Below are 60,948 nucleotides of genomic sequence, written 5' to 3'. Positions count from 1 at the left end.
TTCACAAAAGTCTTGACGGCTCCTGGCCGATGTCACAGTAATGCACATTATTGCATGAATGGGAAGCACACCGTGCTTAATTAGATACACTAGGATCCGGCGACATTGTCTGTCCAATGCCTGAACAAAATTACGGTGCACCTACATGAAATATTCCCGAGATTGCCCCCAAAGGTTGCGATATCAATATAGAAGAACATTCGACCTGATTGGGATTTCCCGTAGTTTGAGGAACAACTTTTAGCCAGTGGAGTGGATTAAACCCGTTTCGGGAGGCCAAAAGCGTAAGTATAGTCACTTCCCGTCGACATTTTCCGTACTGTTACTTGGGGATGGGTACTCGGTGCTATCAGTAAGTTGTCTCGCGGGAGAGCTCAATGTTAAAACCAAAACACCGGTCAAAAACGTATGTGTCTCATACTTTCGTTTCATTTCTGTCGCTCCTCTTAATAGCTGTAGGTCATTATCATACCTAACTTTCTCATTGAAGCCCAGCTCAAAAATCAATCTACTACCGCGATGGAAAGTGTTCATTGTTTCTTTGGCTTGCATATCCTAGTAATAAATACATGTAGTTTTCTGAATGCCGCCCGTGCCTTTGGATCATGGGCTGTCGCAAGTGTCCCCGGACGGAGTGCAAACAAATGCTACTTTCGTTTTCGATCGGACTTGTCCTTGTAGCCATTGAGTAAACATAGTAGGCCTATTTGGGGTTCCGGCGCCATCAATGTCGGTCTTTAATGATGTAGTAATTGATTCCCTCTGACCCCCTCCTGAAATGTTTCGTTTTGCGATTTCCCGGTATTACACACGCAGTGAGTTTTTATTACGCGGAATTGCTGTTTCAGCGCTGTTCAGGATGGAGGTGACCGCGTGGCAACGAAATGATGAGTTGGTTTCCATGCTGACCAGCCTCAGTGACCATATCCAACACGGCCGTAGTAATGACGCCATTGCAGTTGTGAAGACAATCCGGAAAGATGGAGGAAAATTTCACGAATCTGTGGAGACAATGACCAAATGCGTGAATCAATTGTTCGAACAGAAAAAAAGAGAGATGGAATCTATGCAAGAGAAGAGGGACGACATTGCGAAAAAGATACCATCTTTGGAATCAGGAATCGGCAAGTGCGAGAAGAATATCACCCAACACGAGAATGAGGAAGAGGCGTCCAGACGGCGAGAGAGTCAGGCAGACGACACGTATCAGCGCGCTGATCGTGATTGGGATGAAGGGGAGAAAAAGGCGGAATTTCAATGGTGGTACGTTTTTGTGCCCGTCGTAGGCCAGGTTGCAGGAATTTGTAACATTGTTAGCGGCGAGAATCAGATGTCTAGAGCGAGGAAAGACATGTTAGATGCAAGAAGTGATAAGGAAAGAGCTCAACGGTCATTACTTGAAGCAAGGAATAAAAAGTTAACTGAACAGTCGAAACTAGACACACTCACAGATTTGGCTAAAGAATGCGAAATTCTTTATTCTGAGTTGCACACTGAGGTTACATTTTTGAAAGACGCATCATCTTTTACGTTCAAATTGAATGGGGTGTTACAAGAGGTGCTTTTAGTAACCGATGCAGCCCTTGTACGAACTGACCGATTGAAGAAGATGTTGGAAAACTTCATGGTGAAGACCGGTGTGTTGGAATCCAGAGGTACTCGGACGCTACTCCGGACGGTGCGAGAAAGGTGGATGGAGGTCAGGGACCTGGTTGTGAATGTCCCTAACGACAGAAACGCCTTGATATGGCAAGAGGCACAAAGGTATGTTTGAACACTGGGATATTCTTCTTAGAGTTCGTCGACAGCATTCGACGTGTTGTATTGAGCTCAGTCATTCAATAGCCTCCGTCCCCTACACTTAGGTTTGTTATTGGGTTCAGATTCTCAGCTGACCCACCACAGTTTGGAGCGAGGGTTCTGTCACACAAAATCAACCTAATCTATCACCGGCCTGGCATAAAAAGTGATTTACTGGTGCGCCCACTTTTATCAAGCGTTGATTTCTCCTACTAAGAAATGGTCCTTGTATGAAGTTTTCTCGTTGCAGAAAAACGGCTCTTTCCCTCGGTAGAAAGGAGTTGAAGGAATTCAACCACTTGTTGTCATCGCTGAAGACGAAGCTAAGCAGAGGACAGGCAAGTGACGCCATCGAAACTTTGAAGGGGATGCAAGTCAAAGGGGCGCATTTTGAGATGCTCGCTCAAGCACAGAAAGAGCACTCGGAGCAGCGCGAGAAATGGATTAAAGAAGAAATTAAAAGAACGGAAAAAATACTATCCATTGAAGACCAGCTGGACAGTATCGGGTATGGCAGCAACGTGACAGAACTGCGCAGAGAATATCGCCATCAGAAAAAAGCGCTTGAGGAGTTAATCGAACAGAGAAAATACTGGGGACGTTGCGTGGAGTCAGTGGAGACAAATCGTTATATGATGGGCGAGTTGCGCAGTACCTTGAAAGTGTGCGCCTATGTGCCGAATGTCATCGTCCGTGCCTTCAAATCTCATTCATTGCTGCAAGATGTGAGTGCGATTGAGGCCGGATGGGAGGCACTCAGCTACGGGTGATTTTGCCATCTTTTGGCCACTGTTGTTTGAGATCAAATACGACAAGAATATGTATCCGGACGGTCTGTGGAGGGTGGACGCAAGTTCGATCATGCTTGGTTCGCACTTGAACCACTGCCCAGTCTATATACTCATTTAGAACGATTCTGTAAATCCAAGTATGCAAGTTTCGCAACCCCTACATGTACGTAATGTGACCCCCAACGACATCGTCCGCCCGACCGCGGACGATTTATATTGAATTTTGATTGGTGCTTCGCTTTTTGTGTATTGGTGCTTCGCTTTTTTGTGTATTGGTGCATCGCAAATGTTTTTGGTGGCGATAATACAGTTTTCATTATTCATTTCATTTTGAAGAGGCTATTCAATAAAAGGAAAACAAATAAAGTATTGAGTGACTATCGCGCGTCTCATAGGACTGCCCTTTGGTTCACCCACGCTAGGATACAGCTTTTCTTTTTACGGCCGATCTGAATCACCAAGATTCCGGTTCCGGTTCTGATTCTGGTTCCGAGCCCGGTTGTTCAAAATAACTTTTGTCTCCAACTCTGGCGTTAATTTAACTTGGCGTTATCTCCTTCAGTTAACCCCTCAGACTCAACGCCAAGTTAAGTTAACACCAGCGTTAGTGACAAAAGTAGTTTTGAACAACCTGGCCTTGGTAGTTTATTCAAATTTACCAGGGTCAGTTGCATGCTCCTCTCCTCGCCAACATACCTCGGTAAATGCAAAGGCCCCGAATTTAAGCCGAAGTATGAAGACACCACGCATCCAGCCTAGGTACCTTGGGTCTAAACCCCGACGTGAGCGTTCAAGTTTGGTCATCCCGAGCGATTTAGTGATTCAAGCGAAAATTTCCGTTCTTGTTGTCACGTTTTGCATATCCCCTTTCCCACGCGGGCTTTTCCAACGTTTTCCTCTAGTCTGGAGTCCGATATATATTTTCGGGCAAAAGGCGTCCGAATAAAGACCATCAGTTCGACGTGAGGTTTTGCGCGTTGGGCGAAGGGGGCCATCACGCAAGTCGACGTATCATGTCATTTTGCCCACTCCAGCCCCCAGCGCCGATAGTTTAACGTAGGCCCGTTATTAACCCTCGGTGATGAGGGGGTGGGGGAGGGTCTGGTTGAAAACTTCCTAATGATCAAGTTACGTGAGGGCATGCTTTCTCTGACTCTTTTCTACAGCTGTTCTCCTGCTTGAAAACACGTGTGTCAGACCGAAGACCGGGGTGCCGCCGGGGTCGAGGAGCGCCTTCCCCACGCTGTTGGGGATCAAATGTCTTGACGGCTCCTGGTCGATGTCACAGTAATGCACATTTTTGCATGAATGGGAAGCACACCGTGCTTGATTAGATACACTAGGATCCGGCGACATTGTCTGTCCAATGCCTGAACAAAATTACGGAGCACCTACATGAAATATTCCCGAGATTGCCCCCAAAGGTTGCGATATCAATATAGAAGAACATTCGACCTGATTGGGATTTCCCGTAGTTTGAGGAACAACTTTTAGCCAGTGGAGTGGATTAAACCCGTTTCGGGAGGCCAAAAGCGTAAATACATATAGTCACTTCCCGTACTGTTACTTGGGGATGGGTACTCGGTGCTATCAGTAAGTTGTCTCGCGGGAGAGGTCAATGTTAAAACCAAAACACCGGTCAAAAACGTATGTGTCTCATACTTTTGTTTCATTTCTGTGAAATTTTTCGTTCTGCGGTTTCCCGGTATAACACACGCAGTGAGTTTTTATTACGCGGTATTGCTGTTTCAGCGCTGTTCAGGATGGAGGTGACCGCGTGGCAACGAAATGATGAGTTGGTTTCCATGCTGACCAGCCTCAGTGACCATATCCAACACGGCCGTAGCAATGACGCCATTGCAGTCGTGATGACAATCCGGAAAGATGGGGGAAAATTTCACGAATCTGTGGAGACAATGACCAAATGCGTGAATCAATTGTTCGAACAGAAAAAAAGAGAGATGGAATCTAAGCAAGAGAAGAGGAACGACATTGCGAAAAAGATACCATCTTTGAAATCAGGAATCGGCAAGTGCGAGAAGAATATCACCCAACACGAGAATGAGGAAGAGGCGTCCAGACGTCGAGAGAGTCAGGCAGACGACACGTTTCAGCGCGCAGAACGTGATTTTCGTGAAGTGAAAACGCCGGAATATCAATGGTGGTACGTTTTTGCAGACCATATATGGCAGGATGCATGGCGCAGCTACGACAATCAGAAGTCTAGAGCGAGGAAAGAAATGTCAGATGCACAAAGTGATAAGGAAAGAGCTCAACGGTCATTACTTGAAGCAAGGAATAAAAAGTTAACTGAACAGTCGAAACTAGACACACTCACAGATTTGGCTAAAGAATGCGAAATTCTTTATTCTGAGTTGCACACTGAGGTTACATTTTTGAAAGACGCATCATCTTTTACGTTCAAATTGAATGGGGTGTTACAAGAGGTGCTTTTAGCAACCGATGCAGCCCTTGTACGAACTGACCGATTGAAGATGTTGTTGGAAAACTTCATGGTGAAGTCCGGTGTGTTGGAATGCAGAGGTACTCGGACGCTACTCCAGACGGTGCGAGAAAGGTGGATAGAGGTCAGGGACCTGGTTGTGAATGTCCCTAACGACAGAAACGCCTTGATATGGCAAGAGGCACAAAGGTATGTTTGAACACTGAGATATTCTTCTTAGAGTTCGTCGACAGCATTCGACGTGTCGAGTTGAGCTCAGTCATTCAATAGCCTCCGTCCCCTACACTTAGGTTGGTTATTGGGTTCAGATTCTCAGCTGACCCACCACAGTTTGGAGTGAGGGTTTTGTCACACAAAATCAACCTAATCTATCACCGGCCTGGTATAAAAAGTGATTTGCTGGTGCGCCCACTTTTATCAAGCGTTGATTTCTCCTACTAAGAAATGGTCATTGTATGAAGTTTTCTCGTTGCAGAAAAACGGCTCTTTCCCTCGGGAGAAAGGAGTTGAAGGAATTCAACCACTTGTTGTCATCGCTGAAGACGAAGCTAAGAGAAGGACAGGCAAGTGACGCCATCGAAACTTTGACGGGGATGCAAGTCAAAGGGGTGCATTTTGATATGCTCGCTCAAGCACAGAAAGAGCACTTGGAGCAGCGCGAGAAATGGATTAAAGAAGAAATGAAAAGAACGGAAAAAATACTATCTATTGAAGACCAGCTGGACAGTATCGGGTATGGCAGCAACGTGCCGAATGGCATCGTCCGTGCCTTCAAATCTCATTCATTGCTGCAAGATGTGAGTGCGATTGAGGCCGGATGGGAGGCACTCAGCTACGGGTGATTTTGCCTACTTTTGGCCACTGTTGTTTGAGATCAAATACGACAAGAATATGTATCCGGACGGTCTGTGGAGGGTGGACGCAAGTTCGATCATGCTTGATTCGCACTTGAACCACTGCCCAGTCTATATACTCCTTTAGAACGATTCTGTAAATCTGAAGTATGCAAGTTACGCAACCCCTACATGTACGTAATGTGACCCCCAACGACATCGTCCGCCCGACCGCGGACGATTTATATTGAATTTTGATTGGTGCTTCGCTTTTTGTGTATTGGTGCTTCGCTTTTTTGTGTATTGGTGCATCGCAAATGTTTGGGGTGGCGATAATACAGTTTTCATTATTCATTTCATTTTGAAGAGACTATTCAATAAAAAGAAAACAAATAAAGTATTGAGTGACTATCGCGCGTCTCATAGGACTGCCCTTTGGTTCACCCACGCTAGGATACAGCTTTTCTTTTTACGGCCGATCTGAATCACCAAGAGTCCGGTTCCGGTTCTGATTCTGGTTCCGAGCCCGGTTGTTCAAAATAACTTTTGTCTCCAACTCTGGCGTTAACTTAACTCAGCGTTATCTCCTTCAGTTAACCCCTCAGACTCAGTGCCAAGTTAAGTTAACACCAGCGTTAGTGACAAAAGTTGTTTTGAACAACCTGGCCTTGGTAGTTTATTCAAATTTACCAGGGTCAGTTGCATGCTCCTCTCCTCGCCAACATAGCTCAGTAAATGCAAAGGCCCCGAATTTAAGCCGAAGTATGAAGACACCACGCATCCAGCCTAGGTACAGTCAGCCTTGGGTCTTAACCCCGACGTGAGCGTTCAAGTTTGGTCATCCCGAGCGATTTAGTGATTCAAGAGAAAATTTCCGTTCTTGTTAGTCACGTTTTGCAAATCCCCTTTCCCACGCGGGCTTTTCCGACGTTTTCCTCAAGTCTGGAGTCCGATATATATTTTCGGGCAAAAGGCGTCCGAATAAAGACCATCAGTTTGACGTGAGGTTTTGCGCGTTGGGCGAAGGGGGCCATCACGCAAGTCGGCGTATCATGTCAAGGCGCATTGGTCGGCTTTGTAGCCTTTGACCTGGCACTTAGTTAGGGTGAGTCATGAGAACTAAATGTAAGCATTTCGTCAAAATATCAGGGTCTTAGTAAGGTCTTGGTGTTCACAGGTCAGGTGCATGATTATCTGTGTCAATCTCAGGATCTATGCATCGAAGTGTACATTCCAATTACATTGAGGAGAATTTGTATTTATTATGATAACGATATTATTATTGGCGATGTAAACCAGAAAATGACATCACCAACAGCAACACCATTGCCATCTATGGGAAGAGCATGGAACTAGATTGTCCCTAAATTTTCAATAACGCGAGACATCGCGTGACCTGACGAGAAGGTATTTTGGCAACACTACCGGGGAGCGTATACACTCAGAAAAATAGATAATTACAGGATTTTTACCATGGTAACTTCATGATCTGTGTGTTTAACATATTGTCATGAATCTAGATACCATAAAAATCCATAAACTGTTAGGAAATGTGTACATTACATGCAGATAAACAGTGCTGATTTTGTCGTGTTGGTCTCCACGGATTTCGAACATGGCGATGTTTTCATCAAAAATGTCCAAGTGATAATGTTAGGATTTTACGAACATTGGGCTGATTTTATGCACGTTTCCTCTCCACAAGAAGGTTCAGGGTGTTTATTGCAACAGATACCGGTGTGTTTAGTTCACCATGTCGACGAAAGTTGTGGACAGAATCGACCCATTCAATAGCAAGATTTCCATAAAAACGAAGAAACAGAAAAGATCTCAGGGGTCGTCTCATTACCGGAGTAAAAATGCTGTTGAACTTCAAGCTTTGGCGCAGCTCAAAGGTGAGTATCAGCTCCGGATTCTGGTCAGTGACGCTCGTTTAAGCTCTTCCTAGTATTGCAGAGTTCACGCAGTTGATTGGAGCTGCAGGTCACGTCGAAATATCTCTAGTTGTTCAGTCAGTTGTTGATTGACATTGAACATGTTGAACACGTAAACATGTTGAACATGTCAATTGGTTTTGAGAAGGTCAAGGTCATTTGAACATGTTGAAGAGCCTAGGTCTGGACTCCAGTTCTGGGTCTTTGATATGCTGACATGATAAGTTGATCACTCTTGACATGTTTATTACAGTTTAAGATATATTCCTCTTCAAGTATTTCATGCAATGTCAGATGTTCGCTTTGACAGCATTATTGTACCGTAGTCGATCATGTCGTCATCATTCAATTCAATAGTTATCATGATCGTTGCCTTTTGACCCGCTCCAGAGCATGTTACATCAGACGAAACTTGTCGCCACATCGGAATGTTGCGAGTATTATTGCCAAAATTTTGTTGGGAAATGGCATCAGGACGTTATTCGGCAATGACGACAATAGTATGTCTTCTGACCTTAAAATTATTAATCATGTTGGGTGCTATTATAGCGCATTACCATGGCTTCTCACCTTGCTCAATGTGCTTTTGGTACCATTTATTATCCCGGTCTCCACAGAAATCAATCTGGGGTTTCAACAAGAAAATATCAAGTGCTCAATCGAACTCGACCAGTAGGAAGTTTCTAAGTGGCGATTCAGCCCGGAATCGAACCCACGACCTCTTGATCAAGAGACCGACGCTCTACCACCTGCGCCACCGCGCTTCCTTTTTATTACAACTATTCGCAACGACAGTGCCAACGGTGATGATGGAATATCAACTGTGACTCAACGTCTGACTTGAATAAAACTAATGTTGATGAACATATTATATGGAAAGTATGGTAGCACGGTGTAGGTTACAAGTCCCACTTGTAATCAAACATTACAAAAGATCCACAAAAAAAGGTATTTTTCATTTCAGGAAAAAAACAATCATGTGACCTGTGAAAACCATGTCAAAAATGGTCAAGTATATATTGTGGGTTTATTTTCAGGAGCGTTTATAAATAGTATTACTGTCAATGCAATCTTCTGAACATGTTTTCCATTGTATTCAGCTTGTCATTGTCCATTCCATGATGTCAATTAGAACTGCATCTCATCTGAATCTAGATGAGCTCATGTTTTGACAGTGTATGACTATGAGTATGGTTGATGCTACATGTATCATGGTGAACAGTCCGCCTGGTTGACTTATTGTCGGAGATGGATTGTAATAAATTATTTGTAAAGAGTCTACATGGTTGACATGTCACTGACACTGTCAGATTGATGGAGTGATGGTGAACAGTCCACATGGTTGACTTGTTGACAGAGATGGATAGTGAAGAGTCCACCTATTGGCCTGCTGGTGTTGTCAGAGATGAAAAGTGATGAGTCCACATGGCTGCGATGTCATGGTGATGGTGAACAGTCCACCTGATTGACTTGGTGTCAAAGATGGAAAGTGAAGAGGCCACATAGTTGAATAGCTAGATGGAGAGTGAAGAGTCCACCTGGTTGACTTGTTGTCGGGGATAGATTGGGAAGAGTCCACATATTTGACATGTCAGATTGGCAGTGAACAGTCCAGCTTCATGAGGTTGACTGCCTCAGCTGTCAGAGATGGATAGCAAACAGAGCTTTGGGTAGTCTTTTGTCACTCACTCCCTGTCAGCATGGATTGCAAACAGCTGGTGGATGTGTTGACAGAGATGGATTGTCAACAGTCCAGCTGGTTGATGAGATGATGCTGTCAGAGATGGATGGATGAGGTATATTTTATGTTGAATGCTACATATCCTCCTGCATTCGACTGGGTCCTGGGATAATTCAGCTGATCATCTGAAAATTTCAAGCCAATGTAGTAATGACACTGACAGCAATTTGCATACTCAAGCTCTGCTTGTGCGTGTGTTATTCCTATTGACACTGTGCCTGGCTGATCATGCAAACGTGGCATGAAAAAAAGATTGATTAAAATTCTATTCACACAGTGATTGAGCAGCCATAGCGAAAAACAATAATGAAGAACGAAGGGTGTTCCAGGCACTTTTAAAATTATGATTTACATTCATGACATTGAATGAAAGTGATTGGCATGAAGAATCTCAAATACCTCCGTCTCTCATCACCAAATTTGATGATTGTTCTTGAAATGAGCGATGATCTTCAAAATCGGTTGTCATTTTTCATTGATTTTGATACATGTAATGTACATGTACGTGTACACATACAAAATGTACATGCAGACGTCGGCCAAATGAGGATTGTAGCTTATGCACGCGAGCAACGCTTGCTAAGATCAATACCTTGGATCTGCAATAGCTGGATTGCTCGTGGAAATTGCTATGGCTGCTGTTGCTAATGCTTGGCTGCTCGGCTCTAAGCTGACGAAAGAAATTCACAGCTATCACAATGTTGAATAGAGCAATTTAAAAATGACTAAGAGTAAGACTGAGTGTTTTATTGGACGTCTAAAGAAGGCATGTATCATGGTATTACAGGGTGAAAATGGTGTAAAAAAAGAAGCTTGGTCTGATCGTGATGGAGCTATCTTATTTGTAGACCATGGTTTTTAGCTCACCTCTTAGCAGAGGTGAGCTTATCCCATACCGTGGCGTCCGTCGTCCGTCGTCGTCGTCGTCGTCGTCCGTCGTCCGTTAGCAGGGCACGTTTCGTAACTGTTAGAGCTATTGAGTTGAAACTTGGTACACATGTACCCTTATGTAATGACACCTGGGAGACCAAGTTTCGGTCCGATTCATTTCATGGTTTGGCCACCAGGGGGCCAAACGTTAAAAGTGAAAATATGCAATATCTCCCTTAATAGTAGTCGGGAAATTTTGAAAAAAATATGGTAGGTACTTCTAGCAAAGGTGCATCATATATCCTCCGGGTTTTTGATTTGACCTCCTTTTCAAGGTCACAGAGGTCAAATGGTGTAAATTAGCCGTTAGGATGTAACGATGGCACGTTTCTAAACTGCAATGACTATTGATACCAAGTTTGGTACACATTTACCCCTTAGTCAGGTGATCTTAGGGACCGAAGTTTGGTCCAATATGATTCACCACTTGACCACCAGGGGGCAAAATCCAAAAACCTTAAAAATGTGCTTATTCCTTAACTTCTTGCCCGATTGCCACCAATTTGATATCATGGGTACATCTAACCACCATACAGTATATGTCACACAGGTTTTTAATTTGACCTTCTTGTCAAGGTCACAGAGGTCAAATGGCGTAAATTCGCCGTCAGGCCGTAACTATGGCACGTTTCTTAACTGCAATGACTATTGATCACAAATTAAGTACACATGTACCCCTTGGTCAGGTGATCTCAGGTACCGAAGTTTGGTGCGATCTGATTTTCCGTTTGGCCTCCAGGGAGGCGGCCAAATCCTAAATTCTTCAAAATGCCATTATTCCTAGTAATGACTTGCCCGATTGGCACCAATTTTATATCATAGGTACATCTAATTCTAACAACCATTCAATGGGTGATATGAATAAAGGCTAGCAAATGCTTTTACTTCAATTTTGTACAAAAAGGCCAAGTGTAAATGTACATGGAGTTTTAGATAAAAGCATTTACTACTCTTTATTCATATCACCCAATGTGTCACCCGGGTCTTCTTTGATTTGACCTACTTTTCAAGGTCACAGAGGTTGAATGTACTGTAAATTGGCCATTTTGGGGAAATTGTAATTGCTTGGCCCTACATCAAACCTAACACTACATGACACAAGACCATGCTCTTTATCCATCTTTCCTCCACATGAGGTGAGCACAATGGCCCTGGCCATTTCATTCATCATCAACGTACTCCTTGCTGCAACATGTACATGTATCTCAGATCGGAATTCTTATTCGAAATTGTATTGTATGGTCGCAAATAATCGTCTATCAGTGTCAGTGACCAGGTGTCAAGGTGTGATCAAGACGTCAGAACAGCGAAAGACTTGACAAAACTTCAACAGGTGTGGTCAAACATGTTTAAAAAACAGGGCCAACATGTTAAACAAAAAAGCTTTGAAAAGAGTTTTCTCCAGAAAAGTAAAAGACCATATTTTAAAAACCACCATCCAGTGCACCCAGATGATTCAAAAACCGTTAAAATGCATTTAAAAGTTCAAGCATTCAAATAAAAGTACAAGTGCAAAAGGATGACAATAACATTTCATAGAAAAGAACATGTCCATCATTTGCAGCCAGCCATGATTATTATATCGGACCATTTTGAAGTTGGTGTGTATTTTACTGAATGCATGATCAATGACAATGGTGGTACTGAAATGAGGTTTTTTTTCGTGCGCCATAATGCTGTACGATTTTATGAACTTTGATGTCGAAAGCGAGAGGTGAGGTGTGGCAGCACACTGATTGGTTGGTTATCTATAGCATGGCATTGATCGCCACAGATTGGTTTGACGTTGGCGATTAGTCTTTCTAATGGCTTGGATTTTCCGAGCTTATGACTACATGTATTCTCGGAGTGGAATGGCAGTCTTTTCAGAGTCTGGTCTTTTTTATATGAAATGTATTCGTGCTTGCACATATAGATTGGTACGCACCAGTATGGTACATAATCCCATGCCCTGCCCTTCTGGTACGTCTTTCAGTTTCTCATCACAAACTGTTTATCATGCCTGTGTATAGAAGGCATTGAGTATTAGTAGAAGATGGGCTGCCACCCGACGGAGTTAGGATACATTTGATAATGTTTTTGGCTGCTCATGTAGCCACTGCAAAGCAAATCTACGATGATATACTGTACATGTACATGTCTGACCAATACATGCTTGTAACCACCATGAAGCATATCTATGGATATGGACATGTGGTGCACCGGGATGGAACGATCACGAAATATTGATTTGCCGGCTTTTCCCTCATGATCCAGTTCGATGCTTGGCTTGCCACAGACTCTCACCAATTACGCTGCTTTCTATTTCTCACTGTTGGTTATTGGAAACCAGACAGATTGGTTTACACGAAAATGATTCAGCAGCGACGCGAAATTCCAGTATGGCATCATCCTCTCAGGGCAGGGGTCTGGAGTTGTTGTCTAACTACCCACCTGCCGGTATTGTAAATGTCCCTGTGGACCATTTGTTTGCGAGTGCCTTGACTTGTCAGGACGAGACATGGCCAGCTAGTTCATCTTCATGGCAATTTTTAGTTGCCAAATGGTAGAAAATAGGTAAAATGTTGTTGGGGATCACATCTAAAACCTTGTTCTGGCATGTTTGAGGATGATTGGCCTTCTTGAGGGAATTGTGTCCGAGGCTAGAGTACATGTAAATGTATCCTGACCTAGATAAGTTGAACTAAATTCACGATTCTGCCCTACTACGTGATGGAGGTAGGCCTCTCTGCTGTACAAGTAGCTCTCCAGCTTCCACTGTGGATGAGTTGATGAAGGGCTTTGGAAGTGACTGACTGGCTCGACTAGTACTCTACTGGTACTTGTACTGCAGGATTTTCTGCTGACCTTGCAGTTGAAAGCTTTGGCTACCGCCTACCGGTAGCTCCACCTGCAAGGTCAGCTCCTCAACTTAGGAATTCGCCTGGCTAAGGCTGATGGTAACATGAGCTACCTACCTATACCTGTGCTAGCTAGCTCACTCACTTTCTACAGTGTTCCATCATGGCTAACTTTTTAGCTTCTAGTTTGGGTTACCCTTTGTTATCAGGGTTCTAAGTTCACGTACAAGGATGGTGTTTTGGTTAAAAAGTCTACGTTGTGGGAGTACTGTAATAGGCTGATGAATGATACATGGGTACCCGCGGCGGGGCGGCCAAGACCTGACAGAATGATGTTGATAGGTGGGTTTGTATGTCGAGCTTCTTCTAGTGTAGTCAGTGCCGTGCAAAGGTGCATACATGTAGTGTGCAGTAGACCTGTGAATGTATTGGGAAGTTGGAAGTAAAGTTTACACTCAACTTCCATGCAGATCAAGGGGGGGGTCAGAAGTGATCATCAATGCTCAATTGTTTCACTTGCATATTGGTGAGTTCTGGGGGGGCTGTGAAGAGAGAAAGTATGTTTTCTTTTTTAGTTCTAGTCGGTTAAGCCTTGGAGCTTGACGCATGTCAGCTCTTAAAAAATACCCATCGTAAACTGTTATGTGTTGACCCTAACGCTCTTGGCGCTAAGTGATTTTTAGTGCTTATATACATGTACTCGGAACATGTATGTTGACTACTTGTACAATCAAAAACGTATTACTTCAAGTACTTTTGGTACAATGTATCGGCCTACAAAGTATGAAGAATATTTCTTGTTATATGTTGGCATGTGTTCAGGTTCTATTCCTAGGCCTACATTATTACAACTTTTAGATTTTCACTCAATAGTTAATACTGCCCGATTGTACAAAGGTGCAATCTGCACCTACGAGAATATCATTCATGCGTAGACCTATTGGAATTTCAATGAAAACTGATAAATAGGCTTTGGGATAGTACCTATTCAAACCTCAGACCACGATAGTGGTTGGGGGCACATTGAGAAATTTTCATTGATTCAAAATGACCACTGATATGATCTGCTGAATAATGACTTCCAGATTTTCATTAATTTATATGAAAAGGGGGATCGTTCGTAAACGATCAATTCAAATGAGACTAAATTATGACCTTTGATGATGATGAATGTGACTTTTGAAACATGTCGAAAAAAATGGCTGTGGAAACCTTGATTTGGCAAAATGGTAGCCAAAGTCAGGCTGTGAGCTTAGAGCAGACTAGTGACTATCCATCATCAATATGGCCACACTAATTTACAGATCTTTCCTGGTGCAACTTAGAATTTAGATACTGAAAGTACCGACTCAGAGTCAGACAACAACTGAGACATTTTGAACATTGCTGGCCCTGACATGCACCTTGCGGCTTCATCGTACTAGGACACCTACTAGGAGAACTATACAGGTGCTGGCAAAGACACCAAGTTGCTACAAAGATACCCAGTGGATACTCGCCCAGCTAGCCCTTGCAGTGACACAAGTAACCTCTGGCCAACTTGTGACTGTATCGAACTGTCCTGACAGTGGCGTTGGTCACACCGAGTGGCCTACTAGGACACCTGTAGAGGAGACTGAACGGAACTGTCCTGGCAGTGGAATTGGAAACATCAAGGGGCCTCCGAAACCTGTAGAAGAGGAAACCGTATGGAACTGCCCTTGCAGTGGAATTGGTAACATCAAGTGGCCTCCTTGGACAGGAGACCGTATGGAGCTGTCCTGGCAGTGGAATTGGGAACATCAAGTGGCCTACTGGGACACCTGTAGAATATGAGACCGAATGGAACTGCCCTTGCAGTGGAATTGGAAACATCGAGGGGCCTCCGAAACCTGTAGAAGAGGAAACCGTATGGAACTGCCCTTGCAGTGGAATTGGGAACATCGAGTGGCCTACTAGGACACCTGTAGAAGAGGAGACGGGATGGAACTGCCTTTGCAGTGGAATTGGTAACATCAGGTGGCCACCTTGGACAGGAGACCGTATGGAACTGTCCTGACAGTGGAATTTGGAACATCAAATGGCCTACTAGGACACCTGTAGAAGAGGAGACCAGATGGAACTGTCCTGGGAGTGGAATTGGAAACATCAACAGGCCTCCTTGGACACCTGTAGAAGAGGAGACCGTATGGAACTGTTCTGGCAGTGGCATTTGTCATACCAAGTGGCCAACAGTTCAAGCCACCAGTGGAAGAGGAGAGCCCATGAACTGTTTCAGCTCTGGCACTTACGCTAAGCAGCAAACATGGATTCCTCCTTGGCGGAGGATTGGGAAAGTGGTGATGCTTTGCTTAGCCCAGACTATGATGTACTCAGTGTCTTACAAGCAATCCTCTTCGGAGCAGTAGCTATGGTGAAACACTCAACTCGGACACTACCGGTATGGTATAGCTGTCGAGAAATCCTCATGGTAGAATGGAAGCCAGACAAGAATGACAGGATCTGACAGTGACATTGACATCAAATTCCAATTAACTGACGAGTCTGTTTTTTTTGCTTTTTTGTTTGCTTCTTCGTACAAGGACAAATGATTTCGTTGAATTCAAATAATCTGATTAGAGAATATCTGGACCCTACAATCCTTCACATTGACTGCGCACTCTCGATCAATTCTTTCACACGATCTGGTGTAGCTTTTTATTGCCATTTAGGAAATGATTCGTCTCTAGTTATCAACGTGATGCTGAAATGAATCTGTAAAAATGCTTCCTGTTTGTACAGCCTTTCTCGCCCATGGCAGTGTGTTTGTGTGTGTTGTGCATTAGTATATTCCGGTTGCATCTGTTCTACATAATGTTGTATACGCATGTAGCGTATGTAGTTATTAGAAATGTGCAGATGAGAAGATGGAGCCTTGCTTGATACGTGATCCCCAGCTACTGGAAATTTACTGGCTCTGCACATTATTTGGTATCTTGAGCGTGATGGTTCCGTTACCATAGCAATGGAGTCAATAATCTTACCAATAGCAAGGCAGTGTGGAGCATTCCGGGTTGTATCTGTGACCTATGTATGCGCCATTCACAGATTGTTCAGTGTTTATAGGAGGTTCAGATCATTTTTAAAAATATTGAATTTTTGGTAAACAGATGTTGAAATGTGAGGAAATATTGAGATGAGAAGTAGGTGTTCAACATGTGTACGCTGTAGGCCTACATGGTGTTGTGCATTGTAGTATAATTTAATGTAGACTGAATTTTTCTTCTTCAATACACGATTTATGTACAAAGGTCATACTCAGTGTGCCAATTGAAACAAATGTGGTCTAATTCGAAGTCACCCTCAGAAATTAATTGCACAAATTATGCGGAGGTCCACCTGTAATTAGGTTTTTAGGCCAGTACTGAGTGCCGTGCTGGAGGCTTTTCATCAAAGTGCGTGCGCTGATTTTTCCTGCACCTTCTGCGATGACACCGCCATGAGATGGTAGGAAACGAGCTATCAATTATGGGAGCAACCTACTTCGGACAGAGCACGTCAACCCTGTCACATGCGTTCAGTTGTTGGGCAAAGCCACAGCCATACTAACAGTTCCCCGTCTCTGGCGGGAGCTTGTGCCTTCGGTGTTACCACCTCCTACGATACCCACAAGTCCGAAGTGCCATTGAAGATGTGCCTGATATGACCGCGTGCGTCAACATTTGATCAAGAAGCAGCTTTGTATGTTTGGCGTTCAAAATTGTCAAATTTTTTTGGCTGCAATTTAAAAGTAGACTGTCGTGATACTGTTTCACCGCCTGCTCTTCCCCTCTCCGGTATCTGCTTGGGCTCCCCATCCACTTGGCTCAACTATCTACAAGTGTTGCGAGGAGAGCGGCCAGTGATTTTGTTTCTTGGGATAGACATGATAGAAATCCTCTAGGTTCGTTTAGATTTGAACTCAGAAGGTGTGTACTCCGGCGTAGAGTTATTTGTGAGATGTTTGCTCCCAGCTCTGTATTGATCTGCACTGAGCTCCATGTGTAGGGCAGGTATATTATGGCTATCTCGCAGACTTCTATTTATAAACCATTTTATATGCACATCATCTGCAGCTGCAATTATCAGGTATTCCCCTTCCTGCTCCTTTCTCGCATGCTTTGTATGCAATCAGCGTACAGTTCTAGAGCTTGTTCCAAAAAAATTCGTCAGCAAATGGGGAATTACCATTCAATCAAAGTCACACGGCCAAGATTAGTTGGTCAATATTGGTGCCCGGAAATGAGGCAGACTACCACATTACTCTCAAGTTTGGCCACAGAATATGGTGACCTGGAAAAGACAAACTGTGGCGATCACACTCAATTCCAAGAGCTCAGCTTGGTAAGCTGTAATGGGGCAGACTATAAGTTAAACCTGAAGTCGAGAGGAGTACCAGAGTCACATGCCTCAGGCTGTTCACCAGTTATGGTGACCTGAAATCAAGAAGAAAGCCTACCAGAGTCAGGTCACTCTTGAGCTTCTTGAAAAAGCTTTTCTTCGACTTTTGCAAAAATAGAAATAAATTGTATATATTTCATGTCAGTTCGCTATTTCGAAGCGAGTATATGAATTAAGCATTTGTTGCTAATAATACTAGAATGATATGTTTGAAATGCGTATTTAGCTGGAGGCTAGTTTGATATTTGATATTGATCTGCAGAAAACAACGTTTGCAGAGTTTGTCGTTGTAAAGTTGTGGAACATTGATTTCTACTAAGATAACAAAGTTTCTGAACACATGACTACAATGTATGCATAGCATGCAAGTTAGTTGGGGCTTTGACTTATACATGTATAATGCGAAAAGGGATGAGGCGATACATTTCTGATGGCAAAGATTTTGGCAGTGGGATGTTTTTGATCTGTAATGATTTTTGTCACCTTGCCTCTATTTGAGATGCCAACATTGAATTGATTGGTCCAATTTCATTGCGCATTTCCAAATCGGAACAATTTCTTTTCTCTTTATGTCCAGCATTTCTCCACTGTTTCAAAATCATCTAGCATCATTGCCTTTGGGACTTAGAGATGGTACACGTACGTGCTGCTCCCATTTCAGGAGTATCGATATAACCTCGCGCCCTTTCGCTGGTTGCAAATTGCGTCTAAATCCGTTTTCAAATTTCTCGTTTCAGATACAGCTCCCGCAGAGCAGCAAGAGCTGTTCATCAGGAAACTACAGCAATGCTGTGTGGTCTTTGACTTTATGGATCCAGTCTCTGACCTGAAGAGCAAAGAAATAAAACGGGCATGTCTGAATGAATTAGTGGATTATATAACAGCTACGAAAGGAGTACTACAGGAACCATTATACCCAGAAATAGTCAAATTGGTAGGTATCGCAGTAAATGGCGAATAGGCTAAATGGGTATAGGCAAAATGGTGAATAGGCGAAATGGGTGTAGGCAAAATGGTGAATAGGCAAAATGGGTGTAGGTGAAATGGGGGTACACCTTTTGGGCTACATCCTGCTGACACAATTCATTGCTCGTTCGGGAGCACACTCATAATGGTGCAGAACTCTAACCAAGACAGCAGTTGTGTGCCAGTCCTTGTGTCCTGAAGATGAACCCCTTGCCAGACTGATTGCAGGGTTGGAGACACTTATCATGTATGTGTAGTTCTTGTCCGGATCATGGCAAAATGAACTCATAGTTTTGAGAGAACAGCAGGGCCTTCAGAAGAACAGTAGATGACCACTTATAAATGTATCAGCCCCTTCATTATTGGCTAATAACCTATAAAGGCCCGCCCCTTCCTTTGTTAAATTAGAAGTAAGTAGTGATGGTCAGTGGTCTACAGAACTCTATTGATCCTGAATTTCTCGCTAAACGAATTCTGTCCTGCCTGCGGTCACTCTTATCTTAAATGCGGTTGGTTAGGCGGTTGGTCTGCTGTATGATCAGAAAACGGTCAGTGGCCTGGGGCTATCAACACTCAACGTAGCACAGGATAGATCTCCGAGACATGTGAGAAGAGATCTAGAGCCTTAGAAAGGGTTGAAAGGGTAGAGTTCTTCAGTGATGTGACTTCAAGAAATTCACTCTCCAATTTGAAAACAAAGTCTTTTCGTTTAGTTTTTGAGAGGGTTTAGTAGTAGATGAACAAAATGCTAGGAGATTTGAGTCTTGAGAGAAAAAAGAAGGATAACGATCTTTGTATCTAGTTCTTCAGGCTACATCCAGCTAAGCTTGTATGCTGCAGCGTTGGATATCAAGCACTTTGTCTATTTCCTGTACGTTGATGAGATCTACACAGACATGTACAAGCCAGCATAGCATACTCATTCCAATACCATTACCATACGATTTTACTACGTTCAAAGGTACACAGTCATCCAGATCGTGTACATCAGGTCGACACTATGCATTTGAATGTTAGACCACTACTGTGCAGTTCATCAGTATACTGATGGTGATATGTGTACACGCAGACCTGGAACTGAAAAACGGTCAATGAATTGGATGATGCGGCAAATTAACAATTTACTGCCTATTTGTGGGAGTTTTGCGTGTCAAGGGTCCTCTCCGAATGGTGGTATTTTGTAGCAGAGATTCAAGACAATGTTATTGTCGGTATCATTATTGGCTGGGCTCCCGGATCTGCTGGGGGGAGAATGAGACTGTTTTGGGTCACCTCTAGCTCTGCGAGTGCGACGCCACTGAAAGGGCATGCCAGTGACCAAGGAACTCTGAAATAAAATTGTGGCTCGGTACGTTTTTGATTCCAAAAAGGAGTGCTGAGTTCGCCTTGGTCATCCCTGTAGTTCTGTGAACAGCTGTCAACCTCTGAGAAACATCCTTGGTTGTGCATGTGATCTCTCAAACACTTGACATGTCAGTATCAGTTCATTGTGCCTTGGGTAAGTCATTTTTCCAGGTTCTGCACATACTATACTGGTTTTGTCTAGATTTGAAGGAGGTCAACTAGTATAAATGATTGATTGCTTCAATCAGGAGCAAGCAGTCGAATAGTTGAACAATGTTATGGATGACAGCTTTGCGTGTTGCCACCAGTCCTGACTGGAACCAGTCAGGGATGTGAATGATGGATGTCCTTCCCTTCCCAAGAGCCAAACTGCAATTGACAATTTGGGCACATCCTCTTCCGTTGCATGTCTCTCCAGTATAAATGATCAAATCCTAATTGGTACCACCTTGAGCACTAATAATCTAAATGGCAAAATTTGCCAGTTTTTGCTGCGGGTCTGGAGTCACCCATTGCAGAATATTCCTGTTGCCATGGCAACCCCAAGCTTATTCTTGGCAGAACAAATTGTCGGATATTAGCCATCTTAGACACCTGACAACAGAACTCTCAGCCTGACCGTCTTGACAACTGTCCGCATCTATCAAAACATTCATTATCAGTATGGTCATTTTGCCTGATCTTCATCGATTAATCGATTTTCAAATGATGGTCGATTTCGTACGGGCTTTCTGTGTAATCGTTATATCCGTCAGTCATGCCTCGCACAGCCTTATCTGTGTTACCATTCTAATGCAACTGTTCTAATAGCCTGTTGACTGGCAACCCTTAAAAGTCGCTGAATGCACTGGTAATTTTTGCACACGGTGGTTGGGCATGATTGGAATGAGAACCGTCTTCTTGGTGTTGATGACTCCGTTGGTGATTTTATCAACCGGCGCACTGTGTGGTAAGGTTTTGTCTCTCCAGCATTACCCAACCTGTTTTGTTTGTTTCTTACTATCAAAATAAGTCCCACAGGTGCACATCTAGGAGAGGAACATTTCCCCTATCAACAGTCCCCGGCCCCCCTATCAGGGCCACCCATCTTGATCAATGGTCTAAGTGTCTGATGAGCAACTGCTGTGAAACCGTTTATACCACACCTGGCAAAACCCTCATGGCAGGTTTTTCCGCCATTCTGCACAACTTTGCTCCAGTGCTCCGACTGAGCGTAACGTCATGTCCGTATCCAAGGCATGACGTCACACAGAGGACAAACCCAACGTCAACCGCTACGCCTTGACGTAGGTTCCAACACTCCATCACGGTTTGAGAGATCGTGCTAAGGTCTTCATCTTCACAAACGGTCACACAGCTAAGCTAGCTGGTCACACGTCTGCAATTGCCATGTCGAAAGACCTTCTGGGCCTGTGTGAATGCCTGGAGCAATCCCATCCAAGGTGTGATCACAGAGTACCATTGCTCTGAGATGTGATGCAAAATCTGTGTGAAGGTATGTTGGCTCTGTTCTGCATATTGATTAAACTGTGTAGTGAAGATGTAGATGACAATACCATTGCACTCTGACATTCAGTTCATCCTGCAACCCTGCGCTGCTCCATTTAAGTAACATGTATACTCACTGTAATGTAATAGGACGAGGTAAATTGTGCAGGATATCAGATTCGGTTAACTAGTCGATGTGATTGAATGGGATCATGACTTGATCAATATCATGACCTGCTGTTGCCAAATTGGGTTATGTACTTCCTCATGGCTCTTGCCGGCACTGCACAAAAAGGCACAAGAGTACAAATGTAGCATGATTGAGCTGATGAGCCAGATCATTGACCTATTGATTGACTTGCGTGCTTGACTGGCCTACTCCAGCTGTTTTCATGCTTCATTAAGTGTCCTCTTCCTCATTATTTTCTGCCAACAATACTGTCCATGTAGTATCTTGACGCTTGCAGCCGAGCTGTTGTATCTATGGACAATTTCACTCTTAGTCTTAGTGCTCAACTGAACACATGAACCAGGCATCAAGAGCTATTCTCATTGCTATGGAGGAGCCTTCCAATCTGAGAGTGTGTCCGACTGTCCATATTTGTTCTGGTTTATTAGGCTGTGTACCCATAGACTACTATTCGCTTGTGGCGTTTTTTCTTGTTTCATGGTCGCTTGTGACCATCTGACTTCTCATCTGTTTGGACAAAATCCAAAACTTTTGTGCGTGTCCAACTCTTCTACAAGCTCCACCTCAATGCGGTGCATTTATTAGAACTGGCGCATCGGGGCGTTGCGACATGTATAGTGAAATGATAACAGCTCAATGAAGCGACAAGTGGGATGGGAGGCTCTGCTGAGTACAAAACAGTCAAGACGTACGCAGATGTGCCTGGATCAGGCAAATCCAGTTTCGTTTCTTGACCTACCGCCCAACGTTAATGTGCTCACACTGCTGGGAGAGTAAATCCTCATTTGAATCAGAACCAGCCTTGGCAGATTGCGTATATTTACAGATACCAATGATACCATTGCAGCTATTGTATGATCTTGCACTTTAACCATGCTCTTGTTCTTCTATTTTACAGATAGCATGTAATATCTTCAGGACATTACCTCCAAGTGATAACCCCGACTTTGACCCAGAGGAGGACGACCCAACGTTAGAGGCAGCGTGGCCGCACCTACAGGTGAGCAACAAGGTGCTAACATGATTCAGTTGGCTGTCTCGCAGGTCATGCCGCTGGATTTATCTACACTTCTTTTTACCTCTTTGGGGCTTTACACGATTGACCAGAGATGCACAAATTCTTTGATAAAAAGGTGAAACGTGACCAGAGAATCAGGGAATCTAAGTAAAAATTCATTGAACAAATAACGCCTACTCTTAGATGACAGGCATGCTGCAGACGTTATAACCATAATCGACAACTTCCCCTCATCCATGATTGTGAGTGGGGAACTTTATCACACTTCATTCAAGAGACCTAGTCATAAAAGCTGTCATGTACAGACACAGTAAAACACACATATGAATGAGCATCATGCATACACACTCACTACTTCCATTCTCATTGTGCATAAGATTGTGCATCTCTGTCAGTCAATGGGTTATGTGGGACTGGGAGTAAGCCAAGGAGCCTTTCTTTGACACTCTCTTGCCATCATGTACAAACTTTTTCCTGTTCGTAAAAAGCAAGCATTATTATCGACAGTGAAGATACACGACGTGATCCTCGTGCATATTTGCTTCATTGGCGAAGAAACTCATGAGTGATGGGGATAAACCTTTATCGTCCTGTGATGGGGATAAAACATTATCGTCCTGTCATGCCTGGGCATAAGCCAGGGTCAAGCATGTCAAAAGATGAGATTGGAAATATTCCAACTACAACAAGCCCGTGGGGAAAAAGACAAGTAGTGCTGTACAGTGGTCAACATAGGCTTTAGCTCAAGGTGTTATTCGGGGAACCTGCGAGTAGAGATAGTCATCCTTCTTTGCATACGAACCAGTAGTCCGTTGATATATTTGTTGAGGGAAAAGTGAAATATCTTACTACTATAAGAGGTTGCCAGCCCTGAAATGGCATGGCTTTTGGCAAGGGGAATGCTAAAATCGAACCTTGCTGCATAGAGTTCAGTGGGCCAGCCCCACACAGACTCGACATGTCTACATCTTATTTTCCTCAATCAAGCTGCATCTGATCGACTCGGAGGCATCAGTATTAACCAGCGATGTGGCGCAGCTGTTGTTCTTCACCTGTTGCATCTCGTCTACATGTCATCCAGAGATCTGACATGGTCATTACTGAGGGGAAATCAATGCAGCTCTCTGATTCAAACAGTCACGCCACTTCTCGCAATTCAATTTACTGGGAAAAACTAAGCATCTGAACTTGATTGGATCATTTATATCTGGGTGTTTGAATTTCTGGACCAATGAGTGGAGGTGGGTATAAAAGAATGGTACAGGTCCTCCCTTAGTGTCATTGAGGTTATTTGGAACTGAAGAGTTATTGCCTTGACTGAAAGCTGGCCGATGGATGACACAGCCATGACCTTGTTGTGGATTACGATAAGCACTTTGGCTTACCAAATAGTTTTCCGATATTGGTTGCTCTGTAGAGTGCAATAGCATCAGAGCAGTGACTAGCATCTGAGCATTCACTAGCATCTGAGCAGCATCAGCTGAACATGACAACACAAGAAACCTGGCAAGAATTAAAAAAAACAAGCGTGGGTGGTTGGCTTTATAAAGAATTGCCCGATATTGCCAAACCGCGAAAGGAAAAACTCTGATGGCACCAGACCTGTTCAAGACCGAAATGGTCTTGGGTTAAATTGAGAACATGACATGGCTGATAATGGATGGTCAGGGGGGACCACAGCTATGACCTGATGACCTTTTAGTCAGTCTAGGTTTAATTCCGGCGCAGACTAACCAAATGTGATGTTAAAGGGCAAATAACTAGGGCCGTTATAGATGCAACTGAGGTGAATGTCCCTTTAATTAAATCTGTGTAGTCATGATGTACATGTAATTAAAGTCATCATGCTTCTCCCAAGATCTAACAGATGCCTGCTTTGCTAAAAGTAATTATAATAGGCTAGTACTAAGTACATGTAGTACAGGATGGCATGAGAGGGGTCAGCTTCATTTGCTTGCATGTACATACTTGCATGAAATCTCTAAAACAGAAGTTTACTGCAGTCGGATTGCAGAGCTATTTCTGTGGCAGACAATGCTGGACAGCTAGCCAGTCATCGCACCGGATAAAATATGCTGCACATAAATATGTCCTGCTCTGCACTTTCCATCCATTCTCCCATGCTTGCAATTTCCGTTTCAGATTAGTGAAACCAAAAGTGGTATTTTCTGTGTCTCCAGATGTACAAAATTAACATGTCCAATGTCAGTCCTGTGGCTGCTGTATCCTTATGTACAAAATTAACATGTCCAATGTCGATTCTGTGACTGTTTGTAAGTTGGTAGAACTGTTTCACCCTTGTTGGTGGTGCATGTCGAAAGTAAGTTCCTTCCTGTCGTCAATGGTGCATCTAACTAATTCTGGATAAGATGCATGTAACTACTGAAAATCAGCATTACCATTTGATGGTGTAAATCCATTGAAATCACAAGTATTGCTTTGACCGGTTATAACAGAGTTGCCATGGATTGGTCCGGCTGCAGGCAGTCTTTTCAATGGGTGTCATAGTAACTCAATGTTGAACCTAAGACCGTCAGTTGACATCTGGTTGTGTTCAACTCTGTTTTTAGGTGACGAAGCCTCACCTTGACAGGATTTCGACCAGGATTTAAATGAGAAGGGCAAAAAACTATTTACCATTGGAACAACTTTTACACTTTTGTTAATTTTTCATTTTCTTCCAGCTGATTTTCATCAAAAATGTCAATTAGAATTCACATTTGAATATAATCATCTTGTTACTGTAAAACACGTTTCTAGCTCCCCATCATGGAAAAAAGAAGGTTTTTTGGGGTGCCTATTTCTATCTGTAGCCTTAACTTCTTTGACGTACTCTACCCTGTGGCAGACACCCTGATTGGTTGTTGATGACCACTTTATTCATGGCAGACAAGATCAGTACACAATGTCGTAGCAGTATTTATTACAAACATAACCTCAATTCTATTCTTGCTATTGATCCATATCAAGGTCATACTCGGCTTGGTAGATACACTGTGTGTGTATGTGCCATGTGTAGTTTACTACATATCATTTTAACATACATTCCGAAACTAAAAATAATAAATCAATGAGTCGGTTTGCATGAATTTCATGAACATTGTTCCATGGAGGTCGATCGATTATAAAAATAAGGTCCAAACTGTCAACCGAGACCGAATCCGCTGATATTAGTGATAGTGGATTCACATGCTTTGATTGGCTGTTTCGTCTTGTCTCATCCCTGAACATTCTTCTCTGGAGATATAGCGAGGCAGTAATTGATTGCCTATGATGTGCACAGCCTTACAATGGTGTATGCTACTTATACAACAGACATAGCGTATGTACATGATACATCAGATGTACATGAAAATGACTCATTGAGTTCATCATGTATGTTCTAGTACAAGCATTGCATCTCAAGAAAAAAGGAACGTTCCACTACCTAAACATTTAGGTCAACTCGTTTTATTACCAGAAGATTTGTAGGCACAGTTGAATGGAATATTGACTAGAACGTAAAATAGAGACCTAACGGTATCACCCCCTCCCCTCCACTGTAGAATCTGATTCCATATGGCAGCAGTACAGATTCACCTCTCACATGTCTCGTGTCCTAAAAGTTAAGTCAAGATCGTCATACACAGATGGTCCAGGTTTATTGCCTCGAAGATGCTAGAGTTTCATCATGACTTCCCCAGAGACAGGACAGGTTGATCTCCATGTCCCACAGGTAGTGTCAAGAGCATCATCCCCTGAGACAGGACAGGTTGATCTCCATGTCCGACAGGTTGTGTCAAGAGTATCGTCCCCTGAGACAGGTCAGGTTTATTTCCATGTCCCACAGGTAGTGTCAAGAGTATCATCCCCTGAGACAGGTCAGGTTGATCTCCATGTCCCACAGGTTGTGTCAAGAGTATCATCCCCTGAGACAGGTCAGGTAGATCTCCATGTCCCACAGGTTGTGTCAAGAGTATCATCCCCTGAGACAGGTCAGGTAGATCTCCATGCCCCACAGGTTGTGTCAAGAGTATCATCCCCTGAGACAGGACAGGTTGATCTCCATGTCCCACAGGTAGTGTCAAGAGTATCATCCCCTGAGACAGGACAGGTTGATCTCCATGTCACACAGGTTGTGTCAAGAGTATCATCCCCTGAGACAGGACAGGTTGATCACTATGTCCCACATGTTGTGTCAAGAGTATCATCCCCTAAGACAGGACAGGTTGGTCTCCATGTCCCACAGGTTGTGTCAAGAGTATCATCCCCTGAGACAGGACAGGTTTATTTCCATGTCCCACAGGTTGTGACAAGAGTATCATCCACTGAGACAGGACAGGTTGATCTCCATGTCCCACAGGTTGTGTCAAGAGTATCGTCCCCTGAGACAGGACAGGTTTATTTCCATGTCCCACAGGTTGTGACAAGAGTATCATCCACTGAGACAGGACAGGTTGATCTCCATGTCCCACAGGTTGTGTCAAGAGTATCGTCCACTGAGACAGGACAGGTTTATTTCCATGTCCCACAGGTTGTGACAAGAGTATCATCCACTGAGACAGGACAGGTTGATCTCCATGTCCCACAGGTTGTGTCAAGAGTATCATCCCCTGAGACTGGACAGGTTTATTTCCATGTCCCACAGGTTGTGACAAGAGTATCATCCACTGAGACAGGACAGGTTGATCTCCATGTCCCACAGGTTGTGTCAAGAGTATCGTCCACTGAGACAGGACAGGTTTATTTCCATGTCCCACAGGTTGTGACAAGAGTATCATCCACTGAGACAGGACAGGTTGATCTCCATGTCCCACAGGTAGTGTCAAGAGTATCATCCCCTAAGACAGGACAGGTTGATCTCCATGTCCCACAGGTTGTGTCAAGAGTATCATCCCCTGAGACAGGACAGGTTTATTTCCATGTCCCACAGGTTGTGACAAGAGTATCATCCACTGAGACAGGACAGGTTGATCTCCATGTCCCACAGGTTGTGTCAAGAGTATCGTCCCCTGAGACAGGACAGGTTTATTTCCATGTCCCACAGGTTGTGACAAGAGTATCATCCACTGAGACAGGACAGGTTGATCTCCATGTCCCACAGGTTGTGTCAAGAGTATCGTCCACTGAGACAGGACAGGTTTATTTCCATGTCCCACAGGTTGTGACAAGAGTATCATCCACTGAGACAGGTCAGGTTGATCTCCATGTCCCACAGGTTGTGTCAAGAGTATCGTCCCCTGAGACAGGTCAGGTTGATCTCCATGTCCCACAGGTAGTGTCAAGAGTATCATCCCCTGAGACAGGTCAGGTTGATCTCCTTGTCCCACAGGTAGTGTCAAGAGTATCATCCCCTGAGACAGGTCAGGTTGATCTCCATGTCCCACAGGTTGTGTCAAGAGTATCATCCCCTGAGACAGGACAGGTTGATCTCCATGTCCCACAGGTAGTGTCAAGAGTATCGTCCCCTAAGACAGGACAGGTTGATCTCCATGTCCCACAGGTTGTGACAAGAGTATCATCCACTGAGACAGGACAGGTTGATCTCCATGTCACACAGGTTGTGTCAAGAGTATCATCCCCTGAGACAGGACAGGTTGATCTCCATGTCACACAGGTTGTGTCAAGAGTATCATCCCCTGAGACAGGTCAGGTAGATCTCCATGTCACACAGGTTGTGTCAAGAGTATCATCCCCTGAGACAGGACAGGTTGATCTCCATGTCACACAGGTTGTGTCAAGAGTATCATCCCCTGAGACAGGACAGGTTGATCACTATGTCCCACATGTTGTGTCAAGAGTATCATCCCCTAAGACAGGACAGGTTGGTCTCCATGTCCCACAGGTTGTGTCAAGAGTATCGTCCCCTGAGACAGGACAGGTTTATTTCCATGTCCCACAGGTTGTGACAAGAGTATCATCCACTGAGACAGGACAGGTTGATCTCCATGTCCCACAGGTTGTGTCAAAAGTATCGTCCCCTGAGACAGGACAGGTTTATTTCCATGTCCCACAGGTTGTGACAAGAGTATCATCTACTGAGACAGGACAGGTTGATCTCCATGTCCCACAGGTTGTGTCAAGAGTATCGTCCACTGAGACAGGACAGGTTCATCTTCATGTCCCACAGGTTGTGTCAAGAGTATCGTCCCCTAAAACAGGACAGGTTCATTCTCATGTTCCTCAAGGTGTGTTAGAAATATCATCCCATAAGTCCCTGCTGTGTTTGTCTAGAGGTTTGTCTATTGTAGGGCAGTGTGCTGGTTGTGACCATAATTAATGACCAGACATTTATTGAACCCACACACCAATACTTTTGACTTACATGATGCTGTTTTTTTCCCCCAATTGATTTTTTTGATCCCTCGAGACAACACTGATTTCTTTCTCTTTTCAGATTGTATACGAGTTTTTTCTGCGGTTCTTGGAATCTCTGGAATTCCAGCCAACCATCGCAAAAAAATATATAGACCAGAAATTTGTTCTTCAAGTAAGTACCCATTGTAAATCATAGTAACATATTTCCTTTACATCGTGGGTACAAGATTTGGTTGTACCAGTGCCAATGGATATGAACTTAGTGTCACGAATGGTCAGTGATCCAAGCAAAAGTTTTTTCTTGTGTTCCATAGCATGGCAGGGTGATTATCCCATTGGAGTGGCACTCGTCGTTTTGGTTGTCTGATCAGCGAATAGGAATGGTACAGGGTGCTTCTCTTGTCATGGGTTGGAGCCCAGTTCAGGGGAGGAGGCAACATATAACAACATTTTCTCCCCTGGCAAATAGTATGCAACTGCTGTGGTGCGGTTCCCAAGTTGCTCCAAGTGATTCAGAGCAAAAATTCGATAATTTGACCAGGCACTAGAAACAAAGTGTTGTAATTGTATTCTAGAAGTGGCTGTGAAGACAAATATAACTATTGACATGACTCTCGGCTCCTGCGTACCAATCCGAATTGTGATCTCGGAGGGGCTGGGGCTTTCTCGCCAGTGCTGATGCAACAATGGGGTGATACTGATATTGTGTCCCATACATTTTCCACCCACAGCATGAACCATACAAGGTCAATCTTCCATTTCAACTGAATCACTGAAAAAGAAAATGTTAAAATATGACTCAGTGGGATAAAGTTATAAGAGTTTTTTGAAGGTTTTACGTGTCCCTCCCCCTATTTGCGGACCCATTCCTCTTACTGTAGTGTTTGCGATGAAAAATCTTATGAAGAACCTATCCTAAAGTGTGTTTTGAAACTCCACGAAGTGATATTTTACCAGACTTGGTGTTCTAAATGTTGTGTTTTCATTTCAGCTGTTGGAATTATTTGACAGTGAAGACCCACGAGAAAGAGATTTCCTCAAGACTGTACTGCATAGAATATATGGCAAATTCTTAGGGCTTCGAGCTTTCATCAGAAAACAGATAAATAATATTTTTCTAAAGTAAGTATGACAGCTAGGTCTGTTAACATACTTACCGCATTGGCGGGAATGAATAAACTACAGACTTTCCTTGTGTTTCATATGCCCATAGACAGTTCTTTAAGTGCCCCACAAAAAGAGAATTTTATGGCTGCGATAATCGTTACAGGTTGATGCAAAAAAAAAATCTCTTTTCAGCTTTAGGAAACGATTGTCATCTTGCTTATATTTCCTATCCCAGTGAGCAAGCGTCACCTGGTATTAATTTCAAAAGTACCACAGCTCTATAAATAACTTGACAACTAACTATTGCATTGTATTAGGGTTTTTGGCGACAGATTAAATTTTTTCACACCAACCTACGCACCAGTTGTAAAAAGGTTGTTATTGGTGCGCTATTTCCAGCAGTGCGTTTATTATCTGGTGCTATCCCTCCCCGCCCACGTTAGTTGTCTTATAACCAAAGGCTTCTAACTGTCACCGAAACATTCACATAACAATGTAGAGGATTACAAAGATTGCCAGCACCTTGGTAACATGCTATAGGACTTGTGGGGCTTTGTATATCAGACCTGTTGCGAAGCTGTGCAAGTATGAGCATGTCATTGTTCTCATCTATTGACCACGTATAGTTCAGAGAATGGAACAGACACCTCTGATCGTCATGAATAAAACATCGGTTGGAAATGTCAGATGATATAGGCTTGAGTCAGAAAAACAAGAATAGCGGGAATTTCGGTTCCTCGAAACCAACACCAGCTCATGCAGAAGTACAACATAGGTTCTCCCTGTGATCGAACCCGGACCCTATTGCGTGGTAGCCAGCAATAGGCTATGAGGCTCCTCGATAGGGAGGTTGAGATCAAGGATTTATCAAGGATCCAATAGAAATCTACACGAAACTCGTCTTCTTTCGACAGAGTTTTATCCGTATAGATGGATATCTTTGTTGTCATTCTGACGTCATTACCGTTGGCTGCGCGCGCATACTCGTATCTCAACAGAGGGGATAACGTGACGTGACAATATCAACGTCCACGATCTTTGTTAGTTTCACTTGGATACGAGAAGTTTTCCTCACCTATCTTGTGACTTTCATGATATTTTAGAATAAAACTTAGATACGATTTTGTCACCATAACAGCCGTACATCATCTGTGTTCTTTTTTGCAGGTTTATATATGAAACGGAAGTGTTCAATGGAGTGGGAGAGTTGCTAGAAATATTAGGCAGGTGAGTATAAATATCAGTTGAAATGACTGAAATTGCAGATTCAGGAAGTCTGTCTTGTCATGATAACAATGAATTGAAGGGAAAATGTTGAGAACTTTTTCCTTAAAATCCCACGGGGAAAGGTGTTGCAGCATTTAGAGCCTGCCTTGTCCCATATCCTGCAGTGATGTCGCTTTTTCATGACCAGCCCTATCTGTCCTTAGAAAGAAGTAATGAATGCTGCTCGGAGCCAAGGAAGATAACAGATTTTAAACCGTGGCATTGTATTCAAATTATAAGTTTGGTGGGTGTCGGCAATAGACAACATCCGAAAGTTGGCAAGCATGTAATAAGAAATGCACAATACATGTGATTCCTCATGCTATGGTACAATTGCAAATTGGTTGAATTTCAAATGTGGTCTTCTGAAAATATTTCCACCTCTGATTAACTTTGACCCGATTTAAAAAGCAGGCTTATCGTTCAAAACAACTCGAAGTTGAGAACTATAGTATATTCCTTTAAAGTCTATGTTTAGAATGCAAATTCTGTATGCGAGATTGATCACCTTTCTACATCGATCAGCTTACTGTAATCCCTATTGACTTAATACTCCGAAGGCCATGTTTGTGTGGTTCTTGGTTTATCCTCCCGCAATGCCTGCTATTGATTTGTGATCCAAGTACGCATGATACCAGGACTCCTGACGAGGTTCATAGTTAGAACTCAGCTTGATTGCCCCATAGGTAGGATTTTGTGTGACCTGATCAGACTTCTACTAAAAGTTAAGAGGACATTTGCCTTTTAATCTCAACTCGGTTCGAACAATTGGGCCAAAATAATCAAATCTCCGTCAAAAATTCACACCAACTAAACAACATCATGAGACTTGAACGATGACCAACTTGTGACCAATTTATTTCATAACTGTCTGGTTGGTCTCTACCAACTCAGAAGTGTCCCTTGCATCTAATGCCATTAGCGGCTATCCAACTTGGACCATTAGTAATGGTCCAAGTTGAATCCTTGCCTTTTATTCAAATACCAAAAATTGTCACTTTTAAAGAACTAAATGCCAGAGTTGACTTTGCAAGTAACATGTGTAATACCAATTTAGTAGAGAGATAGTTTGATGTTGTGTGGAGACTGGCGCTCAGTCAAGTTTCCCTCTGCAGTGGGTGTAGAAACTAGGACTGCAGTGCACTTGGCCTAACTGTATACACTTGAGATCCACAGCAGAAACGAAGACTGAATCGCGTTGGCCTTACGGTTTACACTTGAGATTAGAATTGTTTGCATCTTAATCATGTATTCTCTCTCTCTTGCAGTATAATCAATGGCTTTGCATTGCCTCTGAAGCTTGAACACAAACAGTTCCTCATTAGGGTTCTAATTCCATTACACAAGGCTCGAAGTCTTAGCTTATATCACGCACAGGTAAGCTGAGAGATAGCTAAGCGTTAATCCCCCTCCTATCATCAAATGACTCCTCCTATCATCAAACGACTCCTCTAGCTAACTTTATAGATCAACAAATGTCTGCTGTCTTCGTTGCGACAGAGATTTGTGTTTCTTACATGATGGATGCTCAGTGTTTGAGAATTTGCCAGTATTGTTGACATTACATGTCATTGTGGCCTTAGCAGGGCATCAGAGGGACTAATGAATAATATATTGAGAATGACCTCGTAATATTGGTAATATTGGTAGTCGTGTGAGGTCAGTTTAGTGTAGTGCAGCCAATTCTAATTAGCCTGCAGAGAGGTATTAACTGGACTGTATTGTTGATGGAGAACTAGACGGGATACATTTTATATAGTCTCGAGAAATTTGTTCAAACATCAGATGGTTTCTGGACCCTGTGGTGATTTACCTTATCTTACGCTTATCTTATTGTCTTATCTTCAGCTGGCATACTGTGTTGTGCAGTTTCTAGAAAAAGATGCTACCCTGACAGAAGCTGTAAGTATCGAAGTATGGAAATTCCAACCAATCTAATAAACTTCCCAGACTTGGCCATATTTTTTCCATGGCTAAGATTCAGTTTGATGACTCTAAATCACCACCTACAAATACAGGATCAAAGCAGACGTGATTGTTGCCGTGTAGTATACAGTGGAACCTCCCTTAGCGGACACCTCTTTATTAAGAACAACCTCTCTATTAAGGACACTAGTTTTGGTCCCAAATTGGTCGTTTCCGTTCAATTTGCCCTCTCTAATCAGGACGTCTCTCTATAAGGACAACATTTGTCAGTCCCGAGGGTGTCCTTAATAGAGAGGTTCTACTGTATTTGAATAAGCGTCATTATAGTTGCTGCGATGGTCGCACCTGATTTGATCGCCCGTGTGCGGTGGCCTCGATATTCACCTATCAAAGCCAATACAAGTCGGTGCCTTTCCTAAAAGTTGTTTCCATTATCTGGAGTTTTCCTGTTCCTTACCTCTCTCTCGGAGGTAAATCGTAGATAAGATAATCATGTTTGATTATCGGTATTATCTAGCTATGATCAATATGACCAAAACTGGAAGCAGGTAAAATCTATTGATGTTTTGATCGAACGTAAACGTGACCTTGACCTCAGTAATGATCATCAGTTATTTCATATGTGACGATCATAGATGGCAGCACTGTCTGTTTCAGATGAAAATTATGTGGAACTGACCCATATTTTTCAGGATGCAAATTGTTGGTAGTAAAAATTCTGTTTATATTTTCATCATCTTGCAAAATGATTTTCAATGTCTCTTGCAAGTTTGTTGGGCTCTGAGCCTATATGGGAGGAAAAAACATGAAGTAACGAGGCAAATTTATTTGTGTTCTTAAGTATGCTTGGGGCGATGTGATGCGTTCTCATTGATTTTACTAATTTGTGCATTATAGAAGACATGTATTGTGACTGTTAATAGCTTCTCAGTTCATTTATTTGAAGGTTGGAACGGTTCCTCTGCTCAGTTCAAGAGTCAGTGGAAAGCATTTAAAATCGTTCGAAATACCGTCTACCTTGATTGATTGAGAATTGACATTTCTTCTTTGCAGGTTGTAAACGGTCTGCTAAAGCTTTGGCCGAAGACCTGTAGTCAGAAGGAGGTGATGTTCTTAGGGGAAATCGAGGAAATCTTAGATGCGATAGAGCCGACGCAATTTCAGAAAATAATCAATCCTTTGTTCAAGCAAATAGCGAAATGTGTTTCGAGTCCACATTTTCAGGTAAGACGTCAAGACAAATCTTCTGCATCTTGTGGGTGCTTGTTGCATTTCATTCAGGCTGTGGGTGACTCTGGGCCAGGAGACTCCCATCTTTGTCCAGGGAGGATTCAATCGAAAGCTAGTCATGTTTATTAATCTGTGGGGTCTCTTGCTTGCCAGTGCATTGGTACATTATAGAAGAAACCACAATTTGTGTCTTATGCAAAGGGTGTGGTAGAACTAATGTGTCTTGCCGAGTCCCCTGTTCACTTGCGCACTCAATCACTTCTGCAACTTGACATTTGTGTGTCAACTATGCCACCACTTTTGTAGTGGTTTCTGTAACTATTTCTTAGCGCTGTGAGGAGTCATTAGTCATTCGACAGCGGGCCAGTGGAATCCCCTCTGGAGATTCGAGGAACTGTGTCATCTGAGTGGTGGGCGCGTCTGACCACAAATTCTTTTGAACAGGTCGACTTTATTACCTTCTATCACTAGTTCTTCGTTTGGGAGATTCGAAGAACTGTGTCATCTGAGTGGTGGGCGCGTCTGACCACAAATTCTTTTGAACAGGTCGACTTTATTACCTTCTATCACTAGTTCGTCGTTTGGGAGATTCGAAGAACTGTGTCATCTGAGTTGTGGGTGCGTCTGACCACAAATTCTTTTAAACAGATCGACTTTATTACCTTCTATCACTAGTTCTTCGTTTGGGAGATTCGAAGAACTGTGTCATCTGAGTGGTGGGTGCGTCTGACCACAAATTCTTTTAAACAGATCGACTTTATTACCTTCTATCACTAGTTCTTCGTTTGGGAGATTCGAAGAACTGTGTCATCTGAGTGGTGGGTGCGTCTGACCACAAATTCTTTTGAACAGGTCGACTTTATTACCTTCTATTGCTAGTTCTTCGTTTGGGAGATTCGAAGAACTGTGTCATCTGAGTGGTGGGTGCGTCTGACCACAAATTCTTTTGAACAGGTCAACTTTATTACCTTCTATTGCTAGTTCGTCGTTTGGGATACTAAGTCAGTTGGGTAGATAGAAGTATTTCGACAGCTTTTAATGGCGTGGTTTTTCCCTATTGTTTTTAGGTAGCGGAGAGAGCGCTTTACTACTGGAACAATGAGTACATCATGAGCCTTATAGAGGAGAACTCGAACGCCATCCTGCCCATCATGTTTCCCAGTCTCTACAGAATCTCCAAGGACCACTGGAACCAGACCATTGTGGCGCTAGTTTACAACGTCCTCAAGTCATTCATGGAAATGAATAGTAAACTCTTTGATGAACTTACGGCCAGTTACAAGGCTGATCGGCAGAAGTAAGTCATCGAAAATACTTTTGAAATTTAGATTTAGCCTCCCGCATTCAGACTGTCTGTAATATTACCCAGTCGGCCTGGAGATGGGAATAAGGACTACACACTGGCAACGTTATGCTTGATATCTCATCACTACATTGTACCATGTCGATTACAAATTTTATTATAAAAAAAAATACATTTGAAATTTAGATTTAGCCTCCCGCATTCAGACTTGTCTGTAGTATTACTGAGTCGGCCTGGAGATGGGAATAAGGACCACACACTGGCCGCCTTATGCTTAATATCTCATCACTACATTGTATCATGTCGATTACAAATTTTATTATAAAAAAAACTCGATCAATTAATTATCATTTTCAACCTCCATCTTCTTTCCATGTTCGTTTCCATTTCTGATACGTTATCCGTCTGCTTTCAGGGAAAAGAAGAAGGAAAAAGAACGAGATGAACTGTGGAGGAAACTGGAAAAGCTTGAAATGAACAATAGTAGGAAATAACACAAGCTGGACCACTAGCGGATATTACGGTCCTGTTCTTGCTAACATAATGTTGTACCATAATGTATATGGTCATTCAGGAGCCTACCGCGACGTTTTAATATAAGTTTAAAACAGGATGGCTGCTGATTCGATTTGGAATATATTGTTCTTGTAGTAGATGCCAAAACAACCAGTGATATGTACATGAAACCAGGCCCTGGATATGTTCTATTATCCAGGGGGGGAGTGGGGGTGTTGTTGTGGAATCATTACTGGGGACAAGCTGGGAACATGTATAATATGTGTGCATAATTTGCAGAGAACGACCTCATGCGACGAGGTCACACGTGGCGATCGTTGACACTTTGTAAGACCCTGGATTGACCATAAAACCCCCCCACTGGAAGTCTGGATCATAAATGCACAAGAGTATGGTGTCCAATTGTATTCCTCGTGTCCAGTTGGAGTCATATATACTGAAATAGGTGGCGCTGTAATTGTGACACAGAATCATAGGAAGAGTTTAACATCCTGCAGGAGATGTGTGTATTCTGCAGGACAGAGTTTTCATCACCGTTGGTCGGCCCTCTTGAAGTGTATCAGTAAACTTTGTTGAAATAGTGCTTCCCTCTGATTCTCTCGCATGTCTGCTGTAGGATGCCCTGAACTTACACGACGGTGGACAGCCGTCTTGTCAAATGATATTGGAGAAAGTGTAAGTCATGAATATAATGATTTTGAATTTAAAGTTGTGTGCTATGCTTGCATGCACTTGACGTTTTGTAAGATATTTGTACGTGCAGTACCGATGTTGGTGTGGACTGTTAGTTAAACCGAACAAATGATATTGAAATTTTGCTCATGAAAATGGTCTCAAAACGACTTTTCAGAAAGGGTAGTATGGCATGATGGTCTGTGCCTAGGTCTGGCTAGACCGAACTTATAATAGGTGAGGGCAGGCCACTGAAGTGTCGAAAGTGTCAGGGTAGACCTTTGTACTTTTCTACCCTACCTGAATGACTAAACATTTGACAATAGATCATTGATGAGTTCAGGCCACCCTACCGAATGTGAAAATGTTTCCTAAAAACTTTGATGAATTATGGATTCGTACAGACTGATTGTAAAATATGCTTATATAATTTCCCAATGTCATTCATTGTAATATACTTCATTTTCTTGCACCCTGTACTTCGATACTGCGGTAGAACCTATTGTGAACACTTTGACGACTGATTAAATCGACTGGCGTTCACTTGGACATAAGGTTTTCAACATCAAAATTTATGGATTTGCTTGCTTGAAATGAAGCAGGGGCCAATATACTTGTATTTGGTAGGCTGTCTTCTGGCTTACCCAGTCTTCATGTGCATCCGGAAGCCAGAGTGCGTTCAACATCGCTAAAAATTAGGCACTTTGTTGAATAATTGCCGATGTCACTCCGCTAACTTTGGAGATTTGTCAACATAAATGATGCACTAACTTTGTGTCATTATTCATCTACTGGTCATGAGCTGATGTGGAAAGAAAACCTGATAAGACTTTATAAACTGTGAAGTCGCCTTTTGCACTTGACTATCACCGTGGCTTCTCGTTGCATCATGAAACATTGGTAATACATTTGGATGCACTGGATGGAATGGAAGAAACTTCAGAAGACTCTAACAAAATCTTCTACCTGTGAAATGGGTCTGCTTTATTGTAAAATCAAGAGGTAGGCTACTGAACGCTTCCAAGGGCAAATTGTTTTTTTTAACAGCCCGGGCTTGTGTGTGATTTTGCTCGTCCTCAAAGTGTCCACAATGAATTGTTATCATCATTTGAAAGAGATTACATTGATTAAGATACTTAATTGAAATGCAGGTTTGAATGTAAGTGACGGCTTGGTAACACAGTAAAGTTCTCGTCATTTGACGCATTTGACAGCGTGCAATGTTGAGGATATCTATAAATCTTTCCTGTAATACCCTAAAACATATGAAATAAAAACGGATGTCTGTTGAGATGTGAACTTGACATGACCTTGAAGCGAGGAACACAGGTATCCGCTTCACTAGTGTTCCCAATAATGATACCTTATGTTGGCTAGATTTTGGGTTTACTTTATTAATGAGGTTGACTCGTACTCGCGAGTCTATAATTGCTCATAAACATTTGTTTTTAGCAAGTATGTGAACAATTCTTTGACGGGTATCATAGAAAAGGTCTTGCTTTGTAGCGCTTGTAGAATCGCCATAACTTTATTCAAGATATAAGTTGTGCACATTTGGGTGAAAGGTCTTCAGATATCCTCTGTGATGAGAACTTCCAACTGCAGTTGGCTGAAATGGCCTGAACTTGCAGGTTATTTCAGTGAATGATTACTTGAACGTTTCCAGTTCATAGACAAGTCCTTGGGGTATGTTGAAAAAAGAAATTCAATCGAAAATTTGAACTTGGAGACTTTGCAATTTCTAGCTAGTCCTTCTTCCTTGGTTGTGTCTTTATTTTCAAGCTGGCACAATTAACGGTCGTCTCGGAGGCTGAATTGTGACCAAGAGTGATAGGATTTCCTCCCAAATGGAGGGGGTTCTGTTACTTAGTTTAAACCTGGAAATATCATCATCTTTACATGAAGGATATCTGCAGATTGTTTCAATCTTGAACATGTCAGGATATCCATAGCGGATGTCCAACTCGTCGTAAACTGGAATCTAATTTCCTCCCAAATGGAGGGAGTTCTGTTACTTGGTTTAAACCTGGAAATATCATCATCTTTAATACATGAAGGATATCTGCAGATTGTTTCAATCTTGAACATGTCAGGATATCCATAGCGGATGTCCAACTCGTCGTAAACTGGAATCTGTATTGTAGATTCTGATACAATGTAACTATTGTTATTGCCAGGGTGCACATGGTATGATATGCGAGCATGTGTTGTTGTGTCGTTGAGGCCACTAGGGACCATGTTCGTTACCCAGTGGATGCCTTCGCCGCAGCCACAGTGTATTCAATGTTCCTAATCAAACATTTTTGGTGACTTCTTCTTTTTGTACATTATCTTTTATCAAGAAGAGATGAAGACTAATCTTTATTCATTCTTGTCTTCATTGCTAGCTAAGAATATGATCCAAGCAGGCACTACAGATTCATAAACATAGAGACAACGTACAGTTTTGTTTGTAGTGTTAATTTGACCTCGGAAAGACATATTTTCAAGGTGCAGATCAAGACCGAAGTTTTTTCAAACACTTAGGTGTTTTCTTACGAAAGAATTCTTGTTCAACTGAGTAGGCCTGAATAAAATAGTCTTTATAACTTGATGGGTTTGGTCCTGCTAAATATGCCGCCAGTCACCTCAGTATTGCCAAATTAAAGATGTCACTCGTCAGTGACGTCTTTTTGCTATGTTTGCTGCAAACTTGGTCAAGTTATTACTTTTCTGGAAAATGTTTCTCAAAGCTGAAAAAAGGCTGCTTTCGCAAAGATGAATGCATATTTAGTTTCAATAGTTGGCACCAATTTTGACCTCGTGTAATTTTTTCAGTGAGATTCTATTTTCAGGGATAGTGTACAGTCATCCGTGATCTTTTCTTGTTGTTTTCCATTTGAATATAAAGGATGACGTGACAATCAGAAACTAAAAACTCAGAAATATTCATGGCCATTTTATTCCATTTACCATCGGTCAACCCTCTATTTCCACCTTGCATTAAATACCTTATGCTTGGTATGGGTATCAACTTGCAGTTAATTTGTGTGCACAGATCACAATCATAAATAAGTTTTGTCTAAATAATTTTAACAGGGTTTTTGGAAGTTTCAAGTTACTTGACTCTTTCAATAAGAGAACACTTTTTACTAAAAAAGTGGAACTGCTCGTAAAAGTGGAACAAATTTTTAACCCAAGGATGACCACCGATATTGTTACATGTATTAAGTAGTTTCGTATTGATCTTGATTTTTTGTGAAATTCCGAGATTCATTTGAAACCTTGGCCAGTCATAAAACAGTTTGTCTCACTCATGGTTTACTGTTGTGAGAATTGGTGCAGAAAATCAACCTCGAATACATGTATCTTTTTTCTGATTCAGTTGAAGTGGGGCGTATTCAATGACGATACATGTAGTGTAGCACTGTATAAACATTTGAAATGTCATTGTAATCCCTGGTGCAACAACTCGTCTCCGAAGAAATATTCTGATATGGATGTGTCTAATATGGGCAAATGAAATGAAACAATTTTACCTAGCAAACTATAATGTGCTGGGTTAGTGTGATTTTAAACTCAATCAACATGAAAGGTTATGTATCTTTTTTTCCAACTCACAATGAATGTATGAATTTATCCTAATGATTACTATTTCTATGATAGGTGAAATCCCAAAATGAAAATATCCTATCCTTAGCGGGCCTGAAATGATGGATCGGAGATCATTAGTTGCCAGATTGGATCCCTCGAAATGCTGTTTTATACTTGTTCTGTGTCACTACGATCAGTTATTGTGTCCTTCATGTTCCTATGAGGAGTAATCTTAAGTTGATTCCGGCATCAAACCTTGGTTTTCATTGTCTATATAAGTCACCAGGATCTGTATTTTTTATGTACATTATGTAGTTTTTGGTGAACTTTGCTGTACAGTCATCAGTCATGCTAGTTTTTAACCACCATCTAACTGGTAGACGTATGAAAATAAAATGTTTAGTTCGAACCAAGTCTTTCTTGTTATGTTTTTGTCCTGGTAATAGCCTCTGACTGGATCCTTAACCACACAGTCACAGCCCACATACTGGAGACCTTCTGTTTCATTCCACCTAAGGCTGTGTTGGTCGCATCAAGGAGTGACCAGGTGGTGTGGTCATAAATTTACTAGTGATGGACCTGGTATTGCAAAATAACCCTTGCCAGGGGAGCTTGGCTGAATATCAAGAATGTTGAAGAATATCAAACCTGTTGGTGGTTCTCGGTGATAACAGTCTTGGACAATGCTCGAACCCGCAACGCATTGTTTGTGGATTGGTGGGGAAATGTGGTTAGAGCAAGACTAGCTATATTTAGAACATGGCATCCAGCTGGTTTTTCTCTGGTACGACGTATCAACAGATGCGTACCTGGCACGATTCGGTCTGGCTGTGACGGTGGATACGTGTGGGCCTGACTTGATGTCTTTAGTGTCACAACTAGGCAGTTCCATTCTTGATTGTCACAACCAGATCAATGAATATTGAGGGACTGCAACAACACTGTATTGATTGTCACAACAAGCCAACTAATTTAGTACATTCGAGTTGAAAACTTTCTTCAATGTTACAACAAGGGAATTTTGCATCAATGTGTCCTGAGCACCTGGGTTGTCAAAACCAGAGTGCTGATCATTCCCGAAGGACTACCAGTTCACTCTGTGTGTTTCAGGCAAGCACTTTCACCTGTAAATATCAACACTGGGACACAAGCACAGGGGGTCCTCTGCTTTATAGCCTTAGAAGACATGGGTCAGTCCAAGCAAAGGAACTCACAAAGACAATGAAATCATCTCAATTATTCAATCAACTCTGATATATTTATAATTGATTTGTTTATGTGTCACAACACTGGGACACAAGCACAGGGGGTCCTCTGCTTTGTAGCCTTAGAAGACAAGGGTCAGTCCAAGCAGAGGAATTCACGAAGACAATCAACTCATCTCAATTATTCAATCAACTCTGATATATTCATAATTGATTTGTTTATGTGTCATAACACTGGGGCACAAGCACAGGGGGGGGGGGTCCTCTGCTTTGTAGCCTTAGAAGACATGGGTCAGTCCAAGCAAAGGAACTCACAAGGACAATGAAATCATCTCAATTATTCAATCAACTCTGATATATTTATAATTGATTTGTTTATGTGTCACAACACTGGGACACAAGCACAGGGGGTCCTCTGCTTTATAGCCTTAGAAGACATGGGTCAGTCCAAGCAAAGGAACTCAAAAAGACAATGAAATCATCTCAATTATTCAATCAACTCTGATATATTTATAATTGATTTGTTTATGTGTCACAACACTGGGACACAAGCACAGGGGGTCCTCTGCTTTGTAGCCTTAGAAGACAAGGGTCAGTCCAAGCAGAGGAACTCACGAAGACAATCAACTCATCTCAATTATTCAATCAACTCTGATATATTCATAATTGATTTGTTTATGTGTCATAACACTGGGGCACAAGCACAGGGGGGGGGGTCCTCTGCTTTGTAGCCTTTGAAGACATGGGTCAGTCCAAGCAAAGGAACTCACAAGGACAATGAAATCATCTCAATTATTCAATCAACTCTGATATATTTATAATTGATTTGTTTATGTGTCACAACACTGGGACACAAGCACAGGGGGTCCTCTGCTTTATAGCCTTAGAAGACATGGGTCAGTCCAAGCAAAGGAACTCACAAAGACAATCAACTCATCTCAATTATTCAATCAACTCTGATATATTTATAATTGATTTGTTTATGTGTAACAACACTGAGACACAAGTACAGGGAGTCCTCCGCTTTATAGCCTTAGAAGACATAGGTCAGTCCAAGCAAAGTCTTTCTTGTTATGTTTTTGTTCTGGTAATATCCTCCGACTGGATCCTGAACTACACAGTCACAGCACATACTGGAGACCTTCCGTTTCATTCCACCTAAGGCTGTGTTGGTCGCTTAAAGGAGTGACCAGGTGGTGTGGTCATAAATTTACTAGTGATGGACCTGGTGATGGACACTGGGACACAAGCACAGGGTCCTCTGCTTTATAGCCTTAGAAGACATGGGTCAGTCCAAGCAAAGGAACTCAAAAAGACAATCAAATCAAGTCAATTATTCAATCAACTCTGATATATTTATAATTGATTTGTTTATGTGTCACAACACTGGGACACAAGCACAGGGGGTCCTCTGCTTTATAGCCTTAGAAGACATGGGTCAGTCCAAGCAAAGGAACTCAAAAAGACAATCAACTCATGTCAATTATTCAATCAACTCTGATATATTTATAATTGATTTGTTTATGTGTGTGAATCACAACACTGGGACACAAGCACAGGGGGTCCTCTGCTTTATAGCCTTAGAAGACATGGGTCAGTCCAAGCAAAGGAACTCAAAAATACAATCAACTCATCTCAATTATTCAATCAACTCTGATATATTTATAATTGATTTGTTTATGTGTCACAACACTGGGACACAAGCACAGGGAGTCCTCTGCTTTATAACCTTAGAAGACATGGGTCAGTCGAAGCAAAGGAACTCAAAAAGACAATCAACTCATGTCAATTATTCAATCAACTCTGATATATTTATAATTGATTTGTTTATGTGTCACAACACTGGGACAAAAGCACAGGGGGTCCTCTGCTTTATAGCCTTAGAAGACATGGGTCAGTCCAAGCAAAGTCTTTCTTGTTATGTTTTTGTCCTGGTAATACCCTCCGACTGGATCCTCAACCACACAGTCACAGCACATACTGGAGACCTTCCGTTTCATTCCACCTTAGGCTGTGTTGGTCGCATAAAGGAGTGACCAGGTGGTGTGGTCATAAATTTACTAGTGATGGACCTGGTGATGGACACTGGGACACAAGCACAGGGTCCTCTGCTTTATAGCCTTAGAAGACATGGGTCAGTCCAAGCAAAGGAACTCAAAAAGACAATCAACTCATCTCAATTATTCAATCAACTCTGATATATTTATAATTGATTTGTTTATGTGTCACAACACTGGGACACAAGCACAGGGAGTCCTCCGCTTTAGAGCCTTAGAAGACATGGGTCAGTCCAAGCAAAGGAACTCAAAAAGACAATCAACTCATCTCAATTATTCAATCAACTCTGATATATTTATAATTGATTTGTTTATGTGTCACAACACTGGGACACAAGCACAGGGGGTCCTCTGCTTTATCGCCTTAGAAGACATGGGTCAGTCCAAGCAAAGGAACTCAAAAAGACAATCAACTCATGTCAATTATTCAATCAACTCTGATATATTTATAATTGATTTGTTGATGTGTCACAACACTGGGACACAAGCACAGGGGGTCCTCTGCTTTATCGCCTTAGAAGACATGGGTCAGTCCAAGCAAAGGAACTCACAAAGACAATCAACTCATCTCAATTATTCAATCAACTCTGATATATTTATAATTGATTTGTTGATGTGTCACAACACTGGGACACAAGCACAGGGGGTCCTCTGCTTTATAGCCTTAGAAGATATGGGTCAGTCCAAGCAAAGGAACTCAAAAAACCAATCAAATCATCTCAATTATTCAATCAACTCTGATATATTTTTAATTGATTTGTTTATGTGTCACAACACTGGGACACAAGCACAGGGCGGTCCTCTGCTTTATAGCCCTAGAAGACATGGGTCAGTCCAAGCAAAGGAACTCAATAAGACAATCAAATCATCTCAATTATTCAATCAACTCTGATATATTTATAATTGATTTGTTTATGTGTCACAACACTGGGACACGAGCACAGGGGGTCCTCTGCTTTATAGCCTTAGAAGACGTAGGTCAGTCCAAGCAAAGGAACTCACAAGGACAATCAACTCATCTCAATTATTCAATTAACTCTGATATATTTATACTTGATTTGTTTGTGTGTCACAACACTGAGACACAAGCACAGGGAGTCCTCTGCTTTATAGCCTTAGAAGACATGGGTCAGTCCAAGCAAAGGAACTCAAAAAGACAATGAAATCAAGTCAATTATTCAATCAAACTCTGATATATTTATAATTGATTTGTTTATGGGTCACAACACTGGGACACAGGCACAGGGGGTCCTCTGCTTTATAGCCTTAGAAGACATGGGTCAGTCCAAGCAAAGGAACTCACAAAGACAATCAACTCATGTGAATTATTCAATCAACTCTGATATATTTATAATTGATTTGTTGATGTGTCACAACACTGGGGCACAAGCACAGGGGGTCCTCTGCTTTATAGCCTTAGAAGACATGGGTCAGTCCAAGCAAAGTCTTTCTTGTTATGTTTTTGTCCTGGTAATACCCTTCGACTGGATCCTCAACCACACAGTCACAGCACATACTGGAGACCTTCCGTTTCATTCCACCTAAGGCTGTGTTGGTCGCAGAAAGGAGTGACCAGGTGGTGTGGTCATAAATTTACTAGTGATGGACCTGGTGATGGACACTGGGACACAAGCACAGGGTCCTCTGCTTTATAGCCTTAGAAGACATGGGTCAGTCCAAGCAAAGGAACTCAAAAAAACAATCAACTCATCTCAATTATTCAATGAACTCTGATATATTTGTAATTGATTTGTTTATGTGTCACAACACTGGGACACAAGCACAGGGGGTCCTCTGCTTTATAGCCTTAGAAGATATGGGTCAGTCCAAGCAAAGGAACTCACAAAGACAATGAAATCATCTCAATTATTCAATCAACTCTGATATATTTATAATTGATTTGTTTATGGGTCACAACACTGGGACACAAGCACATGGGGTCCTCTGCTTTATAGCCTTAGAAGACATGGGTCAGTCCAAGCAAAGGAACTCAAAAAGACAATCAACTCATCTCAATTATTCAATCAACTCTGATATATTTATAATTGATTTGTTGATGTGTCACAACACTGGGGCACAAGCACAGGGGGTCCTCTGCTTTATAGCCTTAGAAGACATGGGTCATTCGAAGCAAAGGAACTCACAAAGCCTTAGAAGACATGGGTCAGTCCAAGCAAAGTATTTCTTGTGATGCTTTTGTCCTGGTAATACCCTCCGACTGGATCCTCAACCACACAGTCACAGCACATGCTGGAGACCTTCCGTTTAATTCCACCTAAGGCTGTGTTGGTCGCATAAAGGAGTGACCAGGTGGTGTGGTCATAAATTTACTAGTGATGGACCTGGTGATGGACACTGGGACACAAGCACAGGGTCCTCTGCTTTATAGCCTTAGAAGACATGGGTCAGTCCAAGCAAAGGAACTCACAAAGACAATCAACTCATCTCAATTATTCAATCAACTCTGATATATTTATAATTGATTTGTTTATGTGTCACAACACTGGGGCACAAGCACAGGGGGTCCTCTGCTTTATAGCCTTAGAAGACATGGGTCAGTCCAAGCAAAGGAACTCAAAAAGACAATCAACTCATCTCAATTATTCAATCAACTCTGATATATTTATAATTGATTTGTTTATGTGTCACAACACTGGGACACAAGCACAGGGGGTCCTCTGCTTTGTAGCCTTAGAAGACATGGGTCAGTCCAAGCAAAGTCTTTCTTGTTATGTTTTTGTCCTGGTAATACCCTTCGACTGGATCCTCAACCACACAGTCACAGCACATACTGGATACCTTCCGTTTCATTCCACCTGAGGCTGTGTTGGTCTCATAAAGGAGTGACCAGGTGGTGTGGTCATAAATTTACTAGTGATGGACCTGGTGATGGACACTGGGACACAAGCACAGGGTCCTCTGCTTTATAACCTCAGAAGACATGGGTCAGTCCAAGCAAAGGAACTCAAAAAGACAATCAACTCATCTCAATTATTTAATCAACTCTGATATATTTATAATTGATTTGTTTATGTGTCACAACACTGGGACACAAGCACAGGGGGTCCTCTGCTTTGTAGCCTTAGAAGACATGGGTCAGTCCAAGCAAAGTCTTTCTTGTTATGTTTTTGTCCTGGTAATACCCTTCGACTGGATCCTCAACCACACAGTCACAGCACATACTGGAGACCTTCCGTTTCATTCCACCTAAGGCTGTGTTGGTCGCATAAAGGAGTGACCAGGTGGTGTGGTCATTAATTTACTAGTGATGGACCTGGTGATGGACACTGGGACACAAGCACAGGGTCCTCTGCTTTATAACCTTAGAAGACATGGGTCAGTCGAAGCAAAGGAACTCAAAAAGACAATCAACTCATGTCAATTATTCAATCAACTCGGATATATTTATAATTGATTTGTTTATGTGTCACAACACTGGGACACAAGCACAGGGGGTCCTCTGCTTTATAGCCTTAGAAGACATGGGTCAGTCCAAGCAAAGGAACTCAAAAAGACAATCAACTCATCTCAATTATTCAATCAACTCTGATATATTTATAATTGATTTGTTGATGTGTCACAACACTGGGGCACAAGCACAGGGGGTCCTCTGCTTTATAGCCTTAGAAGACATGGGTCATTCGAAGCAAAGGAACTCACAAAGCCTTAGAAGACATGGGTCAGTCCAAGCAAAGTATTTCTTGTGATGCTTTTGTCCTGGTAATACCCTCCGACTGGATCCTCAACCACACAGTCACAGCACATGCTGGAGACCTTCCGTTTAATTCCACCCAAGGCTGTGTTGGTCGCATAAAGGAGTGACCAGGTGGTGTGGTCATAAATTTACTAGTGATGGACCTGGTGATGGACACTGGGACACAAGCACAGGGTCCTCTGCTTTATAGCCTTAGAAGACATGGGTCAGTCCAAGCAAAGGAACTCACAAAGACAATGAAATCATCTCAATTATTCAATCAACTCTGATATATTTATAATTGATTTGTTTATGTGTCACAACACTGGGGCACAAGCACAGGGGGTCCTCTGCTTTATAACCTTAGAAGACATGGGTCAGTCCAAGCAAAGGAACTCACAAAGACAATCAACTCATCTCAAATATTCAATCAACTCTGATATATTTATAATTGATTTGTTTATGTGTCACAACACTGGGGCACAAGCACAGGGGGTCCTCTGCTTTATAGCCTTAGAAGACATGGGTCAGTCCAAGCAAAGGAACTCACAAAGACAATCAAATCATCTCAATTATTCAATCAACTCTGATATATTTATAATTGATTTGTTTATGTGTGTGAATCACAACACTGGGACACAAGCACAGCGGGTCCTCTGCTTTATAGCCTTAGAAGACATGGGTCAGTCTAAGCAAAGAAACTCAAAAAGACAATCAACTCATCTCAATTATTCAATCAACTCTGATATATTTATATTTTGATTTGTTTATGTGTGTCAGGCAAGCACTTTCACTTGTAAATTACAACACTGGGACACAAGCACAGGGGGTCCTCTGCTTTATAGCCTTAGAAGACATGGGTCAGTCTAAGCAAAGAAACTCAAAAAGACAATCAACTCATCTCAATTATTCAATCAACTCTGATATATTTATAATTGATTTGTTTATGTGTGTGAATCACAACACTGGGGCACGAGCACAGGGGGTCCTCTGCTTTATAGCCTTAGAAGACATGGGTCAGTCCAAGCAAAGGAACTCACAAAGACAATCGATTCATGTCAATTATTCAATCAACTCTGATATATTTATAATTGATTTATTCAGTTGAAACTTCATCTCACATCATGCAAGTCTCCTTCTTCAAAAATATACCACTTGCATGACTAAGTCATTCACACTTACATAGACAAAGTACATTTTTTAAAGAGACAGTCACAAAATACCATGCTCAGCCAAATGGGGCTACTACTGTAAAATGTCAACCTTTTGCAAGTGTTTTCCTTTCACGACCAGGGTTTCAAACACAAAATTTAAACTTGCAACTTGCATCAAGGTATTTGTTCAAATCGACCGTTTCCAACTTAACTAAATTTCCTCAGTAACATATATATAAGACAAATCAACAATACCAACACATCCATTGAATACACAATTTACAAGTATTTTACAGTAGGATATAGTTAATGTTGAAAGTGTAAGCCCTATTCTCATGATTTCCGAGTTGTATTTTACAGTAGGATATAGTTAATGTTGAAAGTGTAAGCCCTATTCTCATGATTCCCGGGTTGTATTTTACAGTAGGATATAGTTAATGTTGAAAGTGTAAGCCCTATTCTCATGATTCCCGGGTTGTATTTTACAGTAGGATATAGTTAATGTTGAAAGTGTAACCCCCATTCTCATGATTCCCGGGTTGTATTTTACAGTAGGATAAAGTTAATGTTGAAAGTGTAAGCCCTATTCTCATGATTCCCGGGTTGTATTTTACAGTAGGATATAGTTAATGTTAAAGTGTAAGCCCTATTCTCATGATTCCCGGGTTGTATTTTACAGTAGGATATAGTTAATGCTGAAAGTGTAAGCCCTATTCTCATAATTCCCGGGTTGTTTTTTTCAGTAGGATATAGTTAATGCTGGAAGTGTAAGCCCTATTCTCACAATTCTCATATCTTAACCCAACCCTCAGGAGTCCCACACAAAACTACCTAAGGAAAGAGTGTAAATCAGCAACAGAAAGTAAAATTCACTGGTTTCTGATGATTTTAGAATAATTTCTTCAACCTTTCTCCTTGAGTCGGAGTGTAACTGACAATGTGTAAAATTTCCTCCAAGTGTGCAAGGGTAGGCAGCCCTGCGCTTGTGGCCTGAACATAAGGTGTCTAAAAGTTTTTTTTACCCCACTTGTATAAACACTGACACTGCAGAATTCTCACTTCGACAGCGAAAAAAGTCATACTGCCCTCAACAAAGGGCTATGTTTGAAGACATCAACAAGTCACCATAATTATATAATACATGTAACTGACTGAATTATAAAGTAATATGAAAAGAAAATACATGTAAGCACACTGTGGAACACACGAAAATGTACATCCAGGGATAATTATCCAGGGATAATGTCTGCGACGTACAAGTCTCGTAATTATTATAAAGTCAAAACCACCCAAACTACAACAAAAGTAACAACAAATTTTGATATACCAACCCCCTATTCCCTGACCTGAAGCCTTTTTGAACCTTAAAATACTGTCATTTTATCCAAACTGGTATTGTGTGAGGAGTTAACATTTCAGGGCTAAATGCATGTAATTGAAAGCCCCCAGATAAAACTCCCTCACATCCAAAATGCAGAAATTTGATGACTAAAGATGCAAAATGTGATTTTCAAGTGTTCAAATCCCTCCAAACATGACTTACAATTAAATACATATCAGATACCAAATTCAAATTTCGATAAGATTCTCCTTCGTGTGAACATTCAAAAGAAATCCTGAGTAAAAAACGTCTGAAACTGTCCTCCTGGTGGTAAGATGAGAAACCAAACCACCCATACGCATTTCCTTTTCAATAACAATCCACAACATACGATATTTTCTGATTAATCCTTAACATATTTTTGATCACATTAAAATAGTTAGACATCTGTTAGGTCGGGAAAAACATTTCCAAGTTCAACCTAGTTGATAACAAGAAGCACATCTATAATTCTTTGAAATAGCGTTAGTTGAACTTCGAAATGATTTTCTTGCCCATTGTCATGATATATACAACTGACTTTCATGATAATAAATAATCAATGTCTGTTTATAGCTGTGATTGATTCTCCCCTCGGGCTGTCGAAATCACGCCAGATTCACCATTCCGCTTCCCCATTCGCTCGCTGAAACACGTAATCTTTTCCCCGGAGATTCATAATGCCGTCTTTTAAATGAAACTTCCACTTATTTTTGCATCTGTTTATCTGAAAGAATAATTGAACGTCTCATGAATTAAATAGGATCATGTCAGAATATGAATTAGACAATCACTTTCCACTCGTTTTGCAAGCAAATAATTGGCTCAGAAAATGTTTCTTGGTCTTGAAAAGCTCATTATTTTTCACTTCCTGAGATTGGTACAAGTACACGTATCTTAATATCACAATCTTATCAGTAAGAGTTGTTTAGAAGACATTGTTGTCTTCGGCCCATCACGGCCAATATAGAAGTGTTTTTAAGAGTTTAGAATAGAGAACATCAACGTATTGTGAAAGCCGCCTTTTCCGTTTATTTGTACGACAATATCATCAAATTAAGCATCTTCAACGGAAATGAATGAAGACAGTGAAGACACTCAAGAACAGGTATCCTTGTAGCCTGTCGACAGTAGCTGAGCATATTCTTACTATAAGGCCTGGTATTCACAGACTTAATTCAGAAAGAGTATGGATAAGTGTTTTATTGCAATTCATGCCAAACAACTAGTATAGTGCAATATTTGGCGGTAATGCTTAATGCTAATACAGTAGAACCTCTCTATTGAGGATACCCATGGGATTGACAAGTGGTGTCCTTAATAGAGAGGTGTCCTGTTTAGAGAGGTCAAATTGAATGGAAACAACCAATTTTGGACCAAAACTAGTGTCCTTAATAGAGAGAGGTGGTCCTTAATAGAGAGAGGTGGTCCTTAATAGAGAGAGGTGGTCCTTAATAGAGAGAGGTGGTCCTTAATAGAGAGAGGTGGTCCTTAATAGAGAGGTGGTCCTTAATAGAGAGGTTGTCCTTAATAGAGAGGTGTCCGCTATGGGAGGTTACACTGTACTTACTTTATCATACTGGCATACCACTACGTTATCAGTATCGAACAGGTCGGCAGGATTGTCTTCACTAATATCATCATCGGAATTCAAGGGTTCCTGAAAATAAGACAATTGACAATATGATCAAAGATTCAAAACCACAAAGACATGCAAAACAGCAATGAGATATGACAATGCTGATTACACAACATCCCCAAATCAGAGGCAAAGATTTCCTTTTTTGTCTAACCCATCATTTAACACCTTCAGCGCCGGTGTTTCACCCCAAAACACCCCATTTTCAGACCCCCAGAAGAAAAAAAGTATAAGAGGTGGCTGCATAAGGTCTTTTGCAGTAACTTCTCCAACACAGTCTTCTTGAATCAATATTTTTTGGTTGAAAAATGACCAAAATGACCCCTTTTCCAACATCCCCGACCCCCCAAAAAATTCCCCTTCCTACCTTGTCCTGAAGATGGCGATGACGTAGTTCTTTCATGGACTTCGTGAAGAACTAAGCCATCGCCATGACGTTATCTTTCATGGACTTAATGGAAGAACTAAGCCATCGCCATCGCCATGGCGATGGCGTAGTTCTTACATGAAGACCATGAAACTCCGATAACCAGCTTAAAGAGGGGGGATTTGGACCACGTAGATCTGCGTGGTTCGGCGCTGAAGGTGTTAATATCACCATCGAGGCTTTGCTCTGGACTAAATTAGTAGATTTTAGACATTGACAAGGCAAGTCCTCATCTGAAACAGGAAAACAGTTGGAAAAACGAATGTTGAAAACAACTTCCGACCTCAATTCTTAAGTCAGGACCAGCCCTGACCATTGAAGAAGACCTTTCTGTAGCAATGAGTATTACCTCTTCTTCTCCTTGGCCATCATTTTCTTCGTCATTCTGTTCATCATCGTCATCATCCTTGTCATCTTCTTCAAAGTCATCCTCCTCGGAACTGGTGTCATTGGCCCCATCCAATTGGATAATTCCTTGGGTCGTCGGGACCTAAAAAAGAAACATTGGTTGTGACAATGTGACTGTGAGCTGCCAGGGCAAAGTGATAAAAGAATGAAGTGAAATTCTGTTTGAAAAGCCAGATTTGCTGGTTTTTGTTTACAGTAAGGTCCGGGTTAGGAAACATCCTCACACAATAAACTACTTAGGAAACGAAAGACTCAAGTTGAAATTTGCTGGTTTTTGTTTACAGTAAGGTCCGGGTTAGGAAACATCCTCACACAATAAACTACTTAGGAAACGAAAGACTCAAGTTGAAATTTGCTGGTTTTTGTTTACAGTAAGGTCCGGGTTAGGAAACATCCTCACACAATAAACTACTCAGGTAACGAAATACTCAAGTTGAAATTTGCTGGTTTTTGTTTACAGTAAGGTCCGGGTTAGGAAACATCCTCACACAATAAACTACTTAGGTAACGAAAGACTCAAGTTGAAATTGGTTCTCACCCCCTTGATAGGTATAGTTTTCATCTGTCCCGCTTGGATTGGAGTGCCCATTTGTATCGTCTGTAACGGAGTGTTCGAGGCGACCATGTTGGCTTGGTGTGTGCCAGATGGCGCTTGGTGGAGAATGAACGTGCCTTGGTCTGAATGGGAATGGAGAACTCAGGTGACGAGGAAATACAAGGTACGGAAAAAAAGAGCTTGCCATACAGATTGTGATGATACGTTGAGTTGGTTGAGGGGTGACAAGGAAATACAAGGTACGGAAAAAAAGAGCTTGCCATACAAATTGTGATGATGCATTGTGTTGGTTGAGGTGTGTCTGTTACTCTTTACATAGGCTGATTACAGGCAAAATCGGCATTGTATTGTACATGTACTGGCCCCCTTCAACTGGCTTAAACATGTCATCACAGTGTTTCGGATGCGATGTCAACTGGCAGGTCAAAGTTTCAAGTAAAACGAGGGTGGTTTAATATCCCATAATCAATTCTTAAATCAGCTATTCCATTGATTTTGTGGTATTCACGCCAAAACGTCAAGCACGTTTTTAAAATTGACGTAACTTTTGAATTTTTGATCGTATTGGACTTTGAGTTTATCGAATAATCTGACAAAATTTACTTTCACTTTCAACTACCTCACCCTTACGTGTTGGTATTGCATCAAATAGCTTTTACATTTTTGAATTTAAATGTACGGGACTTGGAGTTTATATAAAAAGACCAATACAAAATCCACTTTCACTTTCGTCTCGCACACCCTTACCTGTTGGTTGAAGTGTAATGCTACCGGCAGGAAACTGCTGTTGATAAACAGGAGGTAATGCAACTGCTGCAGCGGCAGCGGCATTGCTCTGAAAAATGAAGTCAGCAGTGAGGTCACAGCAACAAAAGGATAACAAGGTCGAGGTCACAGCAACAAAAGGATATCAAGGTCGAGGTCAAAGAGTGGACAAATGCATTTAGCATATATTCCTCGTGTCATAATCTTTAATTCAGTATAAATCATATCAAGAATTCCATTATTATTCTTGATCAACGTCGTAATCTTGCCAAGCCTAATTGTTACAGCCTCAGCCCTGGTCCCCTGTGGCAATACGTGTATAATCTATGTAATCAAAACGTGCATACTTTTAAGTAATTCAACATTATTCAAAACACTCCCATGATTATCCCTGTAGTACAGGTGATGGAGGAAAGATTTTTTTTCATTGGATTAAAAGCCCTTATACGACCGAGATTAGCTGTATTCGTTGAAAAAGGTTATTCTTCTTATACTTTTTAATCAAATGAGGTCTTCACTAAATGTCTGTACATATTGATAACACATTCGACTAGCTTCGTAAGCACCATTGGCTATCAATTCATTTAAGTATAACATCAGTCTGATGACAATAGTCACAGCACACCCACCCAACCATACACTACATAGCATTCTAACCATCAGGATAAATCAATTACAGATCTACAATCTCCAACTTGCAGAAAAATATGAAACCTAGGAACCCAATAAAACATGGCGAAATATTTGCAACTTCAAGCAAAATGCAAAACTAAAATAGCCATTCCACTTCCAGCTAAGAACCCCAGACTAAACCTAAAAATAAAACAGACCACCACCCGAGGTGAAATAAAATCTGATACACTAAGCGTAGGGAAAGGAAAATCTCGTCCCCCACCACCTTGCAAATTATTCAATGGAAGTTTAACCGGAGGCATTCCGTAAATACCGGTATCTGGTTTGAAGTAATAAACTATCTTTGTCTTTTAAGTCTTGCACAAACAAGTGACTTTCATGACTTCTCTCGCTACAACCTGCGACTAAAATTGCAGAGTACGTGCGATAAAGCAGACATTTTGTTTTGTGTCAGTGTGTCGTCTCAAGACCTCAATGCCATTGACAGCAACAAAACAAGACATGATCTTCAAGACATAGCACCGTGAACTCCCACCCTCACAGGCAGCAAATGTCAAGGCCACAACCAGTACAAACCACCAGAAGGCAGACCGTGACCTCTGAACTTACAACGTGGTGGTGCTGGTGCTGTGGGGGCATCATATGGCGATTGTAGAGGTGATTCATGCGATTGCGATCACTGTATGATCTACTCGCACCATATCCACCCTAGATGCAAGGAGGGAAACATCATTTACAAAAGAGAGAGTTTTGCGATGGTCACAGGCTAGTAGTTATTTTTCAATACCCTGGTACTATCTCCTTCACTCAGTAAACACCAAGTTAGGAACGACTGTCTTGAACAACGGGGCATTACCATAGCACAATGCACCGACAAAAAAACTCATATTCAAGAACTTTTACAAATACAACGCTACAATTTGATGATTTCCAAAAGTTGACTTTTACTGGAACTAAACCCAAATAGAGCATCCAGTTTCTTGCAAATGAGCCAAGCAATGGGATGCAGACTTTGGCCTTTTTTGAATTGAGGGCAATCCTCCATCAGTCATCACTACCAGGTAAAAAATTATTGCTTTCGGAAGGCTGTGAATGTTTTTTCAATCAGAAGACTGAAGTGATCTTAGTGGCTTGTTATTGGACAGAATGTATTAAATAAGGTAGAACCTCACTCTTAAGGACACCCTTGGGACAGACAATTGCTGTCCTTAATAGAGAGGTGACTAGTGAGGGCACACTGAATGGAAACAATCATATCTGGACCAAAACTAGTGTCCTTGATAGAGAGGCTGTCCTCAATAGAGTGGTGTCCGCTAAGGGAGGTTCAACTGTACTTGTACAAGCGGTGGGAGGGGCTCATTCTGTTGGATTAGCCAACAACTGCTGCTATAGGATAATCCACTACTACCATGCTATTGCCAGTAGAAAAAGTGGACTTGCCACCTAAACTTGGGAGAATCTCACTCTTCATACCACAACCAATGTTAGAAAGCTGGGTATTTAATGGTTTGTTGCTTATTTTTGTAGATCTACTTGAATATAAAAAAGATTCTTTCTGAACATCATTCAAAACCTACCATATCAATACGACCAGGAAAATTGGACATCATCTGTACCGCACCTTGTTGGTTAACGTTCTGTAAGGTGACTGAAATGATAGAAAGAGAAGAAAATATTTAATGTTTTATATGATAATGTTAATTACAGTTTAAAAACAGTAAACATCCTCTGAAAGGAATCAGACACTAAACCAGTCTTACAAAGTCCCACTGGTGGTCTACCTAGCCATGCAAAAACTTGGTTGATTATTCCAAGGCCAGACCCGGGAATATTTACCCGGAATGTTTCAGGGTACAAAAGAACTCAACGAGTTGCATCCACGAAAGTCTATATACATTATGTCAATGAGTTTCGTTTACCGAATACCTTAGGTTTTTACTTAGCCTTCTAGTGTTTGCATTTATACTTAAGTCTGTAGATGTCAGTGAGATACGTTTACGGAATGCTTTGGTGTGTTAACTTTTACTAATAACAATACGATTTTATTTCACAAATTTCTATAAATTTTACAACAACTGGTATAATTGCACTACATTTTTAATGAAACAATTGATTGGCTGGCATCCCTGGACCCAGCGCAAGAAGAATCACAAAATATTCACCAAGACTACAATACAAATAACACTAATATCTTACAAGAAGGCATCCGCGATACTGTACCTTGCGCTGGTCTTGGCTGGGCATGGACTGGCATTTGCATTGGCTGTTTTGATTGTTGTAACTTCTGTTGCTGCTGAAGGGCGTTGTACTGTCCGAGTAGGACTTGGTCCTGTTCAGTGGGCATGGCGTCAACAGCTTTTGATTGCATCAATTTGCTCTCCCATATCTGAAAGTGGATTCGTAAGACTGATTGACACAGCAACTTCTACTTCTAGGTTTGCCTATCCAGGGGGAGTTTTACTCGTGTCGCCTGATGCTACGGAAAACGGGATAAGCTCCAGCTGGATGAACCGTTCTTGGTTTTGGCAATTGAACTGGCTATTCGAACCGCCACGGTGCATGAGGCCATTGTTTTCGGTTTTATTCGCACCGTCAGAAACACTGTTACGGTGAAAGGTACCGTATCGTGATGGTGCGAATAATACGGAGTGAATAAATAGATCGCACCGTGGTGACATGGGTGATGGTGGGTAAGGAAAGTAGGCCTAATTCATGATTGAGGTGGTGTTTGTTTGTGACGAGTGTTGGAAGTGCTTTTACTCCTGGCTCCGGGTGTGGGTAGGGTACTTGACTTCCAGCCAGGCCAGCCGGCCCTGTCACGGTACGAATAGCCACAGCCTTTGGCAATAGCCCAGCTGACTTCAACTCAACATACCTGTTTCAACTCTAGAAGAACTTGGTCATCGAGGCCCTCATCGAGGAATGCTTCACGCACATTGTTGATCACATCCTCAACAACGGAGCGATACAACTTTTGCTGAAAAAAACAATCGACAATCAGTGTTCCCAAGAGATTTGCCTATGAATGAAGTATCAGAATGTCATGACGTTTAAAATTCCCAGATAAAATGGCGATATCAATCAATCAATCAATCAATGTTGGCATTGTAAAGCGCTCCAATTACTCAGCGAGTGGGTATTCTGGAGCGCTTCTTTCCCCAATCATGCACAACCATGATAAGCCCTATCATACGTCGACGACGAGGTCTATCAGTATAGTATGCATGACATTGTTCATTGTTGTCCCGTCGGAACGTTATAGGCCTACATACGTATCATTACACTGCCAACGCGGCTTTAACTTATTTTCATAATCATTGACATCATTAGCGGCCAAAATGATAACTGCGTCAAAAAAACAAACAACACCGAAAAGAGTAGGCATCTCCTTGGCACACCCTGTAGACTACAATGCGAATGCACTACACTATGCTACACTAAACACACAGCAGGTAATCATGCTGAGCAAGCAAGAAAATGAATCGAGAAAAAGTTTACAAACCATCTCGAAAAAACTATTCCTACAACTTTTATTCAAATGATATATTAATGATATTGGCCTGCAGTCATTGATGCATGGTTCAAGGCTTTTGGATGTGAAAGTACTGACATTTCAACCCCTCAAAACCGGGGAAATCGACGGTCGCGAAGTGCGCTGTGGTTTTACACAGGCAAATTTCCACATCGCCATTCTTTGCCACGTTTGTCTAAATTTGGACCAGACAAACGTCAACAAATTCTCCATTTCATCTTCAAGGAGGGACAGCCATACAAACTGAAAGACTTACCACTTGCGATGTATTTGCCATTGTTGAACTTGAACGGGTTTTTTCGCAAATGACAAGGTTTATCCTCACAAGTGGGCTTCACCGAAGCCGACGAAGACTGCCACTGCTCAGGCTTTTATACTCGCTAATAAATCCTGAATGTAGAGGGGGGTCGACGAATTGAAAACCAATTGCATTGCCCGTGAAAATGTGCGTCACATACCACGTGATGCCCATATTTTGTCTCGTTATCACACTACTTATGAAAGAGGGCAGCACTATTATATAAACAAACCCACGTGCATTAATAAAGACACATTCGGCCTGGTTGTGACTGTCTCATGGCTAGCTGGTTGTTACATTTAGACACTGCTGACTGTGTCTACCTGGACAACCATGCTGTCATGGTTAAGGAAGTGTCTCAGCAGACTTTTAGAAGAGTGCATGACGAACAGAACAACCTGGTTATGATAGCCAAGTTAGCGTTGTGGCTGTGATTCAGACATGTTCATTACGACCTGGTGGGGGGGGGGGGGGGGCAGCGTAACCACTACCAAACATGTTCATTACGACCTGGTGGGGGGGGGCAGCGTAACCACTACCAAACAACCCACTAACTGTACATGCCCGAGATGTCCTCAAATAGAATGTCCGGGGAACAATGGATTCCATGAAGAGCTTTGATCTCTGAGCTTTTGACGGCCATGGACTTCATTGAACCAGAGCCTTTCAAGGATTGATAAAACCATAGATGTATCAAGGATTCTGATAAAACCATAGATGTACAATAATCCGTAAAAATACAATAGAACCAGACACATTTCCAGGGAGACAATTTCTACCACTACACCGGCATTAACAGACTCTCCCTGCGCACACATTTGCGAGGTTGTGGACCTATCGACGACGAACATGCCTGATCTACTCCTGACGTTAAATATGACGGGCACCTCCTTCGTCCAGGGCCTCTTGTGCTCCCTTCTGTAGGGGTGGTGATGGTGGTGGTGGTGGTGGCGGGGGGGGTGTGCAGTTCTTTTTCCACTGCCCTAATAAGTTAACAAATATATTCGATACCTTTGACATTACAGAATTTATTTCCTTTATAGCTATGATCAAACTGTGTACCCCTGGTGTGCTGCTGTAGTTTTTCAGAAAGGTCAGTCACCCGGTTCGTACCACAAGGTGCGACGACCGGTGATAGAGGGGCGATCCTATCACCATGCTGATGCGTCTCATATCTGTGAACAGTGCCGCTCAGTAGAGAATCCCCTAACCAGGCTAATTTGTGCAAGAGCCGCAAGTGGTAATTTCAAATGGGGTTAGTTGTGGCAACTATGCTTTACCTGGGTTATATTAGAAATTGTCTCTTTACTACGGCATCGGAACCACTACCACAGAACCCACTTATCATACATGGCTATGCCCAGATGGCTGAATTCATAGTTCGATTCGGGGACTCTGAGGACAACGCACTGGGCACTCATCAGGTTGTCAAGTCCTAGGGACAATGTCTCATACCACCTCTTCTTACGCATGTGGAGACAGTCGATCATAGGAACGGGTTTACCCCATTTATTGTTTCGTCCACCGACTAAGTACGCGCGGTGACCTGAAATAGAAATTTTGACTGAATATATTCGTGTAGTTACGATTCACATTTCAATGGCAAACTGTACATCTTTATTTTCAATTACAGGTGTCACGCGATTCCATTTGAGAAAAAAGACAGTCACAATCAGAAATATGTCTTCGGACGATTGGTTCAATGATCTGAGGATAGATGTAGACTCTGTGCAACTAGGTGAAACGTGCCAATATGTTCTAAAGAATAGAATGTCCGGGGAACAAGGGGGTCCATGAAGAACTCTTGACAGCCATGGCCTCCATAGAACCTTAGAGTCTTTCAAATATTCCGATAAAACCATATAGATGTACAACAATCCGTCAAAATACAATATGGCCGGACACTTTTTCCAGGGGGACCATTTCTACCACAGCACCGGCATTAACAGACTCTCCCCGCGCACACATTTACAAGGTTGTGGACATACCGATGACGAACATGCCTGCTCGACTCCTGACGTGAAACATGACGGGCACCTCCATCGTCCAGGGCCTCTTGTGCTCCCTTCTGTGGTGGTGGTGGTGGTGGTAGTGGCTGGGGGGGGGGGGGGGATGCAATGCATTTTCCACTGCCCTAATAAGTTAACAAATATATTCGATACATTTGACATTACAGAATTTTATTTCTTTTATAGCAATGATCAAACTGTGTACCCCTGGTATGCTGCTATAGTTTTTTCAGAAAGGTAAGTCACCCGGTTCGTACCACAAGGTGCGACCGGTGCCCGTGACCACTACCACAGAACCCACTTATCATACATGGCTATGCCCAGATGGCTGAATTCATAGTTCGATTCGGGGACTCTGTGGACAACGCACTGGGCACTCATCAGGTTGTCAAGTCCTAGGGACAATGTCTCATACCACCTCTTCTTACGCATGTGGAGACAGTCGATCATAGGAACAGGTTTACCCCATTTATTGTTTCGTCCACCGACTAAGTACGCGCGGTGACCTGAAATAGAAATTTTGACTTAATATACATTCGTGTAGTTACGATTCATATTTTATTTGCAAACTGTACATCTTTATT

General features: G+C 42.1%; 4 protein-coding genes across 12 annotated transcripts; 3 read left to right on the top strand and 1 right to left on the bottom strand.

Annotated features, from left to right (window-relative positions):
* Positions 1–318: 318 nt before the first annotated feature.
* On the top strand, positions 319–2,914 carry LOC135485028 (uncharacterized). Its single transcript, XM_064766753.1, has 3 exons — positions 319–352; positions 849–1,764; positions 2,051–2,914. Exons 2-3 carry the CDS (start codon positions 860–862, stop codon positions 2,568–2,570), a joined length of 1,425 nt encoding a protein of 474 aa, XP_064622823.1. The 5' UTR covers positions 319–352; positions 849–859; the 3' UTR covers positions 2,571–2,914.
* Positions 2,915–4,050: 1,136 nt separating this feature from the next.
* Positions 4,051–6,236, top strand: LOC135485027 (uncharacterized). Of its 2 annotated transcripts, none has more exons than XM_064766751.1 (3): positions 4,051–4,125; positions 4,344–5,244; positions 5,531–6,236. In XM_064766751.1, the coding sequence occupies exons 2-3, from the start codon at positions 4,355–4,357 to the stop codon at positions 5,895–5,897; spliced, it is 1,257 nt and encodes a 418-aa protein (XP_064622821.1). In that variant the 5' UTR covers positions 4,051–4,125; positions 4,344–4,354; the 3' UTR covers positions 5,898–6,236. The 2 variants fall into 2 exon arrangements, with proteins under 2 accessions (XP_064622821.1, XP_064622822.1); XM_064766752.1 differs by having other exon boundaries at positions 4,066–4,184.
* A 1,054-nt stretch (positions 6,237–7,290) lies between these two features.
* On the top strand, positions 7,291–41,036 carry LOC135484105 (serine/threonine-protein phosphatase 2A 56 kDa regulatory subunit epsilon isoform-like). 5 transcript variants are annotated; one of them, XM_064765226.1, is made up of 11 exons: positions 7,291–7,783; positions 18,469–18,665; positions 22,618–22,719; positions 29,114–29,206; positions 30,026–30,156; positions 31,309–31,368; positions 32,676–32,784; positions 33,256–33,309; positions 34,387–34,557; positions 35,631–35,860; positions 36,282–41,036. In XM_064765226.1, exons 1-11 carry the CDS (start codon positions 7,642–7,644, stop codon positions 36,358–36,360), a joined length of 1,368 nt encoding a protein of 455 aa, XP_064621296.1. In that variant the 5' UTR covers positions 7,291–7,641; the 3' UTR covers positions 36,361–41,036. The 5 variants fall into 5 exon arrangements, with proteins under 5 accessions (XP_064621296.1, XP_064621295.1, XP_064621294.1 ...); XM_064765225.1 differs by having other exon boundaries at positions 33,256–33,321; XM_064765224.1 differs by having other exon boundaries at positions 22,618–22,731.
* A 7,629-nt stretch (positions 41,037–48,665) lies between these two features.
* On the bottom strand, positions 48,666–58,439 carry LOC135484104 (transcription initiation factor IIA subunit 1-like). Of its 4 annotated transcripts, none has more exons than XM_064765219.1 (10): positions 58,314–58,439; positions 57,401–57,502; positions 56,722–56,911; positions 56,103–56,173; positions 55,135–55,233; positions 53,875–53,962; positions 53,110–53,249; positions 52,513–52,653; positions 51,668–51,757; positions 48,666–50,824 (listed from the first exon to the last, which is right to left on the bottom strand). In XM_064765219.1, exons 1-10 carry the CDS (start codon positions 58,332–58,334, stop codon positions 50,717–50,719), a joined length of 1,050 nt encoding a protein of 349 aa, XP_064621289.1. In that variant the 5' UTR covers positions 58,335–58,439; the 3' UTR covers positions 48,666–50,716. The 4 variants fall into 4 exon arrangements, with proteins under 4 accessions (XP_064621289.1, XP_064621290.1, XP_064621291.1 ...); XM_064765220.1 differs by having other exon boundaries at positions 56,746–56,911; XM_064765221.1 differs by lacking the exon at positions 55,135–55,233.
* Between the last annotated feature and the right edge of the window lie 2,509 nt (positions 58,440–60,948).

The sequence above is a fragment of the Lineus longissimus genome, chromosome 3, assembly GCF_910592395.1.
Source record: "Lineus longissimus chromosome 3, tnLinLong1.2, whole genome shotgun sequence".
In the NCBI taxonomy this organism is placed as follows: Eukaryota; Metazoa; Nemertea; class Pilidiophora; order Heteronemertea; family Lineidae; genus Lineus; species Lineus longissimus.
This window is presented reverse-complemented; position numbering and strand designations above follow the sequence as displayed.

Bases quoted from the DNA above. Each gene is read 5' to 3' on its own strand.
- LOC135485028 (XM_064766753.1), top strand. From the start codon at position 860: ATGGAGGTGACCGCGTGGCAACGAAATGATGAGTTGGTTTCCATGCTG. The intron at 1,765-2,050 runs GTATGTTTGAAC...TTCTCGTTGCAG, and splicing joins ATATGGCAAGAGGCACAAAG to AAAAACGGCTCTTTCCCTCG.
- LOC135485027 (XM_064766751.1), top strand. From the start codon at position 4,355: ATGGAGGTGACCGCGTGGCAACGAAATGATGAGTTGGTTTCCATGCTG. The intron at 5,245-5,530 runs GTATGTTTGAAC...TTCTCGTTGCAG, and splicing joins ATATGGCAAGAGGCACAAAG to AAAAACGGCTCTTTCCCTCG.
- LOC135484105 (XM_064765223.1), top strand. From the start codon at position 7,642: ATGTCGACGAAAGTTGTGGACAGAATCGACCCATTCAATAGCAAGATT. The intron at 22,732-29,113 runs GTGCTAACATGA...TTCTCTTTTCAG, and splicing joins ACCTACAGGTGAGCAACAAG to ATTGTATACGAGTTTTTTCT. The intron at 29,207-30,025 runs GTAAGTACCCAT...TTTTCATTTCAG, and splicing joins ACCAGAAATTTGTTCTTCAA to CTGTTGGAATTATTTGACAG.
- LOC135484104 (XM_064765219.1), bottom strand. From the start codon at position 58,334: ATGGCAAATACATCGCAAGTG. The intron at 57,503-58,313 runs GTAAGTCTTTCA...TGTTTTTTTCAG, and splicing joins TGGCAAATACATCGCAAGTG to CAAAAGTTGTATCGCTCCGT. The intron at 56,174-56,721 runs GTAAGATATTAG...CTATCATTTCAG, and splicing joins AGTATCGCGGATGCCTTCTT to TCACCTTACAGAACGTTAAC.